The 69,199-nt window shown below is 33.3% G+C and overlaps 1 protein-coding gene across 1 annotated transcript; it reads right to left on the reverse strand.

The window, feature by feature from the left end:
- Positions 1–21,078: 21,078 nt before the first annotated feature.
- LOC137401775 (uncharacterized) lies at positions 21,079–54,344 on the reverse strand. The gene is made up of 20 exons (XM_068088258.1): positions 54,207–54,344; positions 50,276–50,498; positions 48,855–48,951; positions 48,176–48,270; positions 47,226–47,333; positions 42,442–42,655; positions 39,297–39,442; positions 36,899–37,056; positions 35,924–36,059; positions 34,773–34,929; positions 33,384–33,473; positions 32,644–32,711; positions 32,459–32,566; positions 30,144–30,372; positions 29,615–29,766; positions 26,311–26,477; positions 25,997–26,114; positions 24,139–24,351; positions 23,304–23,391; positions 21,079–21,629 (listed from the first exon to the last, which is right to left on the reverse strand). The coding sequence occupies exons 1-20, from the start codon at positions 54,233–54,235 to the stop codon at positions 21,457–21,459; spliced, it is 2,769 nt and encodes a 922-aa protein (XP_067944359.1). The 5' UTR covers positions 54,236–54,344; the 3' UTR covers positions 21,079–21,456.
- Between the last annotated feature and the right edge of the window lie 14,855 nt (positions 54,345–69,199).

The following is a 69,199-nucleotide window of genomic DNA, read 5'->3' on the forward strand; positions in this document are numbered from 1 at the left end:
GGACAATCATGCCAAAAATTGAATTTAGGAGCATCACAAGTAGGAGCTCCATAATTTTGCTCATGACTGTATTTGCTTTGTAGCTTAGCTGGTTAAGGAACAGAAACTGTGATGCAATAAGTTATTTCTTCTTTGGCTTTTACCAACTGGCGAATCGTAACAGATCTTTAGACTAGATCAGCGCTTCACTAAGCCAACTGCGTGCACCAGATAGATATCTTTCGAGTGTTTGCCATCTCAAGGCGGTAAATAGAGAGTGTGCCTGTTTTGTAGAAAGACCTCCTAAAATTATTAACAACAATTATCTGATTTAGCAGATGCTCAGGTTACTACTAATGCCTTTAAAGAGATTTGCATAAACATCAGAAATAAAACTTTTCAACATTGGGAATCTCCATGGCACATTTTGGGGTAAATGACTCGTGATGCACTATGTTAAATGTACTACCTTGCGTACCAAGCAGGTGCACTAAATGGGGGATTTGCTTGGTACACAATTATATCATTTGCATGTACAGAAAGGCTAGAGCGGATTCAACATAGTGCATCAAAAATAATTTATCCCGACATGTGCCATGGAGATAGATTTTCACTATTGAACAGTTTTATTTTTGGTGTTTATTCAAATCTCTTTAAAGGCATTAGTAGTAGTCCTGGCCATCTGCTGAATCAGAGAACTGTATTTAATAATTACCTGAGTTTTTCCTACAAAACAGGCACATGCTCTGTTCACCACCTTTATATGGCACACACTCATAAGATATCAAACTGTTTTCTAGTTTTCCATGAAGATTTGAACAATGGCAAATTCTATACATAATGAAGTAAACGAGCACAATTATGCCAATACTGTCAACTGTATAAATGTTTTAATATATCTGTGGATAAAAAAATGAAATAAATTTTAGCTTTACCCACTCATTTTCAACTCTGAACCTTCTTAGGCTGATAAAAATATTCTAGCAGCCTCTTGTTCTGAATGGAGCAAGAAAGGCTAAAAGACATGAAAGAATACCGACATATTCAGAATATACCAAAGCAATATGTTATTGGAAAATGATTTTAAAAATTTCCAATGTTTACGCACAAGAGCAACGTACCGTATAAAATAACATTTTACCTTACGACCTTTGACTTTTTTCCTAATTCTTCTCTGCTCTGTTTGATTAAAACGAGGCTCCTTAAGTGTGCGTAAAATGTGTAAACCATTTTTAGGATTAATGGCATTACAGTATCTATTTTTTATGTATAAGAAAGATGTAATATGATTACTTCATTCACGCAAACAAAATCTTGCACCTCTTAGAGGTCATGTCATATGCAAGATGTTATATGCATATGGTGTCTATGTGCGAAAGGGAGTTTCTGGCTGATGTCATATCTTACTGTGTAACAGCTATCATATCTGGTTCCCTACCCCCATTGAGAAGCACCAAACCAGAAATCAACATATTCCTTCAAATCCTCTTTACATTCTGTTCTATCAAAACCAATACCGGTCTGCAGAAGTACACTTCACTTCTGCAAAAGTAAAGAAGTGTTATAAATTCACTCACTTTTACCCAGGAAATTGAAAATAAGGTCATGCTAGTAAAGCACCTACCGGAGTGGTCTCATCACTTGCTCAATCTGTTTTATCTCAATAATCCGAGTTCTCTCTCTCAGCTCTTTGCTACAACAGTTAGCTAAGTTTATTACAGTTCAAGCTCTTTTATAACTGTGCTGATAAGCAGGCGTTAAAACTCCTTCCTTTAGGTTAATTGCTTTCATATTTTTTCATCTCATCTGCACTTCATAGAGTGTTGACAAAATACTAACATGATTGCTTCCAGTTCAGCATGAACACGAGTTATCAAAGGTGGCATTTATTTAAACTTACTGAATGAGAAAGCAACTTTAGAGCAAGTAGCAGCAAACCCCTTTAGCTTGCAGCAGATTCATACTGCTGATAACAAACAGAAAAAAATAGAGTATAAATTATTTTTGAGGAAGGAGAGGGAAACTATGGTTGTCATTTTTGCTACCTTAAACAGCACTTACTCATAAAGGAACAAAACTTCAATCAAATAATATTATAGATTTTGATCTGATAATTATGTGGAAGTGTTCAGTTTTTAGATAGTGACAAGGCCAAAACTCAGTGAAATAAAATTTTGCTGTCCCACTACTGAAAATTCTAATAACAAAAACGTGCCTGTCATGACAAAAAATTGCCATATTGCGGAACATATTACACATCCAAGAAATATTGGTTATCAAGTTTTACAAGGTGTGTTGCAAAAATTTTTACCTTATTTATTTCAAAGCCAAGAAATAGAAAATGTTTAAATAGAACATATACTAAAACATTTGCACACAGCAAACATTTCCAAAAGGTTTAATAGTGTTTGGTATGGATACTTATAATCTTATTTGGTATAGGTAGTCAACAAAGTATATCTAATGTTTGTATGTATCCAAGATAATTCACATATGAATTTAGTACCAGGTGTGCTTTGTAGGACTTATGTAAATAATTATTTTGATATAGTGGTATTTAGATCTATAGGTATATAGGTGTTTAGGCATATAGTTATTTAATAACAGGTTTTCATTGCAGGATTAGCTACAACCAGGTACTTTAGACAAACTTAGTCAGAATACAGAAGCTGTAAGACAAATCAGCCTCAGCCCAAGTTTTGCAGGTAGAGTAAATGCATTTCCACAGGAGTTACATATATAACTTCCTCCTCCGTTTCTGTTGCAGGCTTATTATACTGGGCTTTTTTATATCTGCATGGTTCTATTTCATCAACATAGCACTTGAGCCAGGGATTTGTAGGATATCCAATCACATACTCTACAAATAAAGGTAGCACACTGTTTCATTTCACCCAGCTGGTCCAATTTCAATATTTAACCAATGAGATCGATCTGAGCAGCTAAAGATTTTTAATATACAGGAACTATAGTTGAGATTTTTGTTGCACTTTAGTATTTAAATTCAATTGTCATAGGCTGTATCTTACTCGAGCCATTGTAGCTATTACAAATGTTTCAAGCATTTCCGTGAGTGTAGCGGCTACTACAAGTGTATTCTAGCAGCTGACTAAAAAACTGCAAGCAGAGTAAAACAACATTATGAAAATCAATTAACGAGCTAACACACATATTTAGTTAAAGATTAATAAATGTGAGTATGAGAAGCAACCACTGGCAAGGTCAAACAACTATCAGCACAATTACCAGTGCATCACTTAATGTATAGTTTAAATCAAGTATAGTTTAGTTTCATTGGCTAGTTTCAGTAGTTCAAACAGTATTTCATCAATTTTAAAATATGCTTTACACAAAGAGAAACCTTATTCCATACTTGTACCAAGATTTCTACTGCTATCAACAGTTGTGTAGCACTCTGTGTAATAGTATTGTCTTCAGCTATAGATTGCCTAATTATTACAAGATCGGTCTAAAGTGACGTCTACATAGACGCTCTATCTACTATATAAACGGCAATCATTGTCTGTCTGTTCGCTTTATAGAGTACCATACTTTTCGGACTATTAGCTGCTACTAGGTATCTAAGGCGCATTAACGAGAATCTCTGGTTAGTGCACCTCTATACACAACCTATTCAGCGTTTCCCGTTTTCACACAAAAATGATGTAATAATCACAACTCTATGACTTTTTTTTAGCTTCATGACGTGCAATGCTTTTTTGTCTTCGCAGTATTAGGGCTAATTTGTTCTCAGCAAAACGATATTGACAATAGACTCTCTCGATTTTAGAATTTAACGATTAAATTTTATTAACTCTATGAAACACGATGCTGTGTTTGTGAAGCTCTATTTCTGGCTTTTCTTAAAGTTCAATTGCTAAATCGCTGTTAAGGTCACTGCTTTTCACGCGGAAAATTGTATTATCTCAAGTAGGAATAGCATCTAGATTCTCGCACCTTCGATCAGACAAAGACATTACAATATGTTATTTTTACATAACATATCGTCGTACCAGTATCGTCGTATTCAGAGTTTTGATGGATAGCTGTTGGTGGAACAGTAACTTTTTTATACACACACTTCTATACAAGAATTGTTATTATTTATTCAACATATTCACAAATTTTATTTTTGTTTTCTCAGTTTGTATTAATTGTATCATTACAATTAATACAAACTGTAGTAATTGTTTGATACAATTGTTGTATCTTTCATTGTAATTGTTTTGCAACAATTACAATAAAAGATGACACAAACTGTATCAAATTTTATTGTAATTGTTGCCAAACCGATTTAATTTAGCTATTGCTAATTATTTGAAATTTACATATAATTCCGTTTACAATTGTTTTATTTTTTTAATTTATTAGGCTGGCAGAAAACCTTTTCCTCATGATATGAAGTTTAAAAGTTACTGCTGTTTTACAAAGTTTGATAAAATTTACAGTTGTTTTTATTTTCTCTCAAATTATTTTAACTACACAAAACACTTTTCTCATGATAGGTTACATATCATGTTTTTTTCATGTTACCTATGTAGCTTGAATGTTAGAATGGCAAATGCTGTTAAATATTTTAAAAACAAATAGATTTTCTGTGCAAAGACTTTTTTATTACCCGGGTACAAGTACAGCTTATGGTGTAAAATGTGGAAAAAATACTTTACCGAAGTTGTTTTCTCGCCTTGGAGCAGATTAAAATTTAATTTATTTTATTTTGTTGAGAAAAATATTTTCAGATTTTGAACAGCTTGGTTTTCGAACTACCTTCTGGAACTGATTACGTTCGAGAACTGAGGTTCCAATATACGTTATCAAAAGATATAGGTCGCTGAAAGTTATGAAATTTAAATTTACTTTGGTTTGAAAACCTTTACAGTTATTTTATTCATTTTTAAATCAGTTGTCCTGCACAAAACCTTTTCTTCATGATATGAAGCTTGAAAGTTGTAGTTGTTTGAAAAAATTTTAAAACCTTGACAGTAGTTTTATTTTCACCCTTAATTTATTTCAACTACACAAAACACTTCTTTCATGATATGTAGTTTGAAAGTTAAAATGGCAAATGTTGTTATATGTTAAATACAAATCAATTTTTTGGGCAAATACTTTTTTAACTACCCGGGCAACGCCGGGTAGCACAGCTAGGCTTGGGGCTGTGGCGTCACTTGGGGATGTGCGGGAGACCTTTTTTGCCCCAAGTACAGCGAGAGTCTCTAGGCGTGGATTTCCGGATAAATGAGTTGGTGAGTGCGAGGCGAGTGAGTGCTAGGCAATTGATGGTGAGTGCGAGGCGATTGGTTGCGAGACGATTGGTTGCGAGTGCAAGGTGATTGATTGCGAGGCGAGAGCGAGGCGATTGAGTGTAAGGCGATTGATTGCGAGGCGAGTAGGAGGTGATTGCAAGGTGAGTGCAAGGCGATTGATTGCAAGGAGAGTGCAAGGCAATTGATTGCAAAGCGGGTGCGGGCTGATTGATTGCAAGGCAATTGATCACAAGTGCGAGGCGATTGATTGCGAGAAGAGTGCAAGGCGATTGATCGCGAAGCGGGTGCAGGCCGATTGATTGCAAGGCAATTGATCCCGAGTGCGAAGCGATTAATTGTGAGGCGAGTGCAAGAACTCGATTGTCGATTGCTCAGCAACTAAAGACTGGTCAGCCAAGGCGGGGGCTCAACGGCAGAAGTGCGGATTCGTAACTGCAAATATAGACGGGTATAAACAGATGCATGAATCTAGAAGCATAAATCTGGAATATTTACTAGATTTTACACGCATCCAGCTGTAAGACACATCACGGATTTCCATTGTTCTCCTCAACATTGACATGTATATGTGCATGCATACTCTGCTCAGGACCACAATTTCAGTAGACTGCATATTTGGAGTTGTTTTACAGCATGAAATACAACTCTCAATAAACCTTATGCTGCACGTAAATCTGTCCCTGTAGGCTGGTAATGCAGCTAGTTGAAAGATAAACTTGAAAATGTTCTAGCAGAACAGCAGTGTATAAACCAATGTACTCTTTTTTTTCAAAATAGAAACTGAACTTGAGACCTGTATAATCAAATTTTACTTTAAAATCCATAAGACATTTTTACAAATCCTATAATCCATATTTTTTTAAACACAAAAGTTCTCTATGCAACTTTACAAGTTATCGCAACTTGATCAGGTATTCGCTTTATAAAAAATGTGTTCGGAGTACAACATTTCATTGGATTATGTTTTCAATAGAGCAGTAATGGTGTTGAAGGTATGCTGACAAAAATGAAATATAGAAAATAACTTGCGATTTTTGAAAACCCATGGTTTTAGCCAAGTTTTCTTACACAACTTGTATTTTAGAGTTTTTTTGTTGCACGTTGCCATGTGTATGCTCTTAGGGTTTAGAAAAGGATTATGAAAATGCGCTTAATAATTCAATAGCAATAAATTTTACATTTTTGGTAGTTTATAGGCAGTAGGCTGTTTTGTGATAAAAAATTTTGCTAAAAAAGCAGTAAATTTTATTATTTTTCAAGGTTCTTTATGACATTAGCTGTCTGCCTTATTCTTAACTACCCAATGCTCTGAAAAGTCAAAGTATTTTTTGCTGGAACTTCAAGCCATGTTTTCATCAATACAATGTTTCGATTCAGCGTTTGCAGTTCAGTAAGTCCCTGAATTCCCTAACAACGCGAATCTTCAAGATTGCAGACAATGAGTTTGCTAGCCACATAATTTAATACGACCTACATAAAGTTTTTGTGCTGATTATTGGTTAAAGAAGAAACGATCTATTTATCGCTCACAGACTCGTTCCATACAAACTGACTATATATGTCATAATAGAACCAACCACATGAATCTGACCGTTCCAAGAAAAAATCTCATTAAAACTCCTATGTCTCGACAGGACTGTTCTACAAAGACCAAAATAACATTAAATTGTAGCTGGTGTCTGAGCATTATATTGATTGTAATTTTCTTTGAATATCTTTAATGGCAAAATCACATCTTTAAAATTGGCATAATTATAAAAAAATTTACCTGCAGTTCTAAGTCATTCAGAATCAGATGACTAAACAAAAAAATACTTAATGAGAATCACAAATTATAGATTTGAATTAAAAATATTAGATTGACATTCATTTATTTGTATTTGGTTTTTATTTTTAAAACGGAGATGGGTGAAATGTTATTGTCACAAACAAGTACTGAGAGCTATCAACACCACCGATTTCATTGAACCGATATACCGAGCAGAGATATCTGAGATAGCTGAAGGAGCCAGGGCACTTAAGGAAAAAACTTATACGTAAGCTTGCAGGATCATCACAAACAATAAGTTTTGTAATCACAATGTGATGTTCAATTACCGTTTTTACGGTAGGTACAGATATAATATTGTTTGTCCAGTATTACAGACCCAAAAAAGTTTGTCAAAGCTTTGCATCTTTAGCTACAGTTGAACTGCTCTGCAATGAAAGTTTCCGGCTACAATTTTTAGGTATGTAGATAGAATTTTAAACTTCAGCTCAATTCCTAGATGATACACAAAAGGCATACCAGCAGCTCTCCGCAACACATCACATAACTTTGTAAAGCATGTGATCATAAGGCCAGATAGAACAAGGAAACTTTTCTGCTTTAACTCACATGAAAAATGTATAGTCGATGCCAAAAAATTCAATGCCATCATGTTCATGTGAAGATTTTCCACATCAATTTTTCCTTTGGCACTGGCTTGATGAAGGTAGGCAGTTATTCATTCCACGCAATCTGACAATTACCACCCGGATCTGTCTTGATGGTTGTGATGGTGATACAGAAGATAGCGCATGTCCACTCATCTCTCACAAAGTTGTCCACAGATACAGAAACTATTCTTCCATGCATCTTTAGTGATTTTTAGATGAAAATACACCAGCAAAGTTAATTGGAAAAATTATGGCAATTGCGAATGACTTCAAAAGTTGGACTTGAGACTGTGTGTGTGGCGAATACTGTCTTATAGAAATTAGAGGAAATGAAACCTTGGTGTGTTGGAGCCAACATCAAAACCGACCTAATTTTGAGACCTTTAACAAGTGGTTGTGAACAACATACATGTACATGTAAACTCACTCTCAGAGATGGAAGTCTGAAAAGAAGGAGAACAATGCCACCTAAATACTGACATTGGTTCGCTGGAATCACATCAGTTCCTCTTACAAGTACGTTTAACTACTGCCTTACAACCAAGCTGGTTTCTGGTCCAACAATGAAATTGACTTAATGGCCAGTTATAACTTCAAATCATTCTTCCATTTTTCCTGCAGATTTTGTGTCAGCAGTACTTCTCATTCTTGGCAAAGCATCATTACTTATTGTCAATATCCACAAAGAAGCTGAAGAACTGGCAATGGAGCCAGTCCTTGTTAAAGTAAAAGCATGAAATTGGAGTGATAAACTGTTCAATTTTATTTTTACTTCCCTATATCTCCCTATTTTGCACTTGAACAAGACATTTATAATGCTTGCTGTATTTATCACCTGCAGTGAGAACAAATGGTACCCACAAAATCCTAATGGAAAATTCAGATAACCAGTTTTTGTCTGACAGATGCTGTTTTGTAGTTTGCAGTCAATCTCATCAGGATCCAATGATCTAATATAAAAACTCAAGTGCCATGTAACATGCAAGGTCCAGGAGAATTTTATATGGCAAATACTTATAAATACGTTCATATGATGTGCTGCTAATGATAAAGCAGACTATTAATCAGGTTTTCATATGTAGTAACTACTACCATTCTATGATAACGATTTGTATGCATAATATTTTTACAACGCTTGAATTTTCTGCCATCAAAGATCCGTTGCTCAGCTGAAATTTTTGTGTTCAGTCTATTATTGATAAAGATTGTGCACCCCTGTTTGATGTACCAGATTCATCAGGTCAGCTTTCGTTATTTTTATAAAGTCCTTAATGTGTATGTATTATTATCTGCTTAAAGGTTATTTTATGTATGACATGACTATGTATTGTCAAGTGATGGAAAGTCCTAATTTTTTTACAGATTCTGCATACTAATGAAAATTATTGGTTGGCTTGCATTAACAATGGATCAAGTACATTTGAACAGTTATTCGATTCGCTTGCCTTTGGGCTTGATGGTCAAGCTTCGAAAAAAATTATCGGTAAGTGTTTGTGCAAACAAGATACCAAACGTACTTTTACACAATTGTCCAAAGGCATATACTACAATTGTACACCACATTACCAAAATACAGACTGACACGTGAATAAAAGCTGAAAATGAGTCTTTCTGTCTAAATTCATAAAGCAAATTTTGGTAAAAATTAACTCTAAACCTTAACTTGACCAGCTCACAGGAGATAGGCCACTGACTTGGCAACCAGACCATACCCTAGATTTGTATTTTTTTCTACAAATTTATGGGAAACAGTCACAAATGTGGCTGGGATCAACACTTTGCTTCTATAGCACAATAAAGAGACAAACATGCCGGTAGCGCATTTTAATCAAGAAAAATGCAACCATACAGGCCTTTGTGCATTTGCTAACTAAATCCATTTACAATAAACATAATCTCGAGATATTAGTGAAAAATTTTTCTCCAGACCTATCGCTTTACACTTTGGCTTTACATGTAGCTTCACACAAAACTCTAGCACCACATTTGCAGTTTCAATAAGAGAGTGTACAAAGACGAGATGAAGCCAATGACTGCGGGCTAATTGCAATCGATTTTTTGGTGAGGAGACTATTTGGGTTTAACCTGACCAAAGTATAAGGTCATGTGGGTGTAGTTTATAGCATTCAATTTTGCATCGCTAAAAGTTTTTTAGAAAGTTTTTAAAACAATATTTTTTAAAGATTTTTGCTTTTGGAATAAACCTTTTTATTTAATTTATGCTTAAAAAATACAGTTTAGAAGTCAGTTTGATGTACTTTATAGATTGGCAGTGAAAATGTCTTAGGTTTACACAATAAAACTAATGCAGATGCTAGTTTTATAGTTACTCATAAAAAAACACACAAACTTTAGTGCTCAATGGGAACATCAAGAACAATATTTTGTCTAACGAGTGCAATGCATTCAACTAGATGCACTAAAGTGATAAAATTTTATGAAGATATGTTTGTATGCTGACTTGGAAATAAAGTTCATAAGTAAAGAAGGTAACAGCAAATGCTACTGTGTTACAGCAGTTTTGACCTGCTCGGTTTCAATATAACCCCTCTGTGAGCTTGTCCTGTTCATACCTGAACATTGACATGTATGGACACTGACCTGCTAATCATGTCTACCATACTTATTACATTTATTATTTATTGATTAAGATTCTCAAACGTTAACCCTACTGGATATTTACTTACATAATAATTCTAACTTTAAGTAATCTCAAAGATTGATGGCTGACAAAAAATCTATAACAATTTTAAATAAGATTGTTTAATAAAAGCGAAAAACAATGAAGCTGTAGAAAATAGATAACTAGATGTACCTCATGTTCATCATGAGTTTTATTAAAAGGTCAGGCCTGCACTCTACAGGCAAAATTTGACCAAAAACTGATGCACAGACCTTTATTCAATTGTCTGAAGAACGGAGAGTTTGCAAGGTTCCGTAAGTTTTTAGAAGAAAGAAGGAGCGTTTGCTCAGAAAATGTGACAACAGAGGTAAAAAAAGCTTATGCATCAGTTGATGAATGAATGTGTCTTTTACTGAAGAATTTATCAATAAAAGCAATGCCCACCACATCACATTTTTTGAATAAATCTGCATAATTTGAGTTTATTTCTGGACTTTTTGGTTTACTGCGAGTGCAGATTGACATAAAAAAGATATGAAGAGAAAGGGACGGAATGTGTCAAGTGTTGGAACTGGCACCATTCCCAACGTGTTGGGCTATCTATTGTGGGGCTACATATTTGCTACACACATCACAGCTGCATTCAAATATTGATCCCATATCAAGCAAATAACTAAGCATTACTTTTTTCATACAATTCAGTAACGTGTCATAATTAATATGCATCTGTACAACTTTGTTTCAAATGTGGGTGTCCATAATAAATGCAAATGTTGCACTACCATTGCATGCATAATTGCAGAAGACAAACTTTGACACACGCACCCATTTACAAATAGTTTGAAAACCAATAAAATGAATGCAATAAATGAACCAATCAAACGATACATGACATTTTTTTATAAAACAGCCCTATAGTATGGTTAAAGAATACGCAACATTTTGGCAGAGTTAACAAAGAAACTGGATTACTTGCAGATTGCCAATTTTATAGGTGTGAGCTTATAAACTTCATAAATATTTTCTGTGTGTATATGCTATCATATGACTAAATTCCTAATAATAGGTGTTCTTATTTTTTAATACCCAAGCTTGCTTTAGATTTTATCTCACAAACGAGTCATGTGCTAAAATGCTAAAGGCTATTTCCAAATAAGGCTGATTTCTACAAACCACAGAATCAGTTCTGAACATTTCTTATCTGACCACTGACCAGCGCACTGCATCAGGCAGTAAATGGAGGTCAAGTTAAAAAGATAATGGTCGAAACCATGGTTGCCAACAGGCTACTGGCCGAATTCATGGACTATCAGTCAAAAATTGAAGACTACTATTTAGGCACTTCTTAAAAGACAATCTGGTGATAGAAACTACCAATCTCAGCTCACTATTTTTGTTACTAGTGATGTGTATGACTCACATAATTTGAAATTTTGCTTGAATTTTAGATAATAAAAATCAAAAAGCATAATGTACATTTGCAACACTAATGTAAATATTCTGTGTATTTATAACTGAATATATATGATCATGAATTTGCAATAGTTGTTACAAAATTTAAAGGGAAAGTAAACACAATTTACTGATGAAGGCCAGCTTTTACCCTATTTGTTTTGTGTAGTTTACTGCGTTTAGCAAAATATAAATTATTTCTTACAACAGATAAATACTCAGAATAATATTTAAAAAATAAAAGTGCCCGTGCATTTACATATAACTGAGTACAGAGTCTTTTTTCAATTGCATATTTTGCAAAAATTAGATAAATAACACCATTGCGAAAATGAGTGTGAAGCGGACTCACCACTGGGAACACTGATTCTTAATCAATCATCCAATTACGACACTTGTAGCGTTTGACTTGAATCGTGATCTAATGTGAGGGACATCACATGTCTCCCGAAATTGTGACAATCCGGAAACAAGTGCACATTTAGAACACGTCTTTGATCGTCATTACTAATACACGTATCGCTAAAATATTTCAACTCAAATTTATTTCTCTCATTGTTCTATTACGCTCACAATACAATGGTTAAAAGACTCACAGCTAAAACCACCACTCCTTATAGAAGCTACCTAATTGCTGACAAAGTTGAAGATATGCAAAGATATAAATATATCAGTGGTGAACTATTCAATGAGCTCAAGCGAAACAGACATCAGATTCATCATCGTCATGTTGAACAACAATTAGTATAGCAACGACCACGAGCACTAATATTACTACCAATGCTCCAACTACAATTGCTTTGCCTACAACTACCTCCACTGACGTCTTACCAACTCCAGATAATTTTTTCAAGTGTGGCAATTGTTCTGATTTGCTGACAGCTATTGTAAAAGCATGTTGTTACACCAACAATTTGGCTAATACAAACTTTCAGGATGATCAGTATATTCCCGGTATAAATAGCTGCATCTTGCAGTTTAATTTGTTAACTAATAAGTTGTGATACAACTCCCAAGGTTTAAGCATCAAAGGTAATTTGGCTTCAGAAAAATGCTCTTCTGTTTACTAACATGGGTAATTTAAACTATGGACACCATGCTTATAGAAACTATATAGATTTCATCTACGGGTACCTCGAAAGAAGAAACCGGAAAGGTATTCCTTCATGCGTTATTGCTTATATACGCACAATGTGGCCTGATATAAATGGGAGTTATGTAGGCTTCAAAAATGTGGAATCAGAAGATGAAGATCAGAATGACGCAGATGAAGTGGAGTTTTTTTAATATCGATAAAGGAAATTAATGTAAGTTCAGTTTTGAGTTGAGCAAAATATGGTTTTTATAAATCTTTTAACTAAATCTGTCAGCAGCGTTACTTAGCTAATCTTTATGACTTGTACAGTGAATAAGTGAATTATGTATGGTTTAAGAATTAATTATATTTCAACCATTTGACTTGTGCCATGACATAAAAACATCACATTTAACAGCTTATGTTACATAAATCTAAATTGTGTTTTACAAAGAGCTGCATAATATTTATAATTTGATTAGCCTGTTATATTAATTTTATTAAAAAATATTTCACATAAAACTAGGAATTGAGTTTAACTTTTATGTAAATTTTGACCTATGCATTTCTTTCGCTGTGTTACCATCTGGTTTTTAAAGAGTTTTTTGAAATTGGAGCTGCTCTGGCCTGCAATTCAAATATTTGTATATTACACCATCATAGTAATTTCAGAATGTTGCACAGTACAGTGTTAGGGTAATTTAAGACTGCATGTTGACTGTATGTTCATGCATTATTCAGCAGACTGCTTGATAGTGATTAATTGAACCAACATCTTGACGCAAAAATGTGCTTTTATTACATTACAGTTTAGGTATGACTTACTGCATGTACTTTTGGAGTTGATCCAATATATTTCTTACAGATAATCTTCAAAAGCTCTCTTCGAAATTCAAATCTTTTTTCAGAATATACATTTCTTGTGCGAAAGCCTTTAGCTTCTTTAGAGTAATAGACTGTCATCTTCAGTTCCCCATCGCTGTCTTTAATAAATAGTTTTATAATAATTAAAATTTAAAGCCAGTTTTCAATCGTGTTATTACAATCTCTGCATGAATTTATCTTTAATGTTGAACAAGCTGTAAAAGTTGTGTCCTTGCTAATAGTAGAATAATCCATGTATAATTTTATCGTAGATACAGCTTATCGGACAGAACTTCTCTTCCCACATTCGTGTTGTGATCTATCACTGCTAGTTTAATTCTTGTAAAATATCCTGGGGGATCAAAGTCTATTTGCTTTGGTGCATAACTTACTATGAGGCTGTGGAAGTTTTCTAAAGCACCCGGGTGTTGACCATGGCTCAACAGACGCAATGTGTTTAGCAGTCTCGCTTGCCCTAATGTATCACAAAGGACTTTGTGCCCTCCACTTCCTGGAATTAACCATTTCACCTTTCTTTCCATTTCTCTGTAAACATATCAAATTATTCGTTGTTATTTTTCAAGATGTTATAAATCTGCAAAGTTTTTGTTTATTCAAATGTCAACTATCTGCAGAATACTTACCATTTGTACAATTTCTGTTTACTATTATGCAACAAATGACTACAATTCTTATATCACAAACCAAAGGCATTCTAAGTGATATATAAAATATTATATCGCACATCTCCCTGTGCTTTGATATTTCTGAATATATTATTAGATTCAACATACAGCTTTCATGCCAACATTGGGAATAAATAATATATTTTTTCACCACTCACAGATCAATTGGTTCATGAGAGCACTGGATGAACTTGTTGTGTCCTGGAAAACTGCTGTGACTATCAGCGACATGGTTTGTATACTTGCATGGGAAGATTGCTTAAATTATAGAGGAAAAGATAAATGACAGCACAATCAATAACAAACTGAGGCCTAATTTAATTCTGCGATTTATTATTATGTAATTAGAGTGTAAAAATTAGATTTTCTTTTGATGAAACAACGTTACAAAACAACGCAAATACTACAAATATATTCATGTGGGCTAATTGCTTCAAGCGATCTGTAACGCCTATATTAGTAATGGTAACATGAATATAACAATAATAATGCAATCCTAATTTTATGATAGTATTAGTCATATATTTTATGAACAATTAGAGCATTTCTGACAATTCAAACCAAACAGAAAATTTAAATTCCCTTGCTAACTTTTACTCAGTTTACCAAGTTAATTCAAGTGAATCAAGTTAACATCAAACATATCCTATGCAACTCAGCCTGAGTCTCATTGTCACCCAGTCATATCAAATCATTTCTTTGTACTAATGTACAGTACTACATATTTTGACTTATTATATTTATTAATTTATATTATATAATAACTATATTTGTTATTAATATTTATTTTAAATTCTTTATAAATTACTTACGGTTGAGGTTTTCCTGTTTGACGATGCTCTCTTGCTGTATGGTACAACACCATTAGGAAATGCAACCTCTCCCTTTTTGACTCCTAATCTGTTAGTTGTCCCAAATTGCTCCGAATAAAGCTGGATTTAATGGAAGTGCCTAATGCACATGACTGCACTAGCAAGTAGTCTGCAAAAAGTTAAGTCGGCACGCTTTGCCTTAGACAGTCATAGTTTTGATAAATTTGGCGACTGAGTGTCATGCACACTAAAAAGGTTATGCTATGACTTCTAGAGTCAGATTTACCACTAGCAAAGAGACAACTAGCCATTGTAATTAACTGAATGTGGTTAAAAGAAAATAAAATGAGTTGAATTACTAACACAAAAGTAAAGAAATCGTCACCAGAAACGGCTGTATTAAGAATCAGTGATTGTCCGACATAAATGCACCAAACTATATTTTCAATATTAAACTTGCTAAACTAGTAGAAATATCTGCTAAAATTTTGTTTTCCCATTCCACTAACATAGTATCATGCATTACCAATCATATAAAATAATGTTAAAATTATGTGTTTACTTTCACTTTAAAGAATTATCAGTACAAACTCTTGTGAAATTAAATTTGGCATTTTTCTGTTGAAACGCGTTATAGTTGCAACATAAGTGAGTCAGCTTTTGATAAATAAGCATAAAACATAATAATGTTAAAAAGCCTTGAGTGATATGTAGATAGATTTACACACAATGCTATTCAACCTTTTCCTATCTTAAGTTGGTTAGATTACTCCTACATACCCTACATATCACACTTCCTAACCTAGCACAAACTAAGTGACTAATTACGATCAAAGTATCAATATGAGTTGTTGTATGATTTTGAGGTTTCATTGATTTATTCTGCGACTCACCTTTTTCATAATAAAATATTTAAAAGTAGATTTGATCTGAGTGTGCTCTATAATGAATGCAGATCATTTTTTTACTGAAGTGTTTTGAACTTAAAAATGAAAATAACATCAAAAATATGAATGCATGTGGTAAGCGGACATCTATACAATACTAGTAAAAGCCTAGAAATCTTGATATTGATAATACGAGATATAATTCTTCAGGGGTCAGCATATTCAGTTACCAGCAGTGATAATATAATAGTTTTTAAATGAAAACCTAAAACATTTTTTAGTAGAGGTTGTATTTTCTCTTTGGAAAAACAACTATTTAAAAAGATAGTTCATTGAAAGTAGATATTTTTGGAGGAGAAACAACTTTGGATATTTTTGGAGAAGAAAATCTATTTGGTCTAACCTGTGTTATGCATTTAAATATATGTGCTAAAGTGATAAAATTTTCTGATGATACGTTTCTATGCTGACTTGCAGATAAAATTATAAGTGAACAAGGTAACAACAATCGTTATTGTGTTCCAGCACTGTAGATCAGTTCAGTTTCAATATAACCACTCTGTGAGCTTGCACTGTTCACACCTGAACATTGACATGTATGGAGGTTGACTCAATAATCATGTCTACCACACTTATAATATTTATTATTTTTTGATTAAGATATTCTAATGATAACCCTACCTAATAACTGCTTTCTGTTAACTCGCTGTTTGTTATTTATTTATATACTATTTCCAATTTTTAGTAATTATAATATTTTGTAAAAATCTATGCAACAAATAGAAGTTGCATGTAAGTATGAGGTTGTATCCACTGTTTGTCAGTGTTGTCTGGTATAGTTGTTTCGCCTTGTCAAAAACCTGTTGGTCAGAAGATATCCTGTTCAGCCATTTATTTAAGTTTAGAGGTAAGTTTTTTGTGATGCAAGAAGGGACCGGAAAGCAATGAAAAGATCAAACTACAGTTTTTTTTTACAAAATTCAATTCCAGCTGACAAAGTAAAATGACAAACTAGACAACAGATCATAATTTGGTATAACCTAATATTTACCTCAAATGTAAAAACTGACACAGGAAAATATTTTTGACTTTGATCAACAAGTGCTTTAAAAAAAAAACCCCTACAGAAACTATTAATAAAAAATACCCTTAAATTGTGCTATTTCTTTGTGCCTAATACCAAAATCAAAATAAAACATCGTAACAAAAGACTACGTTCAAAGCCATCAACAACTAATATTAAAAATGTATGTGTAGAACCAAATCAGGCTGTTCACTTAACCAAAAATGTTTTTAAAAAAGCATAGTATTCAGAGCACGAGTGACACGACTAGACAACAGCACTTCTGAAACCTATGCAGGAATTTGTGAAAATGACTTAAAAACAAAATACCGCAACCATAAGATCATTATGAACAAAAGGTCAAAAAGAATTACTACAGTACTAAGCAAACATATGTGGACATTGAAAGACAGGTATCTTGACTTCAAACTAGACTAGATTACCATAAAAAAAGACTAAACTCTGCAGTAACTTTAGCAAAAGGTGCAACTTGTGTCTTTTAGAAAAATATTACATAATTAAAAAACCAGACTTGTCAACACTATTTAAACGCCAACATGCATAACTTAATGTAGCAGGTAGTCTGAGAAAATTGTGAAGCATTCCTGTGACTAATTGAAACTGGACTACTATTTTAAATCTTAAACACCTCATCATTTATCATACTTTCACTTAACCACTCACATTTAGATTAACAATTATTTTGTAGGTTTCTCAAGTATATATATGCTATACTTTCTCAGCGCTGATTATTTGGTTGAGTTGATAGTTTTTTAACTATTTCAAGAGTATTTCTAAACAGGATATACATACAACTATCTAATAGTTCAATAAAATGACACCATGCATTTACTTTCTACTTTTCAACTGTTAGATATTCTACATGTACTCTAAGGATCCAGAAAAATGGTGTTGATTCAGAAACAACTAAAAAGTTACGCGTATCATTGACTAATAATCTGATTGAAACATATATTGTTTGGTGAGACTACAATTTGGTGATGAACAAAGCTTTCTCCATTTCTTCCCGACCATAAATTACCATTACTACTAAACAAGCTTTTTTGAGAAGATGCCAGAATCTGCACTGCTGAACATACTTTGCAAGAAAATAATTTTTTTTAGCAGTGGGTCTAAAGAGAGTCACCAGCTTGCTTGCTTATGAGCTTGCATTGCACCGTTGATTAATGATCTATGCTTCATGGAGCTTTAAAATTTAAACACGATGAAAAAGTAGATCTACATTGCATCATTGATAATGTCAAAGGCAAATGGACAAGACAAATCTCCTTATCCCAGTTTTCGGTTATAAGAAAATTCAAGAATTATGTTAAATTTAACAGCAGCTTTTATAACATTAGTGCCTCCCACACTGATACTCATTGACAGCAGCAATTGGCAAAGCTCATAAAACCAAATGTTGCCTTCTGAATGTTAAGGTTTCCCCTGAATCATTTAAGTAGCAGTAATGCTGTTAGGAAAGTTTTTACCTACAAAGCAATTTCTAAGCTAGGCTAAAGAAATTCTACAACCCATGCAGCTTAAAGAGAACTGCAGCCTAATGTTATCACCTTGTAAAATCAGTTAGCGGCCGCTAGGGGAGGTGAGACAAAAAGTGACAATAATGTTTCAATAGAAATAGGCATGAAGCTAAATGTGAAGGACAATCATGCCAAAAATTGAATTTAGAAGCATCAAAAGTAGGAGCTCCATACCTTTGCTCGTGACTGCATTTGAATTGTAGCTTAGCCGTTCAAGGAACAAAAACTTTGATTCAATAAATACATTCTTCTTTGGTTTTTACCAACTGGAAAATCATAGTAGATCTTTAGACTAGATCAGTGCTTCACTAAGCCAACCAGGTGCACCGGATGGATCTCTTTCGAGTGTGTGCCATCTCAAGGTGGTAAACAGAGCGCGGACTCGCTTTGTAGGAAGACCGCACCTCCTGAAATTATTAACAACAATTGTCTGATTCAGCCGATAGTCAGGATTACTATTAATGCTTTCAACAATATTTGCATAAGTACCAAAAATAAAACTTTTCAACAGTGGAAATCTATCTCCATGGTGCATGTTGGGGTAATTGACTCATGATGCACTACGCTAAATGCACTATGTTGTGTATTAAGCAGGTGCACTAGATGGTGCACTTGCTTGGCACACAACTTTATCATTTACATGTAAAGAAAGGCTAAAGCAGATTCAACGTAGTGCATCAAGAGTCATTTACTCCGACATGCGCCATGGAGATAGATTTCCACTATTGAGCAGTTTCATTTTTTGTGTTTATGCAAATATTTTTAATGTAATTAGTAGTAATCCTGACCATCTGCTGAATCAGGGAATTGTTTTTAATAATTTCAAGAGGTCTTCCTACAAAGCAGGCACGCTCTCTGTTTACTACCTTGAGATGGCACTCACTCATAAGAGATCAAACAGTTTTTTGCAGTTTTCCATGAAAAATTTGCACAATGGAAAAATCTATTCATAATCAAGTGGGTGAGCACAATTATTTCAATACTGTCAATCGTATAAATGTTATAATATATGTGTGGATAAAGAAATGAAATAAAATTTACCTTTACCTACTCGTTTCCAACTCTGAGCCTTCTTAGACTAACAGAACATTCTAGCAGCCTCTTGTTTTGGATGGAGCAAAAATGGCTTAAAGGCATGAATAAATAACAACATATTTAAAATACACAAAAGCAATATGTTATTGGAAGATGATTCTAAAAAGTCAAATGTTTTTGCATAAGAACAAAATGTCATATAAAATAACATCTTACTTTATGACCTTTGACTTTTTTCTTACTTCTTCTCTGGTCTGTTTGATCGAAACAAGGCTCCTTAGGTGTGAGTAAAATGTGTAGATCATTTTCAGGATTAATGGCGCTACAGAATCTATTTTTTATGTATAAGATAGATGAAAATTGATTGCTTCATTCCCATGAACAAAATATTTCACCCCTTAGAGGTCGTGTCGTATGCGAGATGTTGTATGCATATGGTGTCTATGTGTGAGAGGTCATATCTTGTTGATATCATACCTTAAAGCTATCATATCTGGTTCACACCCCTCATTGAGAAGCCCCAAACCAGAAAATAACGTAAGCCTTCAAGTCCTCTATACCTTCTATCAATTCCAATACTGGTCTGCAGAACTACACTTCACTTCTGCAGAAGTGAAGAAGTGTTCTAACTTTACTGACCTTTTTCGTAATAATTAAAAATAAGGTCATGCTAGTAGAAGACCTACCGGATTGGTCTCACCACTTGCTCAACCTGTTTTATCTCAATAATCTGAGTTTTTTTCACTCAACTCCTTGCCACCACAGTTAGCTAAGTTTAATATAGTTTAAACGCTCTTAGAATTGCGCTGGAAAGCAAGCGTTGAAAGTCCTTGAATTAGAATAATTGCTATCATATATTTTCGTTACATCTGCACTTCACAGAGTGTTGGCAAAAGACTAACACAATTGCTATCAGTTTAGCATGAGCACCAGTGGTCAAATGTGGCATTAATTTAAACTAAATGTATGAGAAGACAACGTTAGAGCAAATTGCAGCAAAGCACTTTAGCTATCAGCAGATTCATACTGCTGATAACAAACAGAATAAAAAAGTTTAAATTACTTTTGAGGAAGGAAAGAGAAACTATGGTTGTCATTTTTGCTATATACTTTGAGTAGCAGTTGCTCATAAAGAAACAACATTTTATTCAAATAATTTTATAGATTTTGATCTGATTATTATGAGGAATCGTTCAGTTTTCAGATAGTGAAAAGGCCAAAATTCAGCCAAATAAAAAATTTGTTGTCCTGCGTCCTGCTACTGAAAATTTTAAAAACAAAAGCGCCTGTAATGACAAAAACTTGCCACATTGCTGAACATACTGCAGATCCAAAAAATATTGGTTATCAAGTTTTACAAGGTTTGTTGCACAAGTTTTATTTATTTCTAAGCTAAGAAATTGAAAATTTTTAAATAGAACGTAAACTAGAAAATTTACTCACAGCAAACATTTCCAAAAGGTTTAATAGTGTTTGGTATGGATACTTATAATCTTATTTGGTATAAGTAGTCAACAAAGTATATCTAATGTTTGTATGCATCCAAGATAATTTACATATAAATTTAGTAGTAAGTATGCTTTGTAGGATTAAAGGAAATAAATATTTTGATAAATGGGTGTTTAGGCTTATAGGTATATAGGCGTTTAGGCATATAGGTATTTAATGACAGGTATTCGTTGCAGGATTAGCTACCACCAGGTACTTTAGATAAACCCAGTCTTCAAATAAAAAAGCTGAAAGACAAAGCAGCTTCAGCTGAAGTTTTTCAAGTAGAGTAGACGCATTTCCTCAGGAGTTACATATATAACTCCTTCCTCCGTTTCTGTTGCAGGCTTATCATACGGGCCTTTTTCATATCTGCATGGTTCTATTTCATCAACATAGCATTTGAACCGGGGATTTGTAGGAAATCCAACCACACACTCTACAAAAAAAAGGTAGCACATTGTTTCATTTCACCCAGCTGGTCCAATTTTAGTATTTAACAGTGAGATCGATCTGAGCAGCTAAAGATTTTTAATATACAGAAAATATAGTTGAGACCTTTGTTGCACTTTAGTATTCAATTGTCATAGGCCGTATCTTACTCGAGCCATTGTAGCTATTACAAATGTTTCAAGAATTTTCGTGAGTGTAGCAGCTACTACAAGTGTATTCTACCAGCTGACTAAAATTGCAAACAGATTAAAACAGCAGCATGGAAATTAATTAATGAACTAACACACATATTTGGTTGAAGAATAATGAATGTGAGTATGAGGAGCAGCTACTTGCAACGTAGAAAAAACCATCAGCACAATTACCAGTGCATCACTTAATGTATAGTTTAAACTAGGTATAGTTTAGATTCATCGGCTAGTTTTAGTAGATCAAACAGTATTGCAACAATTTTAAAACATGCTCTACACAAAGTGAAACCTTATTACATACTTGTACCAAAATTCATGCAGCTAGCAACAGTTGTGTAGCACTCTGTAGAATAGTATTGTTTTTCAGCTATAAAATTGCCTACTTATTACAAGATGAGACTAAAGTGATGTCTGCATAGGGACTCTATTGTAACATAAAGCCTCTAGCAAAACAGCAGTGTATAAACCGATGCACTCTTCATTTTAAAATAGAAACTGAACTTGAGACCTGTATAACCAAATTTTACTTTAAAATCTATAACACATTTTTACCAATCCTATAATCCAAGTTTTTTCAAACACAAAAGTTCTCTATGCAACTTTACAATTTATTGCAATTTGGTCAGGTAATCGCTTTATAAAAATGTGTTCGGTGTAAAAAGTATCATTGGATTACTTTTTCGATAGAGCAGTAACGGTGTTGATTGTAAGTTGACGAAAGTGAAATATAGAAAATAACTTGTAATTTTCGAAAACCTATGGTAGTAGCCGAATTCTTTTACACAACTTGTATTGTATAGTTTTTTGTGGCACGTTGCCATGGGTACGCTTTTAGGGTTGGGACAAGGATTATGAAAATGCCCTTAATCGTTAAGTAGCAATATATTTTACATTTTTGGTAGTTTATAGGCAGTAGGCTGTTTTGTGATGATAAATTTTGCTACAAAAGCAGTAAGTTTTATTAAATTTTCCAAGTTTTTTAGCCACACGCGTGTGAGAATATAGTAATTCATAAAATGAAGAGACAATAAAATCAAGTAAACCTTTGCAATAGTGTTAGTTTTGGCACTTGCCATCTTTGTTGGTCTTAGTGCTACATTTGAAGAAGTTTGCAATCAAGAATTAACAAAAAACAAAACAATAAGCCTCACAGCCTATAAGCAAAAGCATGTTTAAAAAATTTAAATAAACAATTTTAGAATTGAGCTGATATGTCTAAAATTTAAGAACTTTGACAGTTTTTCTTTTAAGTTTTTTAATGACTGCTTACCAACTTAAAGTTCCTGCATGACTAGATTATTTATTTGGATTGTGTTTTATTTAATGAGCAGCACGTATCACTTAATAGAGATATAATTAACTAAACAAGAAATGGTAAGACAAGCAGCTGAATATCTAGAAACGATGTTGGTAGTTTATTCTAATTGGTTCTGCTTTTAGAGAACATTACAATATATCTATTCACTTACCATCACCTTGGATAGTCAGAACATAGCCTACGTCATTTCTTCCTACTGACTGCCAACCTTTGCGCGGTTCCGAAACAGTCAGCTTTATCTGAAACAAAAAATTCTCGAAACATTTTTATTCAAAGAACATTTAGATACAAAAACTATCAAAAAAATTTGCATAACACAATTAAATAGAGCAAATTTGAAAAAATGTAATATACAAAACTTAATATCTAGGAGTCTTTGACAGCCGTGTAGAGTTGTACTGTTGTAGGTCAATATTGGTTCTAAGCTAATTTTGTGGTCCATTGATGTGGTACTGAGAATGCATACTTGCCTACCATTGAGTAACAGAATAAAAAACTTACATATGTAAAACACACAAATTATGCTACTTGAATTGATATGAAACTTTTATCATTCAGAAGTTAGTTGCAACATTTTTCTTATTAGTTTTTCATAGAGATATTTCCTGTTTAAAATATGTTAAATTTTTTTGTTTTCTCTGCTGAGGTCTACAATGTGCTCTGATTGCTTTATTAAAATTAGATTCACCTTGATCAGCTTTAATTGCTCTGTACATAAACTTGTAATTCTTGTCTTCCTCTATTAAAACTAAACAAAAAATTACTGTTCATGCAGTGGCGTACAATACAAAGCTCGAATATGAAGCTTAAATATAGTTTGGTTTATTAATTATTCGAACCAAATGGTAGTGCTGACTACATAGTGGCATATTTTACTTTAATTTCAACAGCAATGCTAAAGCAGCTACCCAATTTCAAAAGGAAAGACAAGTCTCAGAGCTAACTAGAAAGTTAGAAATAACAATATTTATAACAGATCTGGCTACCTGTACTTCATTTGCTAGCCAAATATCTCGAACTCTCTGTAGATCTGTCGCCAGTCCAATCCATCCTTTGCACTCTGGAAAATCCACAGTTATTTCTTCATTTCCTCTTCTTCCTATAACAAGTCTCACAACCCCAACTGAACTCTTTGTTACTCCTCCCCAGCCTCTGGAAGGCTCCGGAATTGTTCTCCTCACCCAAACATTGTCTCCAGGCTGAAATATATAAATAAATCAATTTTTACTTTCAATTAAGTCACTTTCAATTGACACACTTAGCTTGGTGCTTGTACTAGCCATTTTTCACTCATTAAAATAATAAGTTCAGTGCTTGTTTGTTCTTCTGTTCAAAGCCGTGCTAAGAACAACAAGAAATATATTGCCTGACATAGAAATTGAACCCAGGGTATCAGAATCATAAGTGAGCGTGCTTCCACCACCCTATTTGGAAGCCTCTCTGCTTCATACAATAATTCTCTAGATACTGATTACTCATGACAATCTCTTACCGAGAAGTACTGACAAGTGTACGAGTAAGCTACAATATATGTTTTAATGGCAAAGTGCAGCGAGTGTAGAATATGGTTACAAGACAAGAAGTCTATGAGCAGCCACACCTAAGATGTGCTTTTTAGTAAAGCTCAAATGCTTTTCTAAACTTTTTCAGGAGGTATTTAATGACAGCATCGCCACATAACAAAAAGTTCATCTTCAAAAAAAAGACCAGTATGACAAAAGATGTTTCACAATATACTGATATATCAAGAGGCAGCAGAGTTGCCTTTCCGCCAAGGCTTTTAGAAGTGAACTGTGCCTAATGTGTTTAAGTTTCTATCGGTTATACATCTAATTTAAAGTAAGAATACATTTGCGACAGCAATTGGTCTCGAACTCTGTTTGGTCCTAACAAAAAATTCCAGTAAAAAACAGAAAGTGTCTACAGAATAGATTAGTGTCTTAACAATAACTATTTACTATAATAAGTGCTGTATCAGAAGTGCTAAGAGTGTCAGGAAAAACTATGTTTTACTACACTAAAATCGAACGCAGATATTTTTGGTATAATATATATATTTTGATATATTATTGGTATATATTTTCAATATAATTTTAGATTCCTAGATACTTTGCGCTAACATGTGCTTTACTCAACCATTTTTCCATATTTAAGAATAATTGTCCACATAATTATTACACATGATGATCTTTCATAGTGCAGGGCACTGCCAGCATGCTAGTAGAAATAACAGTAGTGAAAGTTGGTCATTATATAAAAAAACGTATCTTTCGTTTTATCAAAATGGTAAATAAGGATAATATCAGTAAGCATGCAAGAAGAAGTTGTATGCTCTACATATATCATGTACCTTTCACGTGCCATTCTCATCCATAGCCTTCCCAATCTGTTTTGTATGATTTTTAAATCTCTGATGAGTTGGACAGGGTAACATTTCCATTTGTGATCCATAAATGTAGATGTTTAAAATTTAGAGTCCAAAATTTTCAAAAGTCAAATTAGCTGATGCTAATTATTCAAGTTAGAGAGCATCAAGGCTAACAAAATTGTCGGTCAGCAACCAAAAACATCTTCGAGTCAGAATCGTAGACAAGTTCTGGAATTTTAGAAATTGTGGAACGCTTAATTTTATATTTTTGGGGCCAAAATTAATTCCATCAAAAGTAGTTGAAATTAACCAATAGCAATCCAATGTGGAAAGCAGATGTCTTCGTGAACAATTTTTTAGATTCTACTTCCTTTAATCTAATGGCTTGTTGTACTAGGGTCAAAAGGTCAACTATTAGAGTAATTCAGTTTCATTAGTCACTCTCTTTTACACAAATATCAATATGCCATAATTACCTCAAATCCACATCCTGGCACTAGTTCAATATCTTCATAAGGTCCACACCAAAGCTCCTCTTGACCAGGAAACTTTACCATAGCTCTTGGAAACATTTCTTTCAGTATTCCATTGGCACTATCATTGAAAGTTGAGCAAATATTGAAATGCTAAAATTTAATCAGTTTTTTTAGCTTTCTCAAAACAAAATACTAATTAAATACCATCTAAAAGTAGAAAAAAATGCCATGAAATTGACTTTTAAAACTTTTAAACTATCTGAAAACATATAAAAGCTAAAATTTAAGCCACAAAAGAAATTTAACACATATACCTGGTAGGAGCTTGAAAGTTAGATGCTTGGGGCTGGAGGGTAATAGCCTTCCTTTTCAATTTCACTTTATCTCCTTTGAATGGCATTCTTCGTTCTGTTAGTATTTCAACAACAAACGCTGATTTGACCATCCGTGTTGCCTTATCTCCAGGAAACAGAACTTCTGCCTAGATCAACATAAGAAGAATTAGAAAAAAACTAAATAGGTTTGATAACTTTTAGCAAAGATTTTAATATGACCCAGCATGAGTTGATATTATCTAAAGACCGGTGCAGACTGATTATACAATAAATGAATTTTTTCGTGTTTTCCTGTGTATTAGTAGTTTGTAATATTTATGCCTGATTGGAAGAGAGCTGGTTTCAAAACACAAATAGATAAACAATAAAAGATAAAAGTTTAGTGTTTGATAAGTAAACAGAGCTAAAGCAAAATAATTCATGAAAAAAAAATTTGATAAAACAAAATTAATCCGGCTTATTTATCTGGCATATATCACAAGAATTAAAAATATTCACAAGAATAAATACATGTAAATAAATAAATTAATTAATTAATAATTAAATATATCACAAGAATATTAAAAATTGGCCTGAAGAATGGTTTAGAACAAGTAGTTTTTGTCATGTTTTTGCCTTTCATGGTTTTTTGTTAAACAACTGTTGCCTCCAGCGTTTTCAAGCCTTACCAAGTTAGTTAGACTAGCTTGGCTAAGCAAGTACATGATAGACTCATTAAAAAAAAATCTCTATCACAGCCTGACAGTAATCAGGAACTATATGACTTCTAATTGTTTTTATTTAGCTTATAAAAAATATCTCAGCCATGGTTTAATTCCAAGCAAAAAAGAAAGCTTTCATCTGAGTTTGGGTTTTGAATTCTCGTATCCATCATAATTTTAGAAGCACCATAGCTCGGCAGTAATACATGGTATCCAAGTATGAGAGAGCAAGTAAAATATAACTTCAAGTTGAGAGATATGCGTGAGCCTAAATGAACAATAATGCTTGCTGTTTGTCAAATTGCAAAGCAAATACCTTTGGTGCAATGTCAGACATTATCATTCTAGAGGAGTAGCCATTACCTTGTGTTTTAAAGTGCTTTGACCCTAAATTACAGGTTGTGGTTTATTGCCCAAAAATACCTTTATTGGTGTCAGGAAAAGCATCCAACCCTAACTGCTGTCATCAGTGATTCAAATTATGCAGTTTGGTGTAAATATTTGAAAGCACCTGCCCAACTAGAGTCTATTAAGTACCCCCTAAAGGTGCTTGTGTCATAGTTTTGTTGTGTCTAGTATTGTCATTTTGTTGTCTCATAGTGTCACAGGATCATCGGGTCAAACAGTTGTAAGACAGTAGGGTCACAAGGTTGTTGTAGTAGGGTTGTATAGTCATAAAATAGTAGAACATTTAGATCACAATGTTGTAGAGTCACAGTTTCATGGTGTTGTAGTGTCCTAATATTGTAGTAGCAAAAATGTTAATAAATCATAGAAGCCTTTTCGATATTCTGAGTATCGCTTTACTATGCACATTTCTAGAGCAAGGGTGAGAAATTTCAGCAGATATTTTATGTTTGACTCAACAGATTTTAAAAATTTTAAACTCAAAATTTTTGAAATTACCGTAATTTAAATCAGTATATTATAGTATGCAGATCTCTTTTCCAATTTTGTTCAACTGCGTAAAAGCGATATTAAATGGTTTGTCATATCTTATATTGTTAATTTCAAAATTACGAGTTTCAAATCCACTAGAACAAAATACTAAGACATGTGGTAACAGACATAAAAGCAACTCCTCTGTTAGAATTAAAACAAGAGATTACTCAAAAAATAAGCAAGCTTTTATTAATTAAATAATTTAAAACTCTCTGAAGTTTCATCAATAGCAGCTTTGGTATCTATTACGTAAACCAAACAGATTAAATGTTAAATGGTTTTTAATGCTTATGTATGCTAAGCTTTCATTATTTAATTTTTAATGATCCCATGACCCAACATGATTTTTATTTGGCTCTTTCAAACCATATAATGGCTATTGACTAAATTCGAAATACATGTAAGTAACAATGTGGTAAATGAGAATCTTGGTTCTCCAGTTTATTTCATACAGGTATGTTTATTTTATGTTTGCGTAGACGAGCTTTTTATATTTAGCACTTCAGAGATCTACATACTGTTTTTTGTTCAGTATTGTCTAGGCCTTATCTCTATGTGCCTGTCTCTAAAATAAATCAAAGTTGAATTGATATCAACACTTTTTTACTCTTTTATTGGTTCGATTAGTTTTAATATACAAGCTCTTCCTGTAAAATTAGTTTCAATGCATGATTTTAATGCTTTTTCAGAGATACTGTTTGTTGAGTAATCCGCAACTTGACATACAGGGTTTGCGCAAAGGTAGTTTGTTCCGGATATTGACTATGACTTTGTGTCATGCCTTGCGTCAAAGTAAAACGTGGTTGATTTGTATTACTAGTTGCTCTTGCATCATGTTTTTAGTGCACGCTTTGGGCTGTCTTTAATTTCAGCTCAGTGTATTATGGTGGTTTTGGCTGGGTTCATAAATATGAACACAGAATCGATAGTAAACGCTAACAAAACTAGCACTATTGCTTTAATCCTTTGAACCATAACGGCAGTTTTCCGGCATTGCGTGAGGTGTGTCGAATCTCTTATGGTCGGATTTTCGGCGTCCACATGGCTTTGTTTACAAAGCCATTTCTAAGTAACAGCGTAAACCAATTAAATTATTTTTGCACAGGAAATTAAACTGGAAATTTCATTTTCATTTGTAAGAGTTTTAAAATATCTTTATCTACTTCCTTCGTTTTAATAACAAATTTTATTAGGATGGTATTGCGGAAAATCGATAGGCTTTGTTTGTTGGTAGGCCATAAATGATTGTGATGCAAATAAAATATTTTATAATACAAATTATAATTTTCCAGTATATTGGGAGTCATAAAATGATGATAAACATGAGCTCAATGAATATGATCCTATTATAAATGTTTTTACGAGTTTTTTAAAATTGTACAAACTTTTAGCCCAAATAATGGTAAAGTACGTTTTTTTTCTGTTTGATGACATTTGCTGTAGGTTGCCTGACTTTTTTACTAGTGTTTCACCAAATATCATTGTATTATGAGCACATTCAGATATATATACATGTACGTATATATACGGTAAGTCTAAAAACTTTTGGATCGTTGGACAGATTGCCTAGGGTTACTGACACGCATCGACAAAAACGGTCAGGGTTCAAAGGGTTTAACATTAGGTATAGACTTCAATACCTCTGGCTCTCTAATGTATGATCTCATGAGTAAGCCAACACTCCCCATGGTATTCTCTCCTCTCAGGTATTCACTCATGAAATTCTTAGTGAAAGCCTCTGGCCTCAGCATTACACAATCTCCTCCATTTGGCTCCCAAAAGCTATCAACTCCTTTCAATTAAAAATAATTGGACGTTTCATTTTTAAAGAAGTTTAACAGAAGTTCATCAACAATGAATTTAACTCTAAATGGTGGTATTCAATGATTACAAATGATTCACACAAGTAAGTTGATCATTTATTCGACCCTAAATTTGTAAATTGAGACCTATTTATTTAAAAATTCTTTCTTTGCATTTAGTAGATTTTAATGAATAAAACTGAATTAATCATAAAATCTTTGCTTTTAAATACTAACATTTGTAATTTGTATTTGGTTTGGTAGCATTTTAAAATCTGATTTTAAAGCTTTGTGAACACAAAAAGTTGAGATTTTTTTACTTTAAGAAATCAGTCAAATATTTATTTTATAATTTGATAAAACGAACCGTAATTGATTCTCCGAACGCTTTCATTTTTAAACTTCAGTACATAGAGACTCTTTTGAGCCAACAGCAACTGGAGTGGAGAAATATCACCGAAAGAGAATACTGTAAACAGTGACGTCTTAGCAATCTGTAATACATGAATTATGGTTTCTAGATGTCCATTGAGACAGCGGATATACTCCAAGATGGTCTTCTCTTTCAACATCTTCTCTCTTTCCTCATCCTCAACCTAAACAGATTTATGAAAATATACCAGAATGCAAAAATGACCCCCAAAACACTGACATGAAATATTAAAAAACAATGAGAGCCTTACATAGTCTCAGAATCTTATCATACAACAAATCAAAATTTACATTACATCGCAACAATCTGATGTCAGTTCAACAAAACCTAGTGTTTTAGCAGCAGTTGACGTAGTAATAACTTTTTTTGTTTTTTCAAGTTTTGCTAAAAGTACCATGTCAACCCAAGCAGTCATTTAACTTGCTATGTAGCCGAAATATCCCTATTACAGTTTGACAGAGTGTTTGCACAAAGCCAAAAGCAGTGAGTGTGGCTTTGATGTAATGGTTTAAGAATCACTACATAACAGAAGCAATTGCTTCTGTTATGTAGTGACAATGCTTGGTAGTGTTCTCTAGTAGAGATGCACACTGCCAGGACTAGGCTTTTTATAAGCTACCTTGAGTGGTCCTAACACTTATAAAGGGCTTCCTCCGGAGCTATCAGATTAACCTGAAGGGATACATTTTTTGCAACACATCCAGTCTGACTGAGTCAGGTAACCATTTCACTTGTCCAATGTGCGAAGGACAGAGGTGGATCTTTAACATGCCCACATTGTCAGTGTGGTACATGGGGTCTCCAAGTTAAGGTCTAGATCCAAAGAACCCAGCAATTTAGGGTTGAAAGCTTGCTGAGAGCTTTTTTCAGATTGGCATTAAGCAGGGCTCGAACCACCAACCCCATGGTTGATAGTCAAAGATGATACCACTAAGCCAGCCTGACACCTTTGAAAAACGTCATACAAAACAAGTCGTATTAGTGATTAATTAACTAGCCTATTATAACTGCATTCAAGCAAAAAGAGACAAGTTTCTGCCTGAGTTGAGCCCAGGCTGGGCTGAGTGTCACTTTGCAAAACTGTTACCTTTTTATCACAGCTGCTTTTTGCAATGACCTTTGGTGTTAGCTACATTACAGCTATCAAGACTTCACAAATTGTAGATCAATTGACTTCTAGTGATTATCTGTTGAATCATAGTTTTTGAGGCAACGATTGTGTTATTTTGAACAATAGTAGTAATATAATAGCAAGACAAATAGTGATAGCCTTTCAGATTCTGAATATATCAAGTTGTTACTCACAGTGACAGAGGAAAGGTTGGTAAAATGTTCAAACTCATTCTGCATCCCCTTTGTAGACAGACTTGTTATTATAGCATCAGCATAGCATGGCATTAGATGATGTAAAACTTGATGCTGATTAACATTATATCAGAATATTTTTTCTAGACCTTGTATTAAAAAAATTATTGGAGCTTACATGCGACATCATCAAATATTAGGCTTTATGGAATATGTAATTATGCTCCGGTAAGAAAATAAATTGGTAGCAAAAGAGTTTATTGGGAGACTATGATGATCATGTCATCATTGCTTATTCAAAACTATACTAATCTTCACATAGTTTACTTTTTAATATAATAATACGTTTCAAACAAACTTGAAAAGTTTACTTTTGCTATTTTTAAACACCAAGCAATCTTAATCCTCTAATTTATGCAGAATGGGTAGAAGCAACTCCGTGTCGTCACTTGCCTAATTAAATATGAACTTAAACAAAATTTTAGTATGCTCTTTCAGAAAGTATTGTCATTTTTCTACCATTTGTGACTGTCGTTGATATTTGACACGATTTGATGACCAGGATGTTTTAAAACGAAAATCATCAAAGCATGACCGTAGTTAAAAGGCTCAGAAGAAAAATACGTGCTGAAATGATGTCAGTAGTAGTTCTTGCTGCTATAGTCAAATTGGCTATTGCACTTAAGTTGCAGCATTACGTGTCTCTATTCTGTTAGTCTCTGCGCAACTATACAAATCATGATCGGATTTTCGCTTGATCTTATGGCCTTAAGTGTGATTAAGTTATGACTCTTTTAAATCTTTGAGTTTTAATCTTGAAACATCCTGGCAGTTAGATCACTTGAAACATCAAAAACAATTGCAAATGATAAAACAACATGAATAATTTCAAAATAAATCTACAAAACGTTTCTGCATGCTCATCTTTAACTTCAATTTTTTACCTTCTTGGAGCATCTTTTCTCAACAGATCTTTGGTAACTCCGTATTGCCACTCTCAGCAACTGCTCCATTTTTTCCCAACTTTCTAAGCACTTTCGAAACTTCAGAAGCTAAAATAAATGGGTGTTGTGAGTATTTTAGGCTCAGCAACTAAATAGTTTAATGAATATCAAGCATCGAAACTTACCGTTGCAGCAGATTCCTTGCACCAGGTGGATCCACTGTCAGCTTTCTGTTGAAGGCGGCTTCTTAGATCTTTTGATGAACAGACAACAAAGAGGTGAAATCCAATTTGCATAGATAACTTGCTAAAACTTGAATTTAAAGATTGTGTGAGGGAATTAAAATTTTTCAAAGTGAGCGTAACAAAAGTTCAAAGTTGTCTAATGCCTAAAAGAGGGTTGTGCAAGAGAAATAACTCTAGAAAGCTTATACCTGTTATAACTGCTGATTGAATGTCTACCATCACTTTAGCACCTACCATTTAAGGTTTACAAACCCTAGGCAATCTTTACAATAATCTTTATTTATAATAATTATAGTAAAAGCTTTGTCTTTCTGTCTGTCTGTCTGTCTGTCTGTCTGAAGCCACATATGAAATTTGGAAAATGATTGCATTGTGCAGAACTCAAACCACCTGACTTTCAGCATAGTCTACCAACGTTCTAAAAACTGCAGCAACAATATTTGCACATATAATAGATATCACAACTAACGAGACTAGACTGACACACTAGACTGTCAGGTGACGAGTAAATACAAATGTATGTATATATATATATATATATATATATATATATATATATATATATATACAAAATATATACATGATTATGTATATACCTATAAATATGTATATACCTATAAATATGTATATGTATATACATATAAATATCTATATACATTTGTGAAAAAGCTGATTCTGACCTCTTTGAGCCTGTTGCGTTGGCTTCAATTCGAGACTTGTCTTCTCTCTCTCTTTAATTGCCTGCCTGACTGTTAGACCTGCAACTACATCTGAAAATAGTTTTACCATAGTTAGGTTTGGTAACATGGTAAATTGATAAGTTTTATTATGGCAAAACAGGTCAAAAGTGCGGTGTTTGTGATTTAGGAATTCTACAATGACAAACCGATAAGGCCTTTTGATAGGTTTTTTATCTAAAGGTGTATGAAAAAAATGATTAAAATTGTTTTATGTCAAAGTGGGGTTTCAATTGTATTAAAGCAAAAAAGTTGCAACTGGCGTGTACTTACTGTAAAATGCTTAAAAAAGAACCTTTGACGATGAACTTTCACAGAATCTCTGTAGATTTTATCAGAAAGTATTGGTATTGTTTATCATTGGCGATTGTTTTTAGTGTTTGAAAGATCGGATTGCCAGGATGGTTTTAGATGGAAATCGATAAACGATGATATAGATAACATGCTCAGAGAAAACCACATGCTAAGATGATGCCATTATTTGCTATAATTAATATCAATTATTGCATTTAAAGTGCAGCACCTCTATTTTGTTGGTCTTTTTACAACTATCGACACTTTGATCACACTTTCGATTTACCTGAGAGGTTTAATTACAATCAATTTTTATTGGTTTTAATTTTAAAACGTTTTGGCAATCAGATCACTACAAGCATTAAAAACAATCTCAAATGATAAAAAATACTGATATTTTCTTATAAAATATGCAGGCATTTTGTGCAAGGTCCTCGTTGAAAACCAATAAATTAAATAGGTTGTTTGTGTAGTCAAAGCTGACTTGCAAACTTGGAACTGTGCCAAACATTGAGGCGCAAATTTTTATTAGTTGACAAGCACCTGCTGCTTTTGTAACTGACTAAAAAGTTGGTCAAATTAGATAGCTTAACTCTGCCATATTTATTTCAGACCTATCGCTTATAAATTACAAACTCGTTAGTGAACAATTGTACCATTTTGATCGTTTGCCTCATCGTAGTATGCATTTAACATTACAAGCACTTTCATAGATTTTATTGTCAATATTATCATCTTAATAATTTTTTATTTTAGATTCCACAATAGTGCTTGAAATTTGACTCCAAAATGAGCAAAACGTCAAAAATAAGTTATTTTACCAGCTCTGTGAGGCTAGTCTTATTATTCATTGTGTTAACCGACAACACACATCACGTCACTGTGTACCACTATGGGCTATGCTCTTAATAACTATTTGTACTCATGAATAGATAAAATTGTTGTATGTAGCCTTGAGTCTTCTCGATAAATTTATTAAAAATAAAACAGTAATATAAACTAACAACCCAGTCTCAAGTTTACTGAGAAATGCCTAACCTTTCTTTTGTTCTATGCAAGGTATCGGATGGGCCTGTCTGCTAGGCAGGCGATGTAGCACAGGAAGTCCGGGAAGTCCAGAAAGTCCAGGAAATCCAGGAAAAATAGGGAAAGATTGAACGAATATTGATGTAAGCATTTCAAGCAATGAAGGCTCCTAAAATAAATTGTGAAAACAAGTTAATGAAAGATATTTCTGAGTTTGTGAATCTCCTAAAACATAAGCGCACAAAAAAAAACTATGAATAATTTATGGGCAGCCCTATGCTAATCTAAGTGGGCAACATTGCGATGAACAAGTAAAAAAAGACAGACTATTCGTGTTTAATCATCGGTATGAAATAGTTCTAAAAGTTTGCAATTAGTCCGCAGGTAGGGTTATCTACCCTTGCCATTGCTGAGTTATCATGTAGGCTAGTTCTACATTATAACTAATAAAAATGCCATTTTTGTTTACAAACTCAGAAAGCATTTTGACTATATGCTGACCCTACCTTGTAGGTGACAGACAGAGCTATTGACTTATAAGTAGCTTTCCTGAACTGTGGCGAAACCAGGCAGTTTACAGAAAATGTAGCATAGTTTTGCTAAAAAGTTTTATAGGATGTACAACAATAATTATTTGCTCGTCCAATTTTTGTTTTGGGAGCACATAAACTTGCTTAAGCAAAATAATCAACATATGCATGTAATTGCTACTGGGTTTATTTTAAATCTGCCAGAACAGTCTAACAATCTAAGCTGTGAATATAGGTTTAGATTGGCATAGCTATTAAAGCTAGAATGACCAAGATTAGTTTAAGATTACCTCTGAGTGATGCACCTGGCTTGATATATTAAAACTGAATCAAATTAGATTTGCTGTATTTCAAAGATTGATTTCAAAATTGCAAACCAACTACACAACCTTCTACAAACTGTCCAATGACAATTTTCGAGCCAAACAGCTAATTTGTATTGAGAACTACATAATATACCGCTGCGATCAACATGGTTTAGAGTTGATGCGCTGTGATCAACAGTGATCCTTGACTTCAATAAGATGCTAACATCTTATTAGTTTCATCTCTGTTCCTACGTAATAGAAACATTCCATATCTACATCTGGTTAAAGCTGAATTACCACTTAAACTTCAACATATTACGCTCACCATCTCGGCTGGCTTAGGTTCAAAGAGCTCACGGTATAATCCTTTCCACTCTTTCACATCAGGGAAGTCTATATAGATTACCAAATCGCCTTCCAAAGCTGACTCAGTGGTAGCAATTCGAGTTAGTTTGCCTGAGCTAAGAATACAAATCGTCATAAAGTATTGTATCTTTACAGCAAGTTACCCTGAGAGAAGGAAGTGTATAATTACTAGTTCAGGTAGAATCAGTTCGACTAATTTTAACTTCCTGTCAATTACTACTGATGTTAAAAATTACAGACAACTCAAAGCCATATTTTTTATGCATTTTCTTCATGAGACATGAAGCATTAGCACATAGAGTTTCTTCTCATACAATTATTTTATTATTGATCATTCACAAACTCAAGTCTATGCATGCTGACCGCTAACAAAGCTATCTCTTACAAAGTTCTCTTTAGATGTAAAATTTAGAAATGTAGAAGGATATTACCCAATACCCCTAAAATACTCACATTAAAAGCTAACACAACTTTTTTAAGCTAAATCGTATTAATTTACTTTCAGTGTAGCATTTCTTTAAAAAGCTGAAATATAATTTTGTTAGCTTTTTCAAACACTTAGTTGCTTAGCCTTAGCATCCCATTGTCTCATAGCTTTTGAAGCAGGCAGCAGTGAATTCATACGCAATCCGCAAGCATGTGAAACTGTCATTTCATGAAATTATTGTTAACTGTGTAACTGCAAATTATTGTTTAATGAAACAATATATTACACTAAATTACAGTATAATATTTGATCTTATAGTTTATTATATAAGTAAGTTAAATATATATAAAGTTATATTACATGTAAGTTAAATTGCACTAGGCTTACATTATGTTTTTTTACATTCAATTATACTATGTTATACAATGTTAGACTGTGCAATGTTAAATTACAACCTATTGTGTTATTGTGCTGTGTATAGTGTCATATTATATTACATCATTCTACCTATTCGGTTCTTGAAGGTTTTGCCAACCGAAATGAGGTTCCTTTACTTTTACCCTCACTTCATCCCCTACATATGGAATCTCTGATTTCTTTAATGACCTCTCAAGCACACAACTGTTTCCCTTCCAGTTATGCTTCTCAGGAAATATGACAGAGACCTGAAATTATTGATTTGACATTGAAATTGTTTGAAACACTTGTTTCAGCAGAACTTCAGCCATTTTTAATAACCCTGCTGCCATTTGCTTGAGGGTCTATTTTATAAATCATCTAAACATGAGTGTTTGATTTCTTCAAAGTTTTTCTGAACAGATTGACAAAACTAAAAAAAGACCACAATCTTATAAATTAACCCATTTAGTCAGAGGAATAGGAAACATATTAAATGTTACAATAAACTGCAAGAAAACAATTTCAATGGCTTTTTAGCATAGGCATACTTGAGTGAGAATTGTAGTTGTATACTACTTTATTGTGATGCATAGCATTCTGTATTCTCTAGAGCTCATAGATGAAAAATGAAAACTGGACTATCAGAATGTCATCAAGAAGAGACAACTTCATATAATACCCTAAAATATGAACTTACACAAAATCTTAATAGATTTTATCACTATGTATCAATATTTTTCCATCATTTGTGATTGTTTGCGATGTTAGATGTGATCTGACTGTCAGTATGACTCCAGCTTAAATTGACAAAACTTGATCTCATTCAAAAGCCAGATTCAGCAAAACCGCCATTATAACATCTGTAGTTGCAAAGAGATCGGCGGAATAGAAAGGTGTAAGGCTGCAACCTGAAAACAATAGCCAATATCAACTATAGCAACACTAGAAACTAGTGGTCATTTGACATCTGCTTTTTTATGAGCGTTTTAACTATGATCAAGTTTTGTCAATGTTAATATTTAAACAATCTGGCAGTCGGATCACTTCAAACATTAAAAAACCAGCAGTTGATAGCAAAAGCTAATATTTTCTGATAAAATTGTTATGAAATTTTGCGTAAGTATATCTTGAAGTAGAACTATACAAGTATTACTTAGCTATTGGGTTAGAAGTGTTGTATGATTGAGTTATAAATGTTGTTTGCTTCAATGAATCTAAAAAACTAAAGAATCCCAGCTCACTTGTTTCCAGACAGCGATGAGTGAAGTGAGAAGCACAAACAGCCCGATGATGTAGTTGTCCGATGATCATTAGATTAAAAAATGGCAGCCTCTGCATACTACGGAGCTTAAAGAAAATAAAAACGACTTTTCTAAAGGCAAAAATGAAAGTCTAAAAATGAAAGAAATTTTGAAACAAAAAAAATAAATGAACTTGAAAAATTTGAATGGCTAAAAACGGCTGTGGAAAAGGAAGGACCATATGTCACCTTATAACATGGTCCTTTTTTCTAAAGCCTCTCTGTCCTGACAGAGACGGTTTGAAAAGTGACACTTGATTAAACTATGTTTTTAACGGCAAAAAATAGATATAGAATATGTTTTAATTTGTTTTAGGTTATTTGTTTGGTTAAAATAATACTTAACCTTTAAACAGGAGTTTGATCTCAAGCCAAACGCTGGGCATGAAAACCCTATATGGTGTGGAGTTTTTGTGCTTTGTGTTTGTTTGTATGAATTATTGATTTTTATATGGCAAACAATTGATTGATTGGTATATATAATATTTTAATAGAGTTTGCTCATGCAAAAATTTATTTTAAAAATAACATAGCATTTTAGTAACGTAAACGCATGTTGCTGAGGCAGGAAACTCAAGATAAGAGTAAGTTTCTCTTTTGGTCTGAATTTCTTTCTTTCTATGTTTATTTGTTTTGTTTTTTTTCTTTCTAAATTATTGGCATTTCTTTTTTTCATTTTATCTCATTTTTTCAAAAAATAAATCAAACATTGCTTCATTTTATGAAAATTAAGCAATAAATAAATAAGAAGCAGTTTTTGCTTCACAGGTTTTTGACTAAGGATCTCAGGCTCCTCTATGTTCAGTGCTTTACTAATGGATGATTAAATATTAAAAAGCTTATTTAGGCAAAATATTTTTCTCTGCAATCAACTTGCAGTTTATTGTTCAATTGCAAGTTTAAACTTGCAAACTCAAGTTTTGAACTTCATAAAACTTTACAGATGATCAAAAGAAAGTATTTCATTTTTCATACCTCTAGCCTTGTTTAGTACAAGTATATGTGCTAAGTATAGTTCCCTTGCTGTTGCAACAGCCTGCTTTGTTGTTAAAGACTAATAAAAGGTTTAAAAAAAAGATATCTATTTAGAGTTTTGTAAAAACAAACGACCATGGTCGGTGTATTAAAATTCATAACTATGGTCTGGTATAAAGCTAGATGGTTATCACAACAGAAAATGGATAGATAATAACACCAGAAACTAACCTTGCCATTTGTTTGGTGGTTCTCCACTAATACACCAACACTAGAGTGAGTCACATCTCCTCTTATAAAGTCTTCAAGACTATGTGGAACTTCATATTTAAGTCTGACTGAATCTCCTACTTTTAGTTCTTTGCCGTCATCTAAGTCTTAGTGGGTGAAACAATGAAAATAAGGTTAGAGTTGAGCTCTCGCAGAGCTCTTAATAATCTGTATATAAATCTAACTGTCTGACTGTCGTCGTTCGTATGTCCAGTTTAAAGCGATTGGTTAAAATACGCAAGCTTGCAGCACTTGAACTACGAGAAGTAATTTACAAGAAATATGCTGAATTTTATGAATTTATTGCTTCTCAACCTGATCAATTCTGACTGTTTTTCAATGAATTAATCACAATTGAAAAATTATTTTCAAATATTAAAAATAAATTTTGATTTTATTTTATTGTTAGAAGAAACATGTTTTCTTTAAGAATCTTTGAAAACCATTAAGATTTTACTAAAATTACTTTATCAAATATTGTCAGTAGTCTGCTTAACTAATTTAAATGCAAACTGAAAATTATTGTGTCAGAAACCGTCTTGAAAGAGTTTATTTGGGCAAGATTTTACGGTTGCAAATATTGTTTGTTTGGCATAATGAGATACGTGTACCACTATTTTTATCAGTCAAGTTGACACCTTACAATAAAAAGAGAAACACTGTTTTATGACATTTCACAACATAACCAGACAATTTATCAAAATGTAGACTTTTATTTACTCCCTTGTATGTGTAAAGCTTTAAAATATTTGTTTCAATCAATGTAGATAATAAAGCAAGGAAGATTTTTCAGCCTGTGACACCATAGAGATCTTCGAGGCTTACAGAAAATTGGGTTTATCCAGCCTATGTTAAAGATTTATTTTATTTCAATTATAGGTTTCAAGATCTTTCATGGTTTGTGTCCTTTGTTACTTTACAGTGACGACTCATTTTAACTTATGTGATATGAACAAATTGCATACGGCTTCTAACCTTTATTTTGAACATATCACTGCAAGGTGCTTTAATAATTAGCAAAGGAAGCTATTTTAAATTCTCTAGGATATACAAAAAGATTTTGCTGTTGAATTTTTAAAATTAACAAATCTCTCTTTATTCTCAATGCCCAAAGTTTTTTTCATTTTCAATCAGATAGCCCTCGGCATGTGTAAATTTTTAACACAAACTGTTACACATCTTTTATAATGAAAATTTATAACTGTGCTCTTCAAGGGCAATTGTTCTTAACCCTGTGAGCCCTATCAGCCAGTTTTCTGGCATTGCGTAGGATGTGTCAGAATCCCAAACGGCCAGAATTCCGGCATTCGCATAGCTCTATTTACAAAAGCTGTTTCTAAATAACAGCATAAACCAATCAACATATTTCTTGCACAGATTGTTAGACTGAAAATTTCATTTCCATTTCTAACAATTTTAAAATATCTTTATCTACTTCCCTTGTTATAGTAACAAATTTTAGTAGAACGATATCGCGAAAAAATTAATACGACTCATTTGTTGGTAGGTCATAAATGATTGTGATGCAAATAAAGAATTTTAAGATACTAACCACAATTTTCTTGTATATTTTGAGTCATGAAATGATGATGAACAAGTAGGTACTGCTTTTTTCTGTTTGATGACATTTTCTGATGGTTGCCCAACATTTTACTAGTGTTTTACAAATATCATTGTATTTTGAGCACATTTAGACATATTAACTCATTTGCAACTGACTAGCTTATGTGTGATTTACCTTAAATATCAGTCATCTCTCAGAAAAATTCTATAATTTAACTTATTACTACAAGAAACTGAAATGAGATAAGTTACTCATTCAATTTTCAAAATAACCAGCCAAATCTCCTCTTTCAAATGGCATAAAACTCAGATAGAGACTTCATGCTACTTACATGTAGACATGTGTCTCAAACCACGTAGTGTTAGAAAATTTCTGATTTTCTAAAATTTTTGCTTGCTGAAACAAAGTTAGAATTTCACAATAAAAATGCTAAAAATATAAGTAGTTTGGCTAAAATTATCTTTTGCTACACGCAATATAAAGCTATAAATAATATTTTCTTAAAAATCCGTTAGTCATGAACGTAAAAATCATGAAACTCTAATTTCGAACTTGTCCTCGCGAGCATCATCCTTCAAACCAAAACTTAGCAAATATGAATGCCGATATAACTCAAATAAACTGTCATAAAAATGTTTCAAATAATACAAATAAGTTCAATAACTCAGTTCTTGACTTTTCATACTTTATAGACAGCTCTAAAAATCAATATGATTCTATTGAAAGTGAATGATAACTTTTGTCTGACTACGGCTGACTGCCTAAAAAGCACATTTTGTATTCGAGCAAAACGATTCAAATTGGCAAAATTAAATTTAATAAAAACTTTGAAACATTAAAAATAATGTTTTAATTTGATTTATGCAATCTTTCACTGTCTTACCTCTTCCGAATCTGCATATTTCCTTCTAGAGTTGAAAAAATTGATCGCGAACAAAAAAGGTATAACTCGCCATGATGATTTCCGGTTTAGGTAGATGTCGATATGGGTTTAGTATTTTGGTTATAACTTTTGCCAAAAAGTATTATTGAGGCATATTTGTAAGTTTTTCTGATTGGCCAGAATTCTTTTTTATACCTAATCAAAAATCATCTTTTATAACTTAAAAATAACTGTACAAGGAATGGGTAAATTTTCAAGACGAGGTAACTCGGTTTGGTAGCCTAGCTAAGATATAAATTTGCAAGTTAACTCACGATTGTTGCAAATGAGTTAATAAAAGTTTAAAATCTTTGGATCGTTGGACAAATTACCCAGGGTTACTGAAATGCATTGACAAGAATGGCCAGGGTTTGAAGGGCTAATGCATGCACATGCACGTTACCGTGTTTCTAATCGAATGGGCATTTAAGAAGCTGGTTCTAAAAACAAAGATTAAATTTTGAAACCAAATATTTGTGGCGACCTTGCAAAAAATCATGGAGCATGTGTGTTTAAAGTTTTGCCAAAAATGTTGAAGCGTGTAGCATTTACATGAAGCAACAGACACACTTAATGACAGCGTGAGATTCATTAATAGAGATCATTTACTAGCGACATACGGCTGTGGAGTTCCTGAGTTTGAGTGTAGGCTCCGGTTAGATCTGCCAGAAGAGTCTCAGCCAACTTAAAATCTTCAGAAGAACACTTTTCATCCTTCAACTTCTGTACCCTCTCACTCACTGACTTCCTTAACTCTATGTAGGCCTTGAAACCTTGAACTCTGTCTTCAAGTTCTGCCTTTTCTTTTTCTAGTCCTTTTGCCAATTTAGACAGCTGTGGGAAGGTAGACACTGACTTGTATTATGCAGTATTATCACTTTATTACTTACAGTGAAACAAAGAAAGGCTTATCAGATATTTAGATACTCATTGCTTGTAAAGCTCTAGTTACAAGTTTGAAGCAGGATACCAAAAATTCTGATACAGCTTGAGCAAAATGTAGGCAGATATTAGTTTCTCACAACTACAAACTTCAACAGAAACAAGTATGGTTAAAGCCATATTGTGTAATCGCACCTATGTGTTAACAGCATTCAAATGTTGTAAAAATTTGAAAACTGACAAAAACAAATGTAAACGCTTTCAACCAATCATTTAAGGGTGTTATTTGTTTAGCTTTCAGATTTTGCTCTGGGCTGTAAAAGTTAGTTTAAAAAGTTTAATTTTGATTTTAGTATCTGAAAGTTAATCAACAAGCAATCACTTAATTTTTAATTCAATCCATTTACAGTTAACTTTCTGCCGCATGCAGTTCCAGTTTTACACTGCTCTTTTCAACAAATAAATTTTATCAGGTTGCCAGTAAATCATACTTTGAAGTATTATGATTTAACAGATGATGAATGAGAAGATATCTTGAACTACTGAGGCATAACATCTTTAGCTGATGTAAAAGATACAATGAAACGTTGATGTGGTTCCAAATAAGAAGTTTATTTTTAATGAATATCTTAAGGTTTTATTACTTTGTTGACTAAAGTCAACAAACCGACACGTTATGACTGGAATGTCTTTTGATAGCTACGAATGCCATTGATACCATTTGTGGGCTAATTTTTGTAAAAGAGCTGAGATGAATAGAGATCTACAAGAACAGAAAATAGTGCTAAATTTAAATTCCATCAATTTTTTGCAAATTTGGTTCAACAGGTTATCTGGTGTTGTCTTCAAGCAAAGTTACCACACTTAAGTAATTTTGATTATTTTTATGCAAAGAAATTATAGCACATACTAGCTAGATGCCTGGTGTTTTATGGGTAATAAAATAACTACCCAATGAACATGAGTAATTTGAACTGGTAACTTGAGCTAATTTAAATCTTTACTATAATAAGAACCGTAAAGTCAGCTTGACATTGCGACACATCATGGCATTACTAGTCAGTTATGCAAGTATTTTCGCAAGCGCTGCTCAAGTATGTGTACAATTATTGATTAGTATCACCAATTGCATGCATAGTGTAGTGGGTAGTACGTCTGTTTGAAAAACTGAAGGTTCCAGGTACCTTCAGTTCTTCTACCCAAAGTCTATATATTAGTCTAAAGACTGATATATAAACTTTGGGTATCAGTTTATTTACATCTATATACATGAAAATAGACCGATACCCTGGCAGTCTAGTCTGCTATGAGAGATTGTCTGGTGTATCGATTCGACACAAATAATAAGTAGTTGGACAACTATTCAGAACTTCTAAAAGCTACGGATTGGTGTAAGTGTTAAAGCGTCTGTGTTAAGCGTTAAGCATTGGAGTATCATAGAATCTATCGTTTATCCTCAGATTGAACTCTGGCTACAGATAGACAGATAATCTTTGCTCATACTGTAGCAAAGATATAATTTTGGTTTTGCTATATTTAAGACAAATGAAATATTTTCTATATTTGGGTCATGGAAACAGAAACCATGGAAAAGTCACAAATCATGAAGTTGGGTTATCCAGCTTTAAAGTTAAACTAACTGAATTTATAATATTGATAACGATTTTTATGACACATGAATCTGGACCAATCAAAGAGTGATCTTTCTGAATTTGAAGTCAGTTTAGATAATAAATGCCTTTAACCCTTGGAAAAAACTTCTTAAATCATTGCTATGCTAAACAGGAAGTACCAAAAAATGGCGTCCGAAAAAACATAACCGCTTCTTTTTTGCTGATTTGAAAGATGATTCTGACATTTTGAACACTTATAGTGAGTACTTTGGTATTCCAACTGATGTCAAAAGTGGTGAAAGTAAAGGGAATGACGATGATATGTTCCTAACAAATCTTATAAGATTATTACAATATTTAATTACGGTACAAGAATAATTATTCGATTTTATAAGATTTAATTGTAAGAATAACTATTCGAATTTACAAGATCGACGTATATAGTGACCAATGGTGTGCAATATGTTACTGTTATTTTTTTTTAATTTTGTTGATCATACTACGGTTGTGCTCAATATCGCGTACTGCCAACCGTTTTTACTATCTGCAAAGTTAAGTAATACATTTTCTTATAGATATACAGCTATTTCTATGACAACCAGCTTAAATCTGTTTGAATTTTTAAATTCAGTATAATGTTTTGGATATAAAGACAGAAATCTAGATGAATATCACAGCCTATTGATATTGGTTGCCATGAAGTTTTGAAATGTAAACAAAATTGTGCATTGGTTTTCGTTTCTCAAACTTTAGCACCAGTTTTCTCGGAACTATGTTTTCGCACTAGCGGTAAACGTGAATTCAGTTTATTGACCATAAAATCTGCTGCAATTAGGCTAAATTCAAAAGATTTTTTGCAAAATAACTGTGAGAATTTTCTCCTGCTAGTGTAGATAACTCTAAATTTTGTAATTCTGACTAAACTGTGGTTTCTGTGATCATGGCACATTTTCCTTTGCAGAATAGACTTTGCTGTTTGGAAAAAAAATAAAAATTAATGTAAATTGCCATCGGTGGTGTAATCTCTCTTTTACTCGCTGTAAAATTATCCCAATCATGAATCGTAAATTGAGTAAAAGTGAAAACAAAAAGGAGAAAAGTTGTCCTTACCAACCAATAATAATAACCACTTAAGCTTATGCCACAGCCATTTAATTAACAAGTCAAGCCTCATCTTTTTTTTTTGAATGACCAATGAAGTGAATTTGGGAAAATATTAGGATTGCATAGAACATTTATACATATTTTACCTTTCCCAGAAAGCAAAGTCCCAATATTTGTAAATGCTCCCAGAACGGTATATCGAAATGCAACGCAAAATTTATAAAATACTTCCAAGAAATGAAATTTAGTGGTAAAATTTTGCTATTCAGTTGTAATCAGCAGCGCAACATAACTCTTCTGTGAGTGATGTATACTGATAGTATTCCTGTATGAGATATTACACAAGATGGCCGAGTTCACCAAAAGCTCTTAGCTCAGCGGAATAAAACAGAAATCCAAGATTCCAGCATAAAGAACTTTTTGAATTTTTCTGGAAACATTAGGAACCTATGTCAATCGCAGCACCAAAAAAGCTAGCATCTTGATTTATTACAGAGTACATTTATGAATAGGTATGCAGTATGATGTTGTTAGTAGCCTATTACTGATGAAATTTAGTGTAACTTGGAGCTAAATAAAAAGTTGTGTCCTAAATCTCACATAATATTAAAAAATAATAAGATAAACTACCTTTTGGACTTTTTTGTGAATTTGCTAGTGTTTTACAGTACTATTTAATTAGTGTATTGCATTCGACTACATTGAGTAAATTGGAAATTGGATTACACAATTAAAACTTGGTCAAGCAAACACGAGTTTCAAACTGAACATGCTAGGAGATTGAAACAGTAAATTAAGTATTTCGCTAGCAACTTACTTTTCAACTGTTCAACGAAAGAGGCTTTCAGTTAATATATTTGCATTCTATCATTACATATGGCTTATTTTATAACTTAGTTGCACTAACCTGTATTCTAAACATTATTTTTACACCCAAAATACATCTATTAGATATATCTATAATCATCTATGCATCTAAAACTCTAGCATGACTTGTGTCAACCATCCTAAGTTTCAAAGTTAAGGCTATAATTTGAAATCATAAATTATATTCTGAACACATGTTTGATGACATTTTACATTTTACAGCGTTTTCTTAGATTAAGGCAATATTTTTACCTGAAATGAGTAAATGTTAAAAGTAGTTATTTTTCTCTATCTGATACAGATAAATATTTACATTTTTATACATACATACACAAATATATGTATATATACATACATATACATACATGATTATACGTATATACACATATATAGGCATATATACATGTATATATACATACTTGTATATGCATACATATGTATATACGTAACATTCAGATATCAATGCAAAAGAAGTTTTAAACAAGACAGTCTTTTGTTTAAGCCTTTTTATTTTTCCAGATGAACTTATTTTACAACCTAGTTGTGCTAGACATTGTATATATTTTATACAATATTATATACAATATATATTGTATACAATATACCTATTGTATACAGTATTGTATACAATATATATTGTATCCTAGACATAATTTCATACATTAGTTTTATGTTTAATGTGATTTTTTCATCAATCCTAATGCTTAAAGTAATTAATATATTTGGAAATTACAAAATACTCAAAAACATATACTTGGTGACTTGACAATAACAATTTTGAAGACAACTGAACTAGCAGATGTAGTTTGGAAGACAAATTAATTTGGGTATGCTACTTTTTGAACCAAATCGAATGTATTTGAAATCTCATATATCTTATCATTATTTAGTAGAAGTATACATTTATAAGTCGATTGTATCACACAGGTAAAGGTTACCTTGTCTTCACATAAATCCACTGTCTCGCATATGTACTCTTCGAGAAATTTTCTACTTTTTCCTTGAACATTTAAAACCATTACCAGACGGGCTTTTTGTTGGTTTATCTAAAACAAAGAAATGGGTTATTGGTTTAAACTCTGAGAAATGTAAAGATATATAGAGCCAGTATGAACACATTAAAAGTTTCATTGCCTCATAAAGCTTCAATGGTAAAAGGTTCATAGCATAATTGCTCGTAATGATAGAGGCGAAACGAACAAGAAACCAATTGTGGTTTTATAGTATTTTACTCTAAATATTGACTGAACAATCACTGTATTGACCTTTTTTTCATATGTGGATTTGATTAACAGAATAGATAGAACGAAATCTAATAGGTTAGTAGATTAAAAATCAGTCGTCAATTAATACCCAATTAAAAATCTCCAAGTTCTTGGTATAAAAATACTTTAAATAAAATAAGCTCTCCTAAATTTTCACAATTATTTTACTCTTAACTTTTTCTTACTAGCTCTACCAGTAATAAGAGCTTGTTTAAAATGTGGTGTTAAATGTGGTGCCCATGACTTACTTAAAATGACGATTTTAAGTAAGTCATGGGCAAGAACTTTTGAGCTGAAGTTGTAGCACAGTATGATGACAAAAAGGGAAGTGCTTCTGTTATAAATATGTGGCCAATTATTTACTTGACTAGCTAACATTTAATGTAGTTTCAGCAATGCATTGTTAACAATCTGGGTTTTTTTCTGCCCATTACAAAAATTTATAAAAACAGTCATCCAAAGGTTAGCATTTCTCATAAAAAATATACTAAAATATATAAAAATATAGTAAAACATACTAAGATAAGCTAAAATAACAATGAACAGGTGACTTTGGAAAAAAACTTTGGCTCACAAGCACTCAACCTTTTATCTCCCATTAAAGCAACAAACACCAACTTTACCATACGAAAGGCTGCGACAATCCATCTTTCTCCTGCTGATATCTCCTCCTCGAGTTTGTTTTTAAGTTCTGACAGATCTAAATCTTTCAAGCTGACTGAAAAATTAGCAGCAATTCATGGAATCATAAACATATGAATAACTCATAACATATAACCAGTATATCATATAGAATAACTTTACTCAAAAACTCTCAACAAATAATTTACACAAAAACAGTAAACTGTTAACAGAGTTAAATTTTATAAGAATATTTGTGAATTGTATGCATTTGACTCAACTATAATATTTTACTTGAAAGCGGTGTTTTGGCTAACTATAAAATAAAACGCATACAGTAGGACATACTGACAGTGTAAAGTTTTAATTGTTTTTTATATGGCAGTTACAGGTTTTCAACCAACTTCGACTAAAGTGATATGAACAAATTGAATACACTCTCTAAAAAAACTTTGAAAATATTATTGCCAGGTGCTGTGACAATCTTTCACTTAATATCTGTTCTCTTAGCAGAAAAATTCATTGCAGACACTATTTGTCAAACCATTTATTTGACTGGTCAACTGTTTGATTTTTTGTTTTGTGATTCTTGCATGACATAATTGTAAAATGTTATTGTTTGAAATTAAATTAGTGTCAATAAAGCAATATTTAATATTTATACACTGAAAATGTACTGACCATGAGCTGAACCTCTTCTGCGCTGTAGCTGAGTAAACTTGTGAGCCAGTAAACTATCTGGTAGATGCTGAAATCCTCCATTAGGTACTGGACATTCCTATGTGTTATTCAGTAGCAGTATAATTGACCTTTAATCTACTGTTACTTTATCATTAAACTTTGTTAAGTTACAATGTGAAAGTTTAACCCAAGATGACCCTGAACACAAATTAATATTCAAAATATAATGTTTGAAGCTTTTTGAATTATTGCATCAGCACATATTTATGCAGTTAGTTTTTGGATGGTCAGGCTTTACGATGTTCAAACTATATTACAAAGTATGTTGTATCTTCTATTACGGTTTGAAAGTAATAATTCATTAGAAAAAAGTGCAAGAATTTATGGTAAAATAGAAAATTAAAATGCTTTCTGCAAGAGTCAATCAAGAAATTGTAAAACATAAACATGAGCAACAAGTTTTGGATTACCTTGCTGTCAATTCTACAGAGGCATTATCATTATTACATCCTTATTATTATTATTATTATTATCATAAGAAAAAGTAAAAGCTGCGCGATGAAAGAAATTTATTATTGTGTAAATGTAAAAAACTGAGACATACTATTTTAAACTGAAATTTTATAGATATCAAATGTAAGAACAAAATAGAAAAATATAATACGCTAATTAAAATCATTTAAAACACATTTTTTAATTTAAAATGTTATATTTTTATATGTTTTTATGTTTTTTTCTGAAGTTAAGGTAAAAGGAAAATCAAAAAATAATTTTGGGCTCTTTATCAGTATTTTAATATAATATCTTAAGTACTTTTTTACAATTATTTTTAGGTAGAGTTATGTGATGGTTTGGCGTCTCAGCAATATTACCTCAAGTCTTTTTTATCTAACTGGGAACAGGTCAAGCATTTTAAAGAGAAGGCAAAATATTTTTACAAAAAATTAAAGGTTATGAGATAAAAACAATTGTTTGCGAGTAAATAAAAGTTGTATCTATTGCCTACATGTTTGTACTACACTAGAGAGTATAAAGACAGACAATTACACTTCAAAAATAATAAAAAAAGATTAGAATTTTAGAAATTAGTCAATGGCTGAGCTGCAAAACTTAAAAGCATGTCCTCACTAAAAACTCTTATCGTTGTTTTTATTGAGTTTTTGTAGATTTGCATTATTTTAATTTTCATTTCAATCTTAATTTAGCGTTAAATGTGAGATAGCTAGCTTGACAAAACTTAGCAAACTGATGATCGATGCATATAAATTTATAAAAATAGTCCAAAATATTTTACTATTGTTATCATTACTATTTCTAGTATTATTTAGACTCAAGCAAATCATAAGCAATCTAAAGAATATAACAGACAATGGTAATGCCAACAGCCTGTTGTTAAAATATATGCTTTTAATAGCTTTCACCTTGCCACAAACTGGACACTTGTAGCCATGGTTTTCTATCTTCAGCTGATCAACACATAATTTGCAGATAGAATGTTGACAGAATAGTACTTTTAGCTCATCAAACTGCCTAAGGCATGCTTGACAGGTTTTTAAAGCCAGTGGTGAGTCAAGATTCCCAAAGCAAATTGCATTGCTGAATGAATTCATTGACTCCTGAGTAACTGGAGTTAGTACCAGCTCTCTACAAGATGAGAGACACTGTTGTAATGTCATACCTTCAACAATGCAGTTGGCTGAAATTAATATTGTTGTTTTTTGAACAGCAACTCTTGAGACCTATGCCGATGTTAGGAACCTGCCATACCTACAGACATAGTTATAATTTAGTGAGTATTTGTAAAAGTCCGTTAGGAAAAGTTGGACTTATTTGTTACTATAATTTTGGTTTTAATAGTAGTCTTATCGTTTCCATAAAAAGGTTTTGTTTTATTATATTTAAAATTATTATTTTTAATTACATGTATATTGTAATCATATTTTGTTATATTCAGCCTTATAAATTTTTAAGACTACTGAACCACAGCTGCAAATACAGCTGAGGTTACATTATTGATTACTGCAATGGTTATGTGCCAGAATACCATCAGAATTAAGTAAATGTTGTGATGCAGGGACATTACCGATGCCAAAGTATTTTACTGAGTTAAACTTCAGTGTGGGTATCACTTCCTTCATCTTCCTACGTTAGTTGTCAATCTGTTGTATAACAGAGTCCTCCATTGTTTATTTTGGCTATTAATCCTGGTCACAAAAAGAAAAAGCATTGTCGCCTCATTAGAAACTAGAAAAAATAGCAAAAATTGACTGAAATGTACTAATCTACAACACCTCAGAGCTATTTCAGAATACATGCTTTTTCTGACACAAACTTGAATTTTTTAAGTCTTGAAATCAGCCTGCTGAGGGCATCTTAGCCCTTCTTCTCCCAAACAAATGGCAATAAACAGAAGTTAAAATTATATCGAGTACGTTCCCACTAGTGAGTCTGTCTTGTTTATTATTTACTAATAACCATTTTTGGCAATCATTTAACTTGCTGACAAGAATCTGTTTACACCACAGATACTATGGTGCTCTAATAAAGTGATGTTTTATTATACAATTTATGAGTCTCTGTTCTAATTTGTGCATATACCAAAATTCTGTCCAAACTTGTAGCAATATTTAAAACCTATTGTATACTGTTACTAGTTAAAAATGTGACAACAACTGAGTTACAATTGTATGCCAGCTGCTAGATTATGTTGTTTGAAAAAGAAATACAAGTAAACAAGACAGCTCTAATATCTGCATATCTACTTTCTTTTATATTTTCTTAGGCATGATAAAAAACACTGAGTATTAGTGAGCCTACTAATATTTTGCTTATAAAATTATATTTTTGTCAAGCAGGCATCTTTTTATTTCTGTTTTTAGGCTTGATGTTGTTTGTAGAATTGATAAAAAACATCAATTAAGCAGTTATTTCCATTCTAGCTTGTGTTGTATATGCTGGTGTTTTTGTGTGCCTGACTATGTTTTAGAAACTAGGGCTAAGGACACCAAATTGGCTTTAGAAGGCAAAACCTCCAACCCAGGCCTATAGGATTATATAACTTTTTCAGCTTATTGAGATACCCAAGTATACATATGCAAGGGTGTATTGGAGAGCATTATTTTTCCTTCTTGCATCGAGTGAAGACGTGATGAGTGATTATAAGACAGATTTAGCCAATTTTTGCACACTGTTTGAGTAAAAAATCCCCTAACATGAGACAGTTGACCACTCTTAAAAACACAATATGTCCATTTCTTCATTCATTAATCAATATTATTAAATTTTCTATGACTTGCTCTTTTAATACTGGAAAAACTAATCTATTCTCTGTTACAGTGCTAGTCATGTAAGGTTTAGAGTATACATAGTAAGTATCTACTAGTTATGTAGCCAGTAGTGCAAGGCACCTGCTGTATTCTAACAGTAAACTGCTAATTTCTTAACTAAATATGTTTTAAGAAAATAATTTCTTTCCTGAATACATTGACCTTGTCAAGTATGACTTATAAACTGTTTTGCAATCAGAAACATTGTATGACAAGTGTTCAAATCCCCACCCAAATCAGCTTTAACGAATTGTACTCTGCAATAAGTTAAGATGATCAGGCATTTTCAACGGCAATGGCAACAGAATCTGACCTACCACAAAGGCACAAATAACTTTTCTCATAATTGAAAACCTTTGTGATTAAAATCACTGGTTTTTTAAATTGAAGGCACACATTTTATGAACTACTCCAAACATTGCCTTGTGTAAGCAAATACGTAACAAGTAATATTCAAATTTTAAATACGTTACATGCTCAACATAAATCATCTGTTGTGGGAATTTTTACATTATAGGGATTTTAGGTTATACAAACGGTAAAATACATGTAACTTGTAATCCATTTGAAGATCTGTTTAAACTAACTATTTGGCCTTTCAAATTAAAAAAACTAGACTTTAGTTTTTAATTTAATGACTGTACACTGTCTGTAGTATTATTGGTTTAAATGAATAACTTTTCTCTTGTTCTTATCACTTTCCCGTGGTTTAGGGTCCATGATTACAGTAGTCCTATGTTAAGTTAAGGGAAGACCACACCTTTCATACTAATCTAAATGGATTTTCACCTTTTTTTCAGATAGTAAGGTCTATGTTGCAAAAAGATGAATAATTAAAAATATTGTATTTTTTCTAAAAAATCTATTTCTGTTATTTATTTATTATAGTGCTTAATGATAGTTACTGAGGGACTAGTATTTTGTTATCTAAAGCCTGGTTACAATATCAATTGTGAGACTCCGACGGTAACTTGCACAGTGAAATGATCGCGGTGCTAGGCGCGGTGGCATATGTTCACATAAAAGCTGCATTGCTAAACATAATCGTTCGTCATGCCATTTCTATAATGGTGACCTTCACCCATACAGTGCATTTCGGGAAGGTTTTGCTTGCGGCCTTTTTCGAAACTTGAGCAGTGCTAAACTATTGCGTTGCCCCCGGCAACTACCGGCGGTCTTTGGCGGTACCCGTCATTTAGGTTCCCATTTCACCGCTAATAACATGTGGTGCTGTCGCCAGTGCTTTGCGACATATTTGGGAACCTGGCTTTAGCAACTTTGTTTGTATATAGTCCCTTATGTCACAGACTATTCAGCACAGATGAGTTTGTGGCAGAGTGAACAATGTTATCACAGACAGCTACTGATGTTGTGTTTGATTACTGCAAACATGTTGTGATACAGTGTGTACCAGCCTTCAGCAGGCTGACACTCTAGCATTTCTGCTAATCGATAGCCATGTGGCATTTCCGAATAAGTTTGCTGATAGTTATTCACCATCCTTTATTGACACACCTCATGATCTTTACTATAACAAGAGCCGAGCTCATGTGTTCGCCTGCCCATCTGTTACTAGCGTTGGCGGTTAGAATAAAATCTATTTTTAACAGAACGCCAGCTAATGACATTAAGCTCGGTAGGCCAACATTCCAACACCTACACCAACTGATTGCCTTTTAAAGTATTTCTGAATAAATGCGCAGACATTGATTATCTGTGCTTTATTGGCATGCTTGACAATCTTTTATGGCATGGTACCAGTATATATAAAAAAATAACTCTATACGTATTTTTCTCTCTCAAGTGCGGCAAGAGAGAAATTCATATTTTTAGTCTAGCGACAAATTCTCGTTATTCAAACCGAATTTATGAACTTGCACCAAATTTTTTTTTACGTTATATAGACTTTCTTTGGTAATATTGAACAAAACTTTACTAGAATTTTTACGTTAAATAGAATTTAAGTTATAAGAGTGTCTACTTGAGAAAAACTAAAAAACACAAGTCAGCCCAGATTAATACTTACCTGCAGAGCTCAGTAAGAGAGCCGTCCATAGCCTCTGTGATTTGCGTGCAGCTGTGAGCAATAACCTAAAAAGACTACATGATATGCAGCTTTTAGTCGCCTACTTAATGTAATCTAAAGTGTTCAACTGAATGTTACTAGGCAAGCAATTGATTTCAGCTCATACATCAATGGTAATAGTTTTCAATAGCAGTGAATCATAGATTCAGGAAATCCCCGCATGGGAATTTTGTTTCAAAACTTCCAACGGAGAATTTAGGAATTCCAATATGACGCAATCTTAGGCTGCTGTTATAATGACATTACGGGCCGCTTACAACGCATACAAGACAAAAGCACCTCAATGGAACCAAAGCTCATTATTACTAAATGTATTGATAATATGGCTAGTAATGTGGCATTCTAGTGTGTCATGAAAGACCACGAGGTGTGTCCATAAAGGACAGTGACTAGCTATCAGCACAATTATTCTAAATTGCCAATTGGCTATCGATTAGCGGAAATGCTGGTGTCAGCTTCCTACAGGCTGGTACACACCGAATCACAACATATTCACAGTAATCAAACAAAACATCAGTGGTTGTATGTGATGACGTCGTTCACTCTATAACAAACTCATCTGCATTGCACAGTCAGTGGCATAGTGTTCTCATTATAAAATTAAGTTGCTGAAATGACGGAATACTAGTTCCGCAGCAGCTAATATGAAGGGGAATATGGATTAAGTGATCTGCCAGAACCCCTCATCATCAATATGGTGATTGTTGTACAGACTGCCATTGATGCATGGCAAAGCATTGGGAAAGTTGACAGCCACATTTTTTGCGGCTTAGGTGCAGGATCTAGGCGATACTATTGATCTACACCCCCTATGGAAACAAATGAGTGCTGAGATTACAACCCCAATATAGTGTGCTACAGTGTGTACCAGCCTTAATTAAACCATAGCTCTCACTTACAACTTTTATTGTAATTACTAGGTAAATCAGACACGCCGATTCCGATTCTGTACTAAAAAAACACTGGTCCACTAACTTTCAGAGTGATGAAGGCTTTTTTACAGCATTTTAATATTGATCTCAAAAGCAATATGATCGGCACAACAAGCTCAATCCATAAATAAGTGACATAACCTAGCTTTTTAGGAACAGAAGTTAGAGATATCTAGTCCGATTTAAAATGATAGAGATGGGTGTTTGAAAACCCATTATTATCTTAATTCAGCCTTCAAAATAATCTCAGTCTTTTCTAAAAGGTACATAAGCTATTTAACATTGCATATTTATAAATGAGCTCAAAAAGCGCGATAACAACGCTAGCTTGTGATGAAATTGTGCTTTTTTGAGCTCATTTTTCTCGACTTTCAGCCTATTAAATATCATGTAACAAGCTACGAGCAATTTTAAATAGTTTATCTACCTTTCATGAAATACGGAGATTATTTTACAGGCTGAATTTAGTTAATAAGGGGTTTTAAGACACCCATCTTTATTATTATAAATCGGACTAAACATCCCTAACTTTCATTCCTAAAAAGTTTGGCTTCGTCACATATTTATGGGCGGAGCTTGCTATGCCAATTTTGTTGTTTTTGAGACGGATATTGAAATGCTTTAAAAAGCCTATATGACTTTGAAGGTTAGTGTACCAGTCTTTATTTTGAGTACAAAATTGGAATCAGCGTGTCTGATTTACCTAGAAAATACAATAAAAGTTGTACGTGACAGTTTTGGTTTAGCTAATGTCATGGTTAGCCATGTCATGTCATGGGTTTGAGACCTTTTCATAGCAAGCTAGTATTATTGTAACATTTAATAAATCCTGGCAGATGAACTGATGAAAACTGCTCTTCATTAGTAAATATTAGGAGCTGTTTACAACTCATACATGACAAAAGCACTTCAGTAGAACCTTGGTATAGCGGTACTAAAAACGTTGCTGTTAGAACAATTAGCATAATCACTAGTGATGAATGTGTGGCCTAAAATATTTACAAACTTTATGCAGCAACAATTCCTACTATCCTCAAATATATCTTCAACTCAATCTAGATTTGTCTCACCCAGTAAGCCTTTTTTATGTGACAGCAAGTAATAAAACCGTAAACTGAGTTATAGCAGGTTGAGACAACATAGGCTGTGTAATAGTACATTGTGTCACTATAAATTATGTGATATTAGAATGTAACACGATAAGCTTTTACTTGAATCTGTGTGCTCTAATTGCCATGAAGTTTTGTTGATGTTAATCTTGAAACATCTTGTCAGCTAGATCATCTTAAACATCCAAAACAATCGCAAATGATAGCAAAATACAGATTTTTCTAATAAAACCTACAATGATCATGTGAAAGTAATAATAATCAACAACAACAATGAGTAAACGTTAAGTGCAGGTAAATATAATCAGGTATGCATTGTTAAGTTCCTTAGCGATGCATACCTGATTTTTCATGTCAACAGGATGTCAACCCCTCATCTCTATGATAGTAATTATATTATAACTATCCCTTAACCCCTCATTTCCCCTATAGTGGCTTCATTGTAGATATTAGAAGTTAAGGAATGTCAACCATTTGTTGACATGGTTAAGCATTTTCTGAAGGAAAGAAGATGGCCTGCTGACCTGTCAATGAAGCCATGTATTCCTACAACGACCACAGCACGCCAGCCCCCCAAAGAGCCAGAAACCAAGTTGGTCAGCGTGGAAGGGCGCATGCCTAAGATAGTGAGATGATCCAAGAGGCTGATAGAGTCACCGCAGCCAAAGCCGACTGGGGGATTTGGGTTGTTTCTCCACAGCCGAGCCAGTCTGGATCTGTCAAGCGTTTGGATCAGCCTACAGCCAACAGCCTGCCTTTCCAGCCACCGATGGGGCTTTGTATCATTGCCTGAAAGCGTGAACTCAATCGCTACTAGAAGACAGCCACCACTAGTTCCTTTTAGCAATGGCTGTCTATATATCTATATATCTATATAGATATATATATATATATATATCTATATATCTATATATATATATATATATATATATATATATATATATATATACTCAAAATATGTAGGATGGGAGGCCCCCTAATAAGAGGCCTTCGTATATATAAAAATTATCTAAAATGTGTATAGCAAATTGATAATAGGAGGCGGAACATTTTTGCCTCCTATCGAGGATATATTTTTAAATTCGTTAGAGGTAGTTTTGAACTTGGAGTTGTCTCCTCAAGGATATGTGTCCAAAATTAATGAATTCATAGGTAAAATTTGTACACACTTAAGAGTTAAGTCTCCTTACCCCAAATTTTGCAATAAAATGCACAACTGATGGCTGCCAGCTGAGCTTTTATAGGCAGGTTTTTATCAGGCATGAAATCAAAGTGTTATGTGATGTGAATAATGAACAAACCAATTATGAATTGAATTAGCAAGAAGTTATTTTTTGAATATAAACCTTTAAAACTGATGGTTTGATTTCGATGATTGTGGTCTATCTTTTGAACTTATGTGTAAATTGGCTACTTTTCCTCAATATAAAAAACTCATAGCATTTTATTTATTGTACAACAAATATAGTTTGCAAATGTGGATGTTGGCTGACTGGTTATTGTCATGGCAAGAAGGGACTGAATGGTAGGTACTAAAACAGCTGGTTTACCTAACATTTTTATCCAAAAAGTTGTAAATGCATTAAAACCAATTAAAATAGTTTGTATTTTATTACTTCACAACAGTGCTAAAAATAAATAGCAAACAGCAACAAATTTATGCAAACATAGTATGATCATGCAGAACTACGCTAAAAAAATCATCTCTTGATATTAATGTTAAGAAATCAACAACATATTGATACTTAATTACAAAAACGATATAATACCAAATAAATTTAAAAGATATATTCTACAAAAGTAGAGACATTATTATTCAAACACATACAAAGTATTCACAATGTGTTTTTATTATTTTCTATGATTCATCAGTGTCAGTTTATAAACAAAATATTCTTATAATGTTTTATTTCGTATTGTAAAATGACGCCATTAACCTATACAGTTATATATACATGTACATATACATATGTACATGTATATAGTTTTAGTGCGCATGTAACAATCGTAGGATATGGAATGTTCAACAATAGATAGAATGTTAATTTTGACTTCTCCCCTGGTATTCTAAATCACTGCAAGATAATTTAGATAAAATTAGCAAATTTGATGCTTCTATGGAAGAAATCGTATTTACATGGGAGATAAATCCTAAAATGTCATTTTTGCCAGATCTCTCATAGAAGTGGAAATGACAGCTACGGCACTTCTTCAGCTTTGAATTATCCATACAATAATTAGTCTAAATCACTGCAGAAATTTCCACTGAAAAACGGTGCCAATGGAAACGCAAGATAAACTGTCTTGGCCCACGGCCTATACGGCATCAAAGTGTTAATTGACTTCATAACAAGTGTTTGGAAAACCATGAGCAGGCCATTAGGCAAGCCACTAATTAAAAAGCTTACACTGTTCTGGCTACATTATTACAAACATACTGTAAGAATCGCTTGCAACTAGTTTTCTGATGAAGGCAGCAAAAATTCAGTTATTTTATCTTAGTTCATTGGCTATCATTACAACAATGCATCAATAGTTACAAAGAACAGTTTTTTGCTTCTACTAGCACTTTATATTTGTATATTTGTATTGAATAAAACGTTGCTGTTTGTCAATAAAATGCTACCTCACCAAGCGGAGAGTGGTTAAGCGAATTACTTCATCTAATGAAGAACAGGTTCAGGCTTTCCTTTTTTACCGGTTTTAATAGGCTAACATCAAACAGAGCAGACAGTAGTCAATAATTTCTATAGTACGCAACAATTTTGTCTGTGCCTCTGAAGCTAGGGGCAGAGATTAAAAAAACTATTTTTATTGGTTTGGCTACTGGTGGCATACAGCTTAAGAGTCGACTACCCTAACACATGCAATAATGAGCTGTCTTCTTTAAGGGTAGAATAATTGTGGATGTAATTATTCTCTGCACTTTATCAACACGCATGACCATCCCTCAAAGTACAGCGGACTGCCATGGGTACTAGTAATAACAATACAATGATAATTGTAAAGTATGAAAGCCGCAGTCTGAAAAAATACATATTACATACATATACATATTTTAAATAAACTGATAACTAACAATGAATAAGACATGTAAGATAGGTTTTAGAAAAAAAAACTAGAAGGTGCTATGCTAGATAATGAACACCAAGACTGATGAATGAACTATAACAAATGAAAACAAGCAATCAGACAGTAGGGGACACAAAAGTGGATGACAAAAAGAGGCCTTAAGAAAGAGGCAGGGTGTCTAATAACAGCAGCGCAAGACTAAGCACTGCAAACCAATTCCAGGAATGGTAACTAAGTGCAGGTTGTGTAAGACAAAGGGTGAAACAGCCATATTGTAAACAAGTGCTCAAAGATTGCACAAACTGAATACAACCTCTGACTTGATCAAGTGGCCTCAGCAGATTACTGGAGTATCTGTAAGAAGCATAACATACCACACACAGCATAATAGTATAATCATAGGGTAGAGCCAGTGTCTGAGAATGACAAAGTGAAAGGTTTAGTACTGATCAAAAAAGAAACAACAGATTGTCAGATTAGTTGTATAACCATCATATGTGATGCCAGAGTAAAAAGAAGAAGGAAATATATAAAGGAGATGTACAAAGTGCAAGATTTGAGCATCGAAGGCTGTAGAATTTTCAACCGAAAGTAATATAATGTATGTAGTGATTGGAGTGATTGATACATTATTCAGCCAGCTTGTGTCATATCTCATTGAGGTCAGTGCTCAACAGTCTTTCAAACAACTCGGAAAACAGTGCTGCTAGGAGCTGGTCAGATTTTAAGGACGACTATTCAGTAAAATGACTCGTTAAAGTCAAAATCATCAGGCTAAGGCCTTGGCTCACCTCCTACCAGCCACCCGGTTGTGAAGACAGTTTTTAGAATGACACTAATAATATAAATAATAGCAGTGTCTGTCCATATGTCTAAAGCTAGATATAGAGGTTAGGCAAAACATTGCATGGGAAATTGAACTCAAATCTTTGGCTGAGCAGCTGTGCACACTAACAACTAACACTAAAAACGGCTCAGCTTAACCACCTTGCAGCTATGTTGGGCAGTGGGCCAAGGCAGTTTATTCTTGCATCTCCGTTGGCACCCCCTTTCAGTGGCAATTTCTGCAGTGATTCAGACTAATTTTGGTATGGATAATTCAAAACTGAACAGTTGCCACAGCTGTCATTCCCAATTCTGAAAGAAATTTGATAAAATTTTATTTTAGGATTTATCACCCCTGTAAATAAGATTCTTTCCATAGAACCATCAGATTTGCAACTTTTTATAATATTTATTTTGCTGCAATTTAGGATGTCATTGGTGAAGTCAAAATTCATCTTCTATCTACTTTCTAACGTTCTATATCTTACGATTGTTACAACCACATGTAAACTATATACATCTATTAATATATGTATATGTAAATGTAAATGTGTGTATAGTTGTATGGTTTATTAGCTTTATTTTACACAAAAAATTCAAAACCTCTTTAATTATGTTTTATAACCTAAAACTGATGAATCATAGAATATAATAATTGGTGATTATTATTAGCATTATTATTAGTGGTATTATTAACAGCTAATATCAGCAGTCTTACAAAACGAGCTGGGATATTTCAAAATATCGCATATCCTAACTATTTGTTCAATATGTTTAGTTCTTAATCATTTTCCTCACTATCGGCATCTTCTGCTACTCCTGCTACAGTTTTGTTTCAGTGCATGCATGTGTAAAGCTCTGTGTAAGGCAGCTCTGCCATGATACTGGCACATCAGTTCCCTCGGAACCTGGATTTTGACACTCCCATAGAACAGCTTGTAGAATTTCAGGTGGGGCGATAATTCTGGTATGACACTTTACTGCATACTCATCATTTTCCTTACCCAGTATCCACCGATGTAAAGAAGGAAATTGTGCTTTGGCAAGTTGTGTTGTTGACCCTTTCCATATACATGTATGTATAGCTGCTACATAATTGACACAATGCACATGGTTTTCAGCGATTGAAGGGAGGGACTGACTGGTTTAGACCTAGACACAAACAGCCGGTCTGTTAGTCAGTTGAAGTCTGTACCATTTTCCTGGGTGCTATCTCATTGGCCATAGAGTCTGCGTGTGTAGGTTTCACAGAGAGAATAAAGTCGCTTTGAAACTTAAATGATTCCCAAAGTCCTTTCATTACCTGCTGAAGGTCGACTTCTGAAATACTCTCTCACCTCACAGTGTTTTCTCATAACAAGCTCAATTTTGCTGTTATTTGTCTCTGATGGCATATGTTCTGTGAATCTAGTAGCGATTGCAGACAACTTGAAGCGTACACTATTTGAAACAGACCATTCAGGCTCTTTAAAAGTGTTTTCCAGCTTTCTAGACAGTGACTAGTCAATGTTTATTAAGTTAATTTTTTGAGAGTCATGTATGTGAGCTACACAAATCATGTCAAAGCTCAAACAGTGAATGCACTTATCTTGTATCTTATTATTTTCTATTATTCATCTGTGTCAGGTAATAAAACATAACTAATCTGTGTCAGGTTATAAAACATAATTATAGTGTTTTGAAAAGTTTTTGTAAAATAAAGCTATTAAACCATAAAATTATTTACATACATGTATGTACATATTCATATATACATGTATATAGTTTACATGTGGGTGTAACAATAGTACGATATGGAATGTTCGAAAATAGATAAAAGATAAATTTCAACTTCACCAATGACATCCTAAATTACAGCAAAATAATTATGATAAAAAGTTGCAAATCTGACGCTTCTATGGAAATAATTTAATTTATAGGGGAGATAAATCCTAATATATTATTTTTATCAAATGCATCATAGAAGTGGGAATGGCAGCTGTGGCAACTCTTCAGTTTTGAGCTCTCCATACCAAAATTAGTCTAAATCACTGCAGAAAATGCCACCAAAATGAGGTGCCAAAGGAACATCATTTCTAGAACTGTTTTGCCTGCTTGGCCCATAGCCTATGTGTAATAATTTTACAAATTCAGCTTGCCAGACTGACAGGGTACCAGTTTTTCTGTAATAAGAATTCTGGGCCTCCTTCCGCTCCAAGCCATGGTTGGAGGTTTGGGAAAAACGTTGCGTAATAGGTAAGGTTTCATACTGGGTAAATATTGAAAAGTTGCAACGAAAAAATTATTTTTTACAAATAAATTGCTGCTTTGATAATTTCCCGAGGTAAAGTTTTTAGAATTCAGCCCGTTCATGAAACATCACTGCCAGAGACAGCTAGAGGAAAAGCACAAGGATAGCGACAGCTGAGAAAATTAGGTATTCACACTGATCAAGAACAGTCCCAGCAATCTTGTACTATGGGTAGAAAATCAGCAAGGAGATGCAAACAAACATTTGTAAAAAATATTTAAAAGAACTGATCAGTTTACACTCTCATACATTTACAAGTAGAACTGCTTGGAGTTTGTATTTGATGGAGAAAAGGCTAATGAAAAGGCTGTACTAATGAACTACCAATACAATCATCCAGGCACCTTGCTTGTAGCTGTGCATATATGCAGGATAAGACAACTTGTGCTTAGAGGCCACTGATGATGGATAGTCAAAGCTGCCATGATTTTTCACAAGCTTTTTAAAAACGTGTGGTTCTCCTTGCTGTCTGTTACACTTTAATATAACGCTTGCTGTGCTTCTGGAAATGTCAGCAATTATTATACGGTTTAAACAGTAATTAAGATGCTTGTGACATTTTAGTCTCAATTTTAATACATAGTTCATTTGCTTCGTAGTCTTAACGGCCTCTTTTCCTGTCAAATTCAAAAATAGTTGGTCAAAAAGTATTGAAGTTTTTCCATCATTTGAAATTTTGTTGGTTGTTTTTGGTGTTCTGACAGACAGGATGTTTTAAGATTAAAATTAGCAAAACTCAATTCCAGTTACAATGCTCACACAAAAAAAAGTGCTCAGACCTCTCCAAAAATTACATCTATAGTCATGCTAGTTGTTTATAAAAATAGACATACTGTCACGTTATCAATGGATACTCACGTGTTCATACGGTATTTAAAGGAAACCAGTGGGACTAATTCTAATCAAACTATCTTTATAATATTTGAAACTGGCTGTAACGGTGTATCTAAGGATAGGCTTACATTCTAATTTGCATCTAAACACTCATAAGCAAACACAAATAATATGTACGTCAATAAATATGCATAACACCGCAACTTGGCTGCAATAGCCGATGACATCACTGGATGAAGAACAGGAAGTGCAACGATTGACATCTTTTTGGAGTAAAAATTTTCTTCCGAACTTTATCAATGCAATCAAAAATTCTCAATTTTAATTTTGAAACATCCCTGCAGCCAAATCACATAAAACAACATGCAGAAAGTCAAAAGAAGGAAAATACAACGATTATATCACGATTTTTAAAACTTTATGCAATGGACAATTTCAAAATATTGGTTTTAAAAGGTTTATAGGAAGTATTTGCCAAATAATGACATCAATATTAGTTGTACATCCTACTCAATAAATAGTGAGTAAGAGTTGCAACATTTTCGATGATATCAACATTTTAATCTTTTTATGAAAACGCTTTGATAAATATAATTAGCTCGTGTAATACATTGAACTTTGAAACAGAGAGCTACATTGTAAATCTCACAAAAAGTGATGGTTTTAGATGTCTGTGAATTTTTTAGTTAACTATATCATAACTATTGTGTCACACATGCAAGAGTACACCACATTTCATCCAACATATATAACAAGAATTTTAATCTAATTTTTAATTTAAGAGCTTTTAATCAAAAGCTGTAAAGGTTGACTTGCACAAAATAAATTCACATTACAGGTGTATAGTATCAAAAGATTGACCATGTCTTACTCTGCTGTGTTGTTGGTGCAAAATATGTGTAAATGTAATTGCAAGCTTTTAAAAGCTCTAAATCGAACAGTTAATCGCCGCCGGTTGGAATCAATTTATTTTACTGACGTAGGCTAGTCCAGCATTTTTGTTATTGTTTTGACAACTGATGTTCTCACGTGAAATTGAAGGCCAATACAAGGCTCAATAGAAAAGTTCTCGTAGCATTAGTTTATGACAAACACTTCGGGTTTTATCGAGAAACCCATATCAAATATAGATGCTCGCTACTTTACAGTTTTGTTTCGGCTTGGTCTAATCATCTAGTCGTTATCTGATCATGAAACTTGGGGAACTTGAACCATTTTTCGCCCGAGTTTGAGGGCATAGCATATTTAGCTGACTTTAGACTCTTATAAATTCAAGAATATACCAGTGAGAGGTATAGATTATTTTGTGTTTACACACAATTTGTATATTTACACAAGCAAATGAATGAAAATTTTCAGAAGAATAATGTGGGAGATAACTCCGACCGAAAATGACCAAAAATGCTTTTTTAGCGACTATTAAAAAACAATTATTGCTTCTAACATATAATTTGCCTTTGTTTCCGTTATTATTTCTGAATTTCCCCAAGCCTCAGCTATTCAACACTAGTCTCGTCTTCTCTGTATATGCATCGGGTCTGTGTATAGAAGCCATAAGCCTGCAAGATTAACGTCTTAGTCGAAATACTGCAATAGTAGAGGTCCAGGTCAACTTGTGGTTTCAACAAAGTCACACATTTTTCTCATGTTTACACCAATTCACATATGCAGATTTTATTAAAACTATCTAAAGTTTGTGTTTCATACTGTAAACCGCTTAAAATTGAGTTTCAAATGGCCTCCAAACACCTTTTTAAATCGCCTTAATTAAATGAGATGATCCTGCTTGTCAAGCTTTAACTTGGCTGATTATTATCCTTTCATTATCAAATTTTCTGTTTTCTTTTGGTTTGTGATTGTGATAGTAATGAAGCTTGAATTATTTTATTAACATATATTCCTAAATGTTATCAATTGTTGTAGCTTCAAATGCATATGTTTTGCCTGAGTTGGTCGTAGGTGGTGGCACCACTGCTAATAAAAAACCGCTCTTGTGGTACCCAGCAGATGTCTTCTCGCTTTGATCATGTGAAATTGTTTGTTGAGCCTTTGCACATGAATCTCACATTAACATCATTGTTCTCTTGATCATAGCCAATTGCCATCCCCATATACTACCGACCATCATATATACAGGCCAGATATTGTCCAGGTTGAGGTGTTAAGGTATTGCTGGTAACATGTGAGTCATCAGTCTTCTCAACTTTATATCTTTGTAGCATACATTTTTTTCAACAAGTGGTGAAAGTTTTCAAACTTCAATGGCTTTCCTACTGAGTGGCTTGAACCAGTGCTGTTCCCGACAACCAATGACTCGTTGTGTTGATTTGAACCTTGGTTCCAAAATCGCTGCTTAATCTGCGGCTTCATCAGTGGGTACATAAAACACCTCCACCCCAGCAATGTTTTCCCTAGCATACTTGTACAGTTGCTCAGTACTGAGCAGTCTTTCTTTTCCTGACTTAAAGGTTGACCTGCAACAAAATTCAGATTACAGTTATTTGGTATCAAAAGATTCACCATGTCTTACTCTGTTGTGGTGTAGGTGCCAAATGTGTGAAAATGTAATTACAAGCTCTTAAAAGCTCAAAAACGAAAAGCTGCCGTAGATTCGAATCTCTTTATTTCTTGGACGTAGACATGATATTTGGTTATTGTCTTGTCACGTGATGTTCTCATGTGAATTGAAAGGCCAATAAAAAGCTCAATATAAAACTTATCGTAGAACTGGTTTATGACAAACACTTCGGGTTTTACCGAAGACACCGTATCAAATATAGATGCTTGCTACTTTACCGTTTTCTTTTGGTTTGGTCTAATCGGCAAGTCGTAATCTGATTATGTGACCCAATACTTCGCAAACAATTTTTGCAGCACTTTTAGATTACAATCCAAAGCGTACAATCCGGATAACGCATTTTAGATTGTATACATACAATCCAGAGAACGCTCATCAGATTCATTAAAAAAACCTACCTCAAGTGACTCATGTGAATTATTTCAGTGATGGATCTGGCGCCCAATACAAGAATTACAAGAACTTTGCCAACTTATGTTACCATGAGCTTGATTTCAATCTTACAGCATCTTGGAGCTTCTTTGCCATCTCACATGAAAAAGGTCCGTGAGATGGGATTCGCGGGGTGGTCAAGAGACTGGCCACCCGTCACTCCAAGCAGTTAGTTAAGTCAGGAAAAGAAAGACTGCTCAGTGCTAAACCACTGTGCAAATATGCTAGAGAAAACATTGCTGGGGTGGAGGTGTTTTATGTACTCACTGAAGAAGTCGCAGAACAAGCAGCGAATTAAAAACCAAGGTTCAAGGCAGCACAACGAGTCATTGGTTTTCAGAACCAGCACTGTTTCAAGCCGCTCAGTAGAACAGCCATTGAAGTTTGCAAACTTTTACCACTGGTTGATGAAAAATGTATGCTACAAGAATACAAAGTTGGGAAGACTGATGACTCACATGTTACCAGCAATACCTTAACACCGCAACCTGGACAATATCTGGCCTGTATATATGATGGTCGATGGTATATGAGGATGGCAATTGGCTATGATCGAGAGAACGTTTGTGTTAATGTGAGACTCATGTGCAAAGGCTCAACAAACAATTTCACATGGCCACAGCAAGATGACATCTGCTGGGTACCACAAGGGCATGTTCTATTAGCTGTGGCGCCGCCATCTACCACCAACTCAGGCAAAGCATATGCATTTGATGCTACAACAATTGATAACATTGAGGAATGTAAGTTAAGAAAATATTTTAGGCTCATTACTATCACAATCACAAATCAAAATTACACGGCATATTTGAACTTGATAGGATAATATTCTAATAATCAGCCAAGTTAAAGCTTGACAAGGGGGGATAACCTCATTTGATTGAGGCAAGTTTTAAAGGAGTTTGGAGGGCATTTGTAACTCAATTTTCAGCATTTTACAGGCTGAAACACAAACTTTTGATAGTTTTAATGAAATCTGCATATGCTAATTGGTGTAAAACATGAGAAAAATGTGCGACTGTTGAAACCGCAGGTTGACCTTGACCTCTCCTTTTGCAGTAATTCGACAAAGACCTCATTCTTGTATGGCTTCCAGACGCTGACCTGATACATCTACAGAGAAGATGAGACTAGTTTTAGATAGCTGAGGCATGGAGAAATTCAGAAATAATAACAGAAACAAAGGCAAATTATATGATAGGAGGGATAATTGTTTTTGAATAGTCGCTAAAATAGCATTTTTGTTCCTTTTTGGTTTAAGTTATCTCCCCCTTTATTTATCCAAAAAATTTCAAACCTATTTGTTTGTGTAAATATAGAAACTTTGTGTAGACACAAAAATCTAGATATTTAACTTGTATATTCTTCAGATCATATGAGTCTAAATTCAGCTACATGTAGATGTGCTATGCCCTCAAACTCGGGCTACAAATGGTCAATGTTGAAATCTTCTTAGCACCTGAACCAATGACCCTAGAATATCAAAATTTGGGATATAAGCGCTTTTCAATATGGGCAACAACATATGAAAAAAATCATCAAAATCTGAGACTATGAGGTTTTTTTAGTTAAACTTGGTAAATTATATGCCAAATATATTTTTGCAAAACTCCAATTTTTAAAATAAAGCCAAAACGCGTGAGCTTAACTGAAATGGTTGATTTTTACAGTCTCATTTTTATTTAATGAGTTTCCAACATACTTTTAATTTGTCCATGAATGACATTTGAACGAAGATAGCAACAGGGATTCACACAAACATCTATTAACAAGGGGACAAAAAGATTCTCACTTTTACCATATATCTGAAAAATATTAGGAAAACTTGGAAATGTTTATAATACAATAAATTCTTTATACTTCAAAGTTTAGTATGTCATAACTCAAATTATTTTAGAGTGTTTTTTATCATGACCATGTCTAATAGTTGTTGAGATGAATTGTTGAAAAAACGCAACTAGATGCGAAAATTCAATTATTATCACAATTTTCTAATTACACACGCTGTCTGTTGGCATGTAGCAGCCACAAGTAAAAAGGCTTGACCTCAATATTAATTAACATCTATGGAGCCAGGTGCCCTTTTTGAGAACCCACAAGGTTGGCCTTGGTGTCATGAAAGCAACCAGCATGAAGTTTTGGCCTTCAGTTACCACAGTTCTTAGATGGGTGTATTGGGATGAATCAGGCCAATTGATGTTATAGCTTCAACAGATTTTAATAGTTTTTGCATTCTTGTCCTCAACTGCCCTCACCAGGCAAACAACACTTTTGTTGTCCATTCATGGTAACGTGACCAAGAAAGTCAGGTCACTCTGCAGGTCATTTAGCTGCTGCCTCTAGGGCAAAGAAGTTGGTATAAACTTCAAGCTAAAAAAAACAGTTATTTAGCAAACAAATATTACCTTTTATTTCTTTATATCTTATATTTCTGGACAACTGAAACTGGAAGAGACCAGGAATTGTAAGTTAATATATGCTATCTATCGCATACATTTTATTATCTTTTGAGTTTGTTTCAAAGTTTTAATGCATATTTTGCTATTAAATGCTTGTATTGTATCACAATGTACTACATTCATTATGCAAGGAAGGAAGTATAACTTTTAGCCTTATGCCTATTATATAATCAATCATATAACCACACGTCGATGTACTCTGTTTTATTGTTTTATGTATTTTATTCACAAGCACTTATGTGTTTTACTATCATTTCTTTTGGTACATCTTGCTTTTATAATTTTACAGGGTACAATAATATACGCAATGAAATACAGTCAATTGCTTTGTTGCCAACACAATCCAGTAAATATGGTCCGGAAACAATGGGTTATTTAAGAGACAGGAGTGGTTTTGAAGTA

The sequence above is a fragment of the Watersipora subatra genome, chromosome 8, assembly GCF_963576615.1.
Source record: "Watersipora subatra chromosome 8, tzWatSuba1.1, whole genome shotgun sequence".
Classification (NCBI taxonomy): domain Eukaryota; kingdom Metazoa; phylum Bryozoa; class Gymnolaemata; order Cheilostomatida; family Watersiporidae; genus Watersipora; species Watersipora subatra.

Excerpts from the sequence above, each read along its gene's own strand:
- LOC137401775 (XM_068088258.1), bottom strand. The coding sequence starts at position 54,235 with ATGGACGGCTCTCTTACTGAGCTCTGCAG. Across the intron at positions 47,334-48,175 it reads TTGTCGCAGCCTTTCGTATG|ATAAACCAACAAAAAGCCCG; the intron begins GTAAAGTTGGTG and ends TCTTTGTTTTAG. Across the intron at positions 34,930-35,923 it reads AACCTAAGCCAGCCGAGATG|GAGCCTTCATTGCTTGAAAT; the intron begins GTGAGCGTAATA and ends AATTTATTTTAG.